We start from the raw sequence: 60,948 nt of genomic DNA on the forward strand, positions 1-60,948 counted from the left end.
GTTAAGGAACACACATGTCCCGTGACAGTGGCCCCTTTCCACTTCTATACCATACTTCGCCGCCGTACATTGCGTATGCTTCACTGCATAACAAGACTGTATTGTGGCGAAGCTAATGTTAGAAAACTGAATTATGCAGCATTTCTGGGAACCTTACATGGCTTCATTCTGTAGAGGCGCTATGAAAAGGCACGCTGCTCTATATTCGCAGCAAACATAGTCTGCGTCATAGAAAAACAAATGTTTGTGATATTTATTCGCAAAATATTCATGCAACGTCAGCCAAAATATTACCTGCCGTTTTACTTGTGGCACTACCGCCAGTATGTCTGAATAACTGAGCGGATTTGAGTAGTCTGGCTCTGAAAATTGCCCAATGATATTGTTTTCATTCCGTTAAGATCAGTTTTTGCCTTTACTAGGATGCAAATGAAAAAAAAATGTTATTGTGACGTAGCAGTCAGCATGACTTTTAATGCGCCCCGAAGACATGGTGGACCGACCACACTGAAGGCACAGATCAATTTTAATATGAGTTCCCACAAGAGATGAAGATGAAGAACACGATGTGATGATGATCATGTGCAGATGTTGAAGTGTCTGAGAAATGCCCACATTATAATTATTTGTGTCAATAGAAGAATTACAAGCAACTTCTAGAAACCTGACATTTTGTGATTAAATTTTAAAAGTTGGCAGGTATGTATTATTACATTGAAGAAGAAAACATCCATTTGGTCATTAAAGAAAGTCATATATGCATTCGCTTTTTTATCGTCCCTCTTGTGCTTGGCCCTTCATTGGTCTACATTGTGCAACAGGTAAAATGACGTGAAGTATAACTGAAGACAAAGAAAATCCTAGCCTGCTAACATACGCCTTCTCAGTACACTATTGACACGTCCTGATTTATTAAGCGTGCTCATCTGTCAATTCCGGCACAAAAGCAAGTAACTATATCTTCCGTTCTTGAGCCGAAACATACACAATCATGCTTACACAAGAAACAACTTTCAGGAGGCCAATTATTGACACGCATTGTAGATAGTACTATGGATCAAGCATGGAGCGGACCACAATGCCCTCGAACTCTTCCCAACATACATCTATTGTCTAGCATCCTGGACCGACCTTCTGGCCATGCTTTGAAGCTGTTGTTGTTGTTGTCCTAAGTGGCCGTGGCACATACCCACAGTGGGGGATTGGCCAAGAATCGGGTGGTTCAATTAGGTGCATAAAAATAATAATAATAACGAGGGAGTTAACAATTTGAGCGTTGGAGTTTAAAAGTAAACGTTTTGTGTTTGGAGAAAAAAGGAAATAATCAGATGAGAACCGGGTATAAAATAATAATAATAATAAAACTAATAATAATTAATAATAGATAAGAAATAAAAGAAAGCTATGGTTGGGAGGGAGAACGATCACTCTAACATGGAAATCGATTGGTTTCAATGAGGTAATTTTGGATTGCCTAGCAAACATTTCTGTGGCTGAACCCAATAATGGAGGCTCCAAAAGATAAGATCACAGGCACTGATAAAGTTTGACCAATAGAGCGAAGCGGTATTTCGAGTAGTTTTCTTATAACAGAAAAACGTCTGCAAGACAACAAGAAATGGTCTATTGTCTCCGCTTCGCCACAGGATGAGCATAATGGGGAGGGGACCAGACCAGACCTGTGGAGGTAGACGTTCAGTGCAGGTATACGGCAGCGCAGCCTTGTGATGGACACTTCAATTTTCCGTGTTCGGCAAAAATCCAAGGGTGTAGGAGATGTCCGTAATCCACAGAGTTATTAATTGCGGAGCCTAATACTGTCTGAATAATGACACTGCTGCGAAATCTAGCAGCAGTAACATAAGCAGTCAAAGGGCAGCAAGGGAGAATCGGGCCACTTATCGATGCCTTGGCTAGAGAGTCTGTAATTTCGTTTAAGATTAGTCCTTTATGGCCAGGCACCCAAATCAAACGCACGCTTCTCAAGTAACCAGGTACCAATGTATGAAATGTCCTCATCCCGCGAGAATCACTAGAAGCAGTAAGGGATGAGCACAATGATAACGAATCAGTGACTATCATGGCTGACGTAATTGATGGTCCTAATTTGCGTAATGCCAGCACCACGGCCATGAATTCGGCTAAAAAGATTGGTATGAAATCTGGCAGCCGAAGAGAAAATGTCCAATCGAGAATCGGGGAAAATATTCCTACACCTGACTTTTCTTCGCATTGTGAAGCATCTGTAGCACTTACAACATTTGTTTGAAGGTTTTTCAGATTATCTTGTAATATCCCGCCTAGAATACGGTGTGTAAGTAATTTTGCATTATTAGGAAAAATGTTATCGAATTGAATATCCGTTGCAACAGCTCTGTCGGGAATAGGAAGTACATCGCATATGCGCACGCCCAAAAAGTCAAGTAATTTTTGCACGAATATGATTTGCGGAGTATGTAGTCGCGGCCAGATGACACCGAAAAACAATGCAGGTTGTTAAATAAATATTGTTTGGGGATCCATTGTTTGATAAATCCTTAAGAACGTCTGCACCGTCAAAAGCCGGAACCTGCACGAAAGTCGAGGAACACGGGATTCTATATAGAGAATAGAATTTGCAACAAATTTAGGAAGACCTAAACACAGACGTAATGCTTCTCTTTCTAAGAGGATTAGAGGACGGGACATGTAGGCTGGAGCTCCAGAGAAGAGCACGCAACCAAATTCTAATACAGGGCGAACGTACATACGATATATCATTAGGAGTGTATCTCTTCTCAATCCTATTCGACGACTGCTCAGCCTACGCAATATGCCAATTGCACGGGTACCTTTTCCAGTCACATGATTTATGTGTGAGCGCCAGTTGAGAGAGACGTTATAAGTAATTCCGAGGTATTGAACAGATTCCACCTGTGGTATGTCTTGCAGGTGGTAAGACAATGAAATGTGCACTATGTCACGTATCAGAAAAACGAGAACAGCGCATTTGGTGGCATTGAGTGTGAAGTGACTAACATCTAACCACCTCTCCAGAGCATAAAGGTAAGTTTGCAGTCGTTGGTATAGCGTATGGATGTCGTTTGCAGGCGCAAAAAAATTGGAGGACGCTTAAGCTTCGCCTTCAAGAGTGGAACGCGACAGCGTTCCCGTCGACCCGCCAAGGGGTGTAAGACAATGCGCTACGGCGCAGCGATCACCAAGATATACTCCGGCGTAACGCGCGCGCGCGGCCACGCGCGACGCGGTTAAGCGACGTCGGTGAAAAGCGCGCAGTCTATAGTCCGGCGTCACGGCGTAGCCGGCGTGCCCAGGTGCGCTTGGCGAACTCAACGCCGCCGGCGCGGAGATAGAGCGTGTTCTATTTCACGCGGCTGACGCTAGACCAGAATGCACTGCGCGCTGTAGCGGCGGCGAGCAGAAGGCAGAATGGCGGCCTGCGGAGCGCATACTGACAGTGCGGCTGTGGTTTTTTCAACATCCATGTGTGATGACAGCGCGAGTGAGGACGCCTGCTTGAAGCGATTCGCAACCATCCATGTGTATACGATGTGAAACGCATGGACTACCGCGACACAGAGCGGAAGAACAAAGCGTGGGAAGCTATACGAAAGCAGTGTGGTCTCGCCACAGGTAAGCTGCATTTCGCAGCTCTGTACTAGCTGGTGGTAGTCGCCGAGTTGAGGACGCTTGTCGAATAGCTTTCGTATGTACATGGTCCGCTTCCGTTTTTGACGTAGGCGACGTACTAGCGATATGAGTGCGATGTTCTGGCTGTCAGGACAAGATAACGCCATGCCGCAAAAGTTTTCGTTTTAAGCGCGCGGAAGGAGAAAAAGCGCGCGCTCTACCCGAACGGCCCGCAGCCGTGAAGTTGCGCTCCCGGACGCAGAGATGGCGCCAGCCTCGAGCTGCTCGCGCACGCCGAACTGTAGAGGAAGCAAATTTCTTGCACCCCTGGCGTCGCTAGCGCAGCGTATCCGACTTCGCCTGCCGCGGCCTGGCGCGCCGAGAACGTCGGACTATATCTTGGGCTTTACGAGGCGTCCCGCACCCACCAATCACGCGGTGAGCGTCGAGCAACGCAGCGTTCGGCGCGGCAACGAAACGTGCGCCTGAGCAAGCGGAACGAACCAAAGAACTCGGTGTCTCGGAGGGGGAAACGATCTACGCCAGCCAAACGTCGTGATCGGCACGGGCAGAGAGATAGATTGTGATCTAAAGAAAGGAAGGACGCCTGATTCTGCAACCCATGAGGGAGCACGGCGAAGCGTCGTCAGGGGAGAGGGAGTCGGGGCCGCGACGCGCCTCGCACCGGTCCCCGCACAGCCCCAATGCGTGCGTGGCGCGCCACCTGTCGGGGCAGCGCCGTACATTGAGAGGAGGGGGTCTTCTGTGCTTGCCGCAAGATGGCTCTGCGTGTGCGGAAAGCGCAGAAGAAATGTAGCCGAAACGTACTTCGCTACGTGTTTAACTGCGACTTCTGTAATTTACATGCTCATAATTACCGATATACACAGCAGTATAGCTTTCTACGGCACGTTTGTAAGGGAACAGCGCATTCACTAGAGGCGTTTTTGTCATTCTTTGAACGCTCGAACTCAAGGCTGAGTGCTAGCGTCTCCGCCTGACACTCCGGAGACCCTGGTTCGATTCCCACGCAGCCCATCTTGCAAGTTGTTCTTATTTATGAATTGCTTGCCGGGATTTTTTGCTCACGGCCAACGACGCCGACACCAACGACACCGGCTTTTCTGCGACACGAGCTCCTTAACGCTGTCGCGTTAAAACGCAATAGACAGTTTTAGTTTAGGGGACGCAAGCGGCTTGCGTACGCAAGAACTAGGGGCGACGCTACTGCGCATGCGCTGACCCAGACGTAGCGATCTGCGCATGCGCAGTACCGTGGCCCCTAGTTCTTGCGTACGCAAGCCGCTTGCGTCCCCTAAACTAAAACTCTCTAATATCGTCTTCATAAACATAAGTAGTTATTTCTTGATGACAAGGGACTGTGCTCATCAGAATAGTAAAAAGCACCGGGGAGAGGACTGAGCCTTGCGGCACGCCTCTCGTTTGTTTGTGTTTAGAAGAAGAAACGCCGCTTTGGTAGCAATAGAATTCTCTTTCACCTAAGAATGGCTGAATCCACGCTACTATATACCCAGGAACACCACAGGAAGTTAACCGATTGATCAATACAGTGTGCTCCACAGTGTCGTATGCTTTAAGCGATATTGAGCGTCACTAAGGCAGCGTATTGCTTATGACGTCGAGCGAGTTGTATTCGGCTTCTTAAGTCGACGTGGGCATGCCAGATGGAGCAGCCGGCCCTGAAACCAATCTGATAGGGACTAAGGATGGAATTATCATTAATAAATTTCATGATACGACGGTGAAGAAGCCTCTCAATGAATTTTACTACGTTTGATGTAAGCGCAATGGGCCTAATGTTCTCCAATACATACCTTCCTTCTTGTTTCTTAAGCATCAATATTACTTTGGCGAGCTTCCAGTGCAACGGAATCCAAGCATATTTAATTGAATAATTCACCAGGTCTAAAAGAACGTTAGGCGATTCCTGTAACAATATTTTTAACATTGCATTTGTGACACCATCAGGGCCAGGGGCTGAATTCGGTAAACATAGTGCAATCTCATTTAGCTCAGCTAAGGAAATTGGAGTAAAGCCATCCCAAGGATCTAATGTAGAATGAATAGCCGGAAGCCTGGCCGTAAATCGATTTTCTAAGCCTTCGGCAATCTCTTCAAGGGAGGCGCTCAGTTCCTGCGGGGTCAAAACAATTGAGTCTAATCTCAAGGGTGTTGGTAGCACCTTCCTAGCACGAAGGAATGCAAATAAAGCACGCTTATTTTTTGAATTAGATAGATAATCGTAATGTTTAATTTCGTATTCCTCTTTGGCTCGATTAACAGTACGCCTAAATACACCAGCGTGAAACTGATAATTTTTCCAATTTGTCGGGCACTGATTATGCAGGAGCATTTTCCAAGCGGCCTTTCTTTTTCTATAGTCCCGCGTACACTCATTATTCCACCAACGACAAGCGGCGCCTTTGCCGAAGGGATGACAAATTCAGCTTGCTTCCGGGAATCCTCTAGAATTGAGCAAATGGTTAAGCGATTTCCTTATCATTGGCATTGGCAAGTTTCGAAACGGCAGAACGCAAGAAAGTCTTAAATTTCGTATGGTCCACAAATGTGCATGCCTGGTATTCTAAAGATGTTATTGGACAATTTATTTCAAATGACACAGGAAGATGATCACTGTTGGTTGCTGAGTCAACCGCTACCCACGACAAAACCTTGATGCCAGCGCTACAAAATGTTAAATCTAACACTGAACGAAAGGGTCCTCTAGCAAACGTTACTTGTCCTGTGTTCTGACATGAAAGGTGACTATCAATAGTCCACTCCCAAAGTCGCTTACCACACAAATCTGTTTTTAGCCCCCACGACACGTGATGCGAATTAAAATCTCCTGCAAATAATATTTCTTTTCTACAGGCAGCCACAGCCCTATAAAGTTGACGTGTACTTTGCACACCGGTGGGGAAATAAGCATTTATAATTGAAAATGGATGGTATCCTGGGAGACATAAATCTATGGCCGAAATTTCGCAGTCGCAGTCCATGATTTGAAAAGAAATTTTTGCCTTGTGACAAATTTTACTGGAAACAAGTATCATTAATCCTCCAGCTCGCGAGTCTCGATCTAATCGGAACGACCGAAAACCTTTCAAATGAAAGTTTTTCTCTGGTGAAAGCCAAGTTTCTTGAAGAAGTAAGATATCTGCATTGAATTGAATAGATAGGCAAGATAAATCTGTTAAAGCTGAAAATATAGAACGACAGTTCCACTGCAGCACTTTCAACTGTCCAATGGTGTTGAACGCACAGAAGCGGCAACTGCCGCCTTTATAATACTTTCAGTAAGTACAGGAGATGGTTGACTCTTTTTTGATTTTGGTTTCATAGTTTTTGAAATTGGGGACCCCATACGTTTGGGAGCTCAAGTGTCAAGTTCCATATCTGTGACACTAACAGTGTCTGAATAAGATGGCTCATCCTCGCGTAGTTTGACAAGCGAAGTAGTGTCTGTGGAATGCCCCGCAATTGTGGAAGGCGTCTCTACCTCGTTGCTAGGCATTCGAGGTGTGGCGTTAGATACTGGGGACTGCATTGGTGTCTTAGTGGTCTGCATTATTTGCATCATTTGACTCGAAATGATTTGCGCTAAGCAATCAGAGAGACTGGATTATCAATTTATCTATAGCTTTAGCCATTGCTTTTTCCACAGCAGAGTCAATTGCTTCTGAGAGATTAAGATCAATGCTTGGAGTGTTGCGCGCTGTAACATCAGAGTATCCGAAGGCCCTGTCTGATAACTGAAATTGCATATCTTCAGGAACAGCGACGGCGGTCGATTATTTAAAGAATTTGTATTTCTTGAGCGCGAGCTGAGCAGTTCTAATAGTCTGCTGGGTGTTCTCCCCCATAGAGGCAGCACTTTTGAGATTGAGTAGAGCATTCACTAGGAGAATGACCATCCCGACAGGTGCAGCAACGCAAACTAGACTTACATCCTCCTGTGCTGTGCCCGAATCTCCAACAATTCTGACACTGGATTGGACGTGACACAAGCGGCTCTACACGGAACACAAGAGGCCACACCTTTATTTCAGATGGACATGATGTGCCCACAAACGTTGCAATTAAAGATTCTGTCGGAACCCTCTCGTTATTTGCCAGTCGATTGCAACGGTAGATAGCAATGACGCCTGCTGCGGAAAGCTTGTCCAGGGTTTCAGTAAGACTTAATCGGGAGTCTACGCCCCGCACAAGACCCTTGGTGCACGCAATTTGCGGCGGAATGAAAGCACTCACCGGGGTGGAAGCAAATGAAGTGCATTTCAAGAGGTCTTCAACACAGGTCTGGTCTGGTGAACGACACACTATACCTCCCCGTCCGAACGCTCGCACATCAGTGATGCTCTGGAAGTGGTTGGACGTGGCCTTAAGTGCCTTCTGGACAGCCTGTGAATTCGTGATCCTGATAGACCCTCCATTGGTAGGCACAAGCGCCACAGGAATGGTGCTGACGGCACTGCGAAAAAATAAATCTATGGGCAATTCATTAGGTGGCAGGAATGCTGACCAGGCGGATCGCGCCTGGCCAGGAGAACTGGTCGACATCAGCTCAAGACGGATGACGCAAGGAATGCCAATCAACCAGGAACTAAAAAAGGGTTATTGAGACACCTGAAACCACCCGATACTCAGCCAAAACACCACTGCAGGTCAACGAAACGGTCGCTCTGTCGAGGCCAGAAGGAACCAGGTTTCGAACCAAGCCCAATCGCTTTCTGGCTTTCTTTTCCTCCTCGTCTTGCCATTTCCCCCTCATTTATGTTTGTCATATTGAGACAGACATGTGATGATTTTTCATTTGTATGTAGTTTAGGCAAAATCAATTTCAAATAAAGCAAGCCACTGAACAATTTTTATGGCCTATTTTCTTGCGCTCATTGATTATGCAGACCTACCTGCACGGCTGCATGTATACGGCAACTGAGTTCTTGTCAGATATTGCATGAATTTATTTAATTAATAAACTTCGTATACATTTCTGCACGTCTGCAGCAGAGACCCATTTCGACTGCTACTATATTGAGCTGCATGGCTGTTCACAGCATCATTACGCAATAAAATCTGCCAGTCTTCCCTTAATAAACAGTCAATATGAATAACCGAATAATTTTTGTATATTTTTCTAAATTTAAGTACTTTCTGGCTTGCACTATCGTGTTCTTATAAGTTTGGCAGGCCTAAATATCGCAACAGACCATCTAACTATGTGGAGTGATTTTTTAGCCATTACATATTCACTGATTTGGCTGCTTTCCACATGGCTACCAATAATCAATAGATATGATGCAGGTTCTTTATATTTGGAATTGGTGACTTACCCGAAACCTCATAGCACCCAAAAGAAAATAAAGCCATTGCATACATGCAACAAAAGTTTAATGCACCCATGGAAGGGGAAGTAAATGTAAAGATTTAAGTTAGAAGCTAAGACTAAGATGGCATTTTGACGTGAACAGCAGATTACAACAAATAAAGCAGTGGCACAAAACAAAGCAAATGAAAAAAAGTATTGTTCAGCCAAAGAAAACATTTCACTGTTGTAGCAAGGTGAGACGATGAGGGAAGCAGCACTGCACTCACCCCAGCAACTACAGGCTTGACCGAAGAGTCCAAGAGATCTCGAACATAATGTCCACACTTGGCCAAAGAAACGGAGACCATATCGAGAAGCTTATGTTCTGGCCACAGAAGCGGGAGCTCACAGGCCTTGTGTTAGAATTCTGTGGCCTGGTGAAGTTACAGAGCATACTCTTGTAGCGATGTGTTGGCCAGGTTTTGACTGGTTGCCCTGGTCCAGTGAAGTCTTGACGGCATGTCTTCACCACAATCCACAGGGCGACCTTCATACATGGCTTTCCTCCATGTTCCAGCTATTCCCTTCAATTTTGTCACCCGGGGCTTCATGGTCTGCAGTGATTAGTTCCTTACTTAATACATACAAATAGGTCCTTTAATTTTCCTGTTTTCTTGCCTTGAATGCCCTCGTACCTATCGCAAACAGAAGGGGAAGATAGCATCACCTTTTTATCATGAACTTTCACACTAGAGTTCCATTAAAGGAGCAAGATCGGGGTACCCATGGCATCTGTCTTGATTCTTTACATTTTGTGCCGTAATACCCAGGACTCGTACTGTGGCTGCAGGCGTCAGCTGTAGGTTTGGGAAGCGAAAGCATCTTCTCCTTGCTTCAGCTCCTGTCTGACCTTGCCCTTGAGCACAACGGCCTAAAGTTCACAAAGCCAGGATGCCCCCGGAGGTGAATGACACAACCTGTCAGCCCAGCCCTCGGAGCAGCCGATGACCTGCCTATCGATGCGAACGACAACTGCAATGACAACTGCAAAGCTTGCAAGGCTGGGACGATAAATTTCTTCAGTGACATCTATTTTGAAGGCCTAGCCCTTGAAGTGAACAGCACATAGAGTGCAGACTTATCTCACCATCACAACGATGACTGCTCCATAGCTCGCAAGGCTGGGATAGCAAGTCTCATCGGAAGGCTAATCGTGCAGGTCTAGCCCTTGAAACCACCAGCTGTGTGCCTGCCAATATTCTGCGCCTTCATCGTGATGGTCACTCCAATGGTGTCAAGGCCGGAACACTGAGGTCATCCCATCTGAAATTTGGAAGCTTTGTCCTTCAAGCAGCCAGCACCGCCACGGCAGTATTAAAGATGGGAGGAACTGTGAAGATCACTGATGTTTACAAACAATTATGTAGCATCCTTGGCTGTGCACTCACAAGTGCCCTAGGGGCCTAAAAGACTGAAATACCAGACATTGAGTGGCTGAGAATTATTGGAATATTCTTGCGCACTGACATCAAAGAAATCAAAGAAAAGTGATAGAATACTTACATCTATGTCACAAATAGTTGTTAAGTTCAACTTGCTTACATCTGCAATTGATGCGACAGGCGTTGAATAAACTAGACTACCAGATTCATAACACTAGTAGTCTGGATCAACAAGAGTGGCGTAGAGGCTTTTGAATACTTTGAATTGGACATCTGCTGCAGTAGAGTGAAGCTCGAAGTCCGATTGACCAAATTAGACAAGAAAGCATGTTACACATCCGCTATGCCAACAGGGATATTGATAAGTAGGCCATAGAGCTGGATTTGTTCACGTGACGAGAGGATGCCCATTGATGAAGCTAAGTAACTCGGTCTAAAGAGTGCTGCAAGTAATTAACACTACTTGAATAGCGATATTGTCACAGCAAACATGCATTGCAGAAGCAACAGTCATAGCTCCAAAAGCACAGAAACTCACCGAGGCGAATCTGAATTTGTGTCACAAAAGCCATTCTGTTCTCTGTCAGTAGGTCTGCTATGCTGTATCGGTCAATGGGTTCTATGTCTGCCCTGAATACGGCGACACCTTACCTTTAACTGGGACTGATAATCCATCTGGCGTCACTGCTGTTAGAATCTGGGTCGCAAGCCCCAAGGGTAGCGTTGGCCTGGCGGCCTGGGGCACAACTGGAAGCATCCGAAGGTCCCGGCAAAGCATGAGTCGACTGGTAACAGAACAACTTGTTTATTCTAACATCGCAAAAGAGCGGGCGGTCATGTCGACCGAAGTGGAGAGACGGGAGAGCACGTTACTCAACAGAAGAAATCGGAGCCTCTCTCCCGGCGTCCGGGGGCAGCTGCTCTTATACTCTCGGAGTTGAGGGCAAGAGGAAGGCCTCGTGACGAGACCACGTGACGGCGGGGCACGGACGAGCTGAGAGACAAGTTGAGACGGGTGTAGTGACGCATCCGCCTTGCCGGCGCCGGACAGACCTCCTCGCTATAAGCACCCAATACACTTGGGAAGCTCCTCTCCCCGGCTGCCGCGCTTTGACAAGCGTGGGCACACACACACACACGCACACACGAAGACACGTGGAACTGAAACACGCCTGGACGCGCTTGGCGGGGAGGCTTTGCGGCAGCTCCGAACGGGCCAAAATGTCCGCCGCTTTGAACGAAGCCCCGGCGTCCGTTGTATCCGCGCCGGCTATACCGCGCGTCGTAGGCGAAACGTAACACTGCTAAAGAAACGTTAAACATTTGTCATAAAGACAAAAAGCAAAACAAAGGTGGGGGGAATGAAGTTTGCAGAAAAACGAGACAAGGGTTCTTTGAGATAAGGTGTGACAGTCGGGATCAGAACCAGAACGATAACTCAAAGGAGCGTTTTCACTTTCGTGTGTGATCAAACGGACAGGCATCATACTAAGGCATCAAGAAGAGCACAAGGATGAAGCGAAGGCACTTGGTAGCTTGGAAAGACAAGTCACGCACTCGAAGGCAGAAAGATTGCAGGATACAACTCAAGCATCCGAATGCAAGAAAAGAGTGAAAATTATGCTTTATGTTAAAAAAAAATTTCCTTTCAAACACAAGGTTAAAATAATACTGCCTCACTGCAAGATACATAAAACATTATAAACAGCTCCAAAATTGCATAACTGTGCAAACTCAACCTGAAAGGCTGAAATAGATGGAATAAATTGTGTTCCTTGTGAGCAAATCGGGATGTGTGCCTTGGATAAGCTGAATATGTGCAGTTTCAGCTTGGCAGAAAGGTTATTCATTAGTTACTTCTATAGTAGTGACTGAAATAGGAGTTCGGTAATGGGAAAGAAAAGAACATTTGTGTGCAGTAGTGTAAGAGTTAACATGGGCAGAAGTGCAATGTCTAAATAGGGTTTATTTTGGTCTGAAATACCGAGATACAAATTGCACTGGTATTGTACTGAGTCAGGTTATCTTGTCAACAAGTAATAGCCTGCCCTTTAATTTGCATAGATTTTGCCATACAGTTTGCCAACACTTGCATGGCTGTTACGCTACTGCATACTTCGGCAAAGCCAGATGGCTGTTATATTAAATGTCATGTATAAGGCAGCCATTTATGTCTATCCACGAGCAGGCACATCTGTATTTTATGACTGTGCGCAAGTTTATTGTTGAAAGATATCGCATGTTGTGCCTAACATAAAGTATATCCTTGCATTCATGCTGGACAGCTATATTTTTCAGTTCTACCCTGCCCCCTCATTGTAGGTCTTTGTCCAGAGAAGGAATGCCTACTGCTTGAGTGCCATGCGGCTTCAAGCTTCAACAATTCTTGTGCCAGTTACAGCTGTGCAAGCCAATATTTGCACCAAGAAGATGTTACTTAGCTCCTTCAGGTTTTTCAAAAAGAGTACTTTACCAACAAAACTATGCTTGGGGGCTATCCCCCTTCGACTTTTCTTTGGCATTTACAACACATCCTCAGACCATAAATGCTTATTCAAAGCACCCAATACACTTTAGGCCGAACATCTTCTGCAAAGTTCCAATTGAAGAGGTACTGACATGATATCTTCAATTATTCATTTTTTGTCGTTAAATTAAGGTTTTCGAGCTCTAAGAATATAGTAACAAGCCTCGGAGCGGGCGTGATTTAGTATAATAGCTTTCCTAGAGCCGGTTTCGGTTTTGTTTTCTGGGAGAATACTGTGTAGTGAAGTCACAACACAGTATGTGGTCACGTGGGAGAAGGACAATGCGACGTTATACACTCTCTTGGGGCCTCTGGCTGGCTCGGTCGACTTGTGTGCTGCTACTTGTAAAGGCCAATGTAGCAGCATAGCGGACAACTGAATGAGCTAAAGCGAGTGTCGTAACATCGCAATGTCCTGCTCCCACATGACCACATACTGTGTCGTGACGTCAGGGCACAATATCCTCCTGGAAAACAAAAGTGGCTGTAAAGAAGCTACAATATATTAAATTATTTACGGCGTTTTGATGCTTCACCCCTGTAACGCTGTCTGTCGTCTTTTCTCCACCCAGCTTTAGCACTGTTAAATTCAATTATAAACGTGCACTAACCAGCTCAGTTAAGCACACTCTTGCAGTATGTACTACCAAGCACTTTTTTATCTCCTTCCATGTCGCACTGTTACCCCGATGGGGGTGAAATGCAAATACACTAATGTATTGTGCATTTGGCGCACATTAAGGAAACACAGATGGTCAGGATTAATGCGGAATCCCCCCCTACGGTGTGCCTCATAATCATATCATGGTTTTGGCATGTAAAACCCCACAATTCGTTTCATTCTGACCATAAGTGGCTAACGTATTTTTAAAACCTCAGTTGGCAACGTGTTTTACCTGCTCAGAAAGAATAAATTTGCTTCTTCTTACGCTGTCCCATAGATTATGCATTGTCTTCGATCAAAAGCCTGGCTAAGCATTGAGACCCATCTTGGCTTGTCCGTGGCATTGCTAGAGAATGCGAAGTACTGCTTATGAGCTGAGCTTGTCTTTGGCCATTTTTAGCAAAAAGCCACGGACGAACCTAGCTCGTCGAAGGCGCGGAAAGTGTTAAACATCCCACACAATGTGTAGAAGTACTTCATTTCAGAATCAAGTAGGGGAACACAAGCTGCACACCTGGCAAGTATTGTTTGTACAATTGACGGCCAGCTAAGTCTACTAATCTTGCTAGAAAGCACGCCTGAAATGATGTGCGTCAGCAATTCCAAAACTAGACAGCAAGGACAAAAGTCTAAGAATGCAAGTCATGTGGTGCAAACTTTTGGGTACCTTTTGCAAAGAAACGGCGGGTAAATTATTATGCTACTAAGAAAAAGCCTTTGGCAGACCAGTTATTTTTAATATTTAAGCTTGATGACACAGCTGCATTGCTTAGACAAAGGAATACTGTTAAGAGCTTGGATCATGGCTTTCAGTGAAAGGCAATAATGAAGCTTAACACAGCCACCTACATGCTTTATCTGTTTGGACAATGATGTAAAGAGGGGGGGGGGGGGGGGGCTCAGTAGCAGATTAAGAATAATGCATGTAGGACATGCCCACACATAATTAACAATGCCAGGTGACATCGGTGATACTTTTGGCTCCTGTTCCGAACATTAAAATATGAACCAGATTTTCTCTACAATGACTCCTTTATCATCATGGTTATAATATTATTCTTTTTTATACACCTAAATTTATAAAAATGAGCTGCAGACAGGTTTCACACAAATCAGGTAGCAATGTATTTTGACAAATTAGCTTAATAGCATCAGCATTAGGCCCCCGTTCATTAAGTGCTTTTTGGAACATATACAGAGGAAAGGTCACTTATACTGATATCAATTGCAGCTGCACGGTTCTCAGAACTTTCAAGCAACCAGAGGGGCTCCATGCTGTAATATCTTCCTAGTTGTATTAGTATGTATGGAAGACAGGTTTAGTCATATATGTACACTAAAGGAAAAACATTTTCATTAGTGAGCAAGGTTTTTTCTTTTGTGTTTCTTTTTCAACTTGACAGGAGAGAAATGATTGGGAGATGATGGTTGTTGGGACATTTAGATTGCCACGACATGCTGATTATTAAAAATAGAGTTGCCATGAACCCATTAAATGCTTATCAAATATGTAAAGAAGTGAACCTTGGCAAAGCTGCACAACCATAAGTCGTCAGTTCAAGTGCAGATACTAGTTAAAAAACAAGCTTAAAATATAACGTACCACATATTTATTTAGCCGTCAGAGAGCCACTTGTAGGTGCTAGCGTGGCTGAGTTAGTGATCAGAAATGATCCTACAAAAAACCATTGCTGTAGAAAAAACAAAATCCGTGTTCCTGCTAGGGTTTGAGTTCATGACTTTATTTATAAACCAGGTGTTCCATACACGACACGGCAGCAGTTTCATTCTTTTCTTTCCAATGCAGACACACTCTAATAATAATTGTAACCCAGTGTATTTGATCACATTTGAATGTTTCAACGATTGAGCATGCTTTAAATGTTCAAATGTTTCAACAATTCAAATGCTGAGCTCTTAAGGGAACTAAAAGTGAAATATTTTGATGTGGGTAGTTCCATCAGTCAATACAGTCATCCTTAATCCACTATAACTGCTGTTGTCTTAAATATTAAATGATGTGTAATATTGGGAGATGTTGCACAAGTAAGCACCATCGGAAGATAAATAAATATTGTACACCACAGATATTAGAACAGTTACCCATTGACAAAAAGCTCATAAAATTGACATGGTGCTTAAAAAGCCCGAGTATGTTAAAGTGAGCAAAGACTTTGCAAGTTTAAAAGCTGTCCATCAAGAAAGATGTGTTTTCAGGTAACACTATACCATAGTAAATACAAAGGGCAAGTGGAACAGTAGGAGCTCCAGATTATATTTGGTCGATCATGGCCAGGACGTCCATTATGTGAAATGATTATGAGATACTTTCAGCTGTCCCCGGAGTTGACAGTGCAAGCCTTACCTTAATTAGAAGGTTTCCCTAAAGGGCTGCCACAATAGATTGACGCCTACTTGTATGTAATGGTTCATTTTAAGTTCTGTGGGTTGTTTTCGTCACCCCACTTGGAAGAACCATTAGCACACCCCTTTTACTATCGAAAACTAATCTTTGTCTTCAAAGCTTTCCACTTCCCCTTTCCACAGCCTTCATTTTGCTCTTACGCACCTGCTTACCCTCCTCGACCCTTGCGAGCGATGAGCTATGTGGAAATCAGTTGTCGCCCTAATGAAGACAAGTGCCTTTGTCCAAACGTTGACTCCTGGCAGAAGATTCTCTTGTTCAGTGTTTGTCGGTCATTTAATTAATTGTGTGGTGCTTTACTTGCTCTGCACAAAATCTTGTACAATAAGGTGTAATTTAACACCACCGTTAATTTCTGGCGAAGTGGTACCTTAGTGTGCTGACCAACTAGCTATCTCTGGTTAAGGCATAAGTACAAGGGTATCTCAGTCGTTCAAGTGAGTGTGGGAAAGAACATTTCTACAATAACTTTGGTTTATTCTCAAATAAGAATAAGTTATTCTGACAGGGCTGCCTTTGTGGACTCGCTGGATTGAAAAAGCATACATGCATGAATCACTGCATGCTTTCATATGAAAAGCTGACATTTATATTGCGTCATTGTTTCACGCTACAAGTAAATAATCTATTTCATTAATCTGGAAAGCTGGGCTAGTTGGTGATTAATCATCATACCTTGCAGCGAGTGTCTTGCATTCTTGTGTGTCTTCGCCTTGTCCTTGTCAGTGCACTGCTTCACCACTAAGACACGATCATCTATTTCATATTTTGCAAAAGCTAACTATGAAGCTTTCGATGACAGTAGATAAAGAACTATCAACTGACAACTCTGACTACCTAAAACATAGACCATCAGAACACCTACATGATCAGATAAAAGGAAAGCAGAGCAGTTGCTGACTGCCACCTTTATTTCCTATACTAGCGAACGTGCCACAAATATCGGACACGTACATTGGGCAGCCACAACGCAACGGCTCCTGAATTTCACAGGTGCCAACACCCCGTCAAAAATTGTAACGTGTAGTGCGGAAAGACAGTTTTATAGTGTATTTTGTATGTATTGGTAGTGCGCTATCAAACAACTGCGGCGCCGGAAAATCGTGAAGCTATTACAAAATTAGCTATATTTATACATCCTTCGCTGCAACCAACAACATTACCAGAAAGCACTTCCTGCCTTTTACACATATAACCGGAGCCAGATTCAAAACCATGCATGCTTAGAGTGTTCAAAAACAGCGCTATCTTTTACAAGTCTCGCATCGTTAACCTGCACAACGCCTTGTATTACATTGGAAGTAGGAATGGACAAAATAACCAAAATGTAAATATGAAACATAAAAATGAGTAAATCATTGCACATTGTCCAAGTTTCTAAATACTAGCACATACAGCTTTATTAGACGACTGCAAACAGCAGACATGAATTACTGATTGGTAACGCACACCAAAAGACGTAGTATGAGCCGGATGTGTACTGATTTTCAGGTACGTTGAGATCACTGTGACCACTGTCAATATGGACAGCAGTTCATGGCGAGAACCACTAATTTGTTAGTCACTGCGCAACGGGTAAAGAATATGTACTTCTGACATGCAGCTTCTCTGCAGTACAACGTAATAATGAACCTCACTGACAAAAAGCTAGCAAGTTGGAAACATCTCACTCGCACGAAGACACTACAACCATGAAACTCAAGCTAAACAGTTATTGGTTTAATTTTGCGTATTGTTTATCGTAGTACCAGCGCAGTCGGAAATGTATAGTACACGTCGATTCATCTTCACTGCAGCACAAATTTTATGCGATGAAGCCGATAGATTTTGGTGTAAAAGTTCAGTCACCGCTACTGCTGATTCACTGTCCTTCGTTATTAAATGTGACGACTGTAACTGTGAAAAGGCCATTGAGCACCTCCCCTGTAAGTGAACACACTTTGATGTCCAATGTCAGCCCCTTTAGAGTGTACCCACCCAACTGGATAGTTGACCTTTCACAGAGGCTAGGATCCTGGGTGCTTGGTCAATCAACGAAGAAAGCTATACGTACATGCTCTAATAACTTTCTAAAATAAACAAATCCGAAAAGACGCTCATAGACACCGTCTGTGTTTTGTGCGAGTGAACTGTCTTCACTTGCCTTCTTTTTTTCTTTTAACCCCTCATACCCTCACCCCCATGCAGGGTAGCCAACTGGATGTACGTCTGATTAATCTAGTCGAGTTTCCTTGTTCCTTTCTTTCTCTCTCAGATGTAAACCCCATGCAGGAAAACTAAAAACCACACAAAATCTAGTCAGCCATGCCTGTTGAAACTAAGATGCGACATGCTTAAACCATTTCAGACGTGTAAATGCACGTAAAATACAAGGACAAAAGAAAGGACAACACACACGTAGCCCATGCACTACTGATTCTTGTCCTCTCTTTTAATTGTCCTTGTATCTTATGTACTTTTACAAGCCTGCAATGCTGAACCAACATGCCCAACTACCTACATTGTTTAAACCAAATCAGTTAAACTTATGGTTAATGACGTATACGCAGTAATTCGCGCAATGATTAGACAGATTCTTCTCTTTCAGAACTTCATCCGACCAAACACCAGAGAAAGGAGTGATGCTGATATGGACGCACAAGTTTTTTTGGCAGTGGAATACGTTAGCTGGGCAAACTGCTGCAAGCGTTGCATAGCATAATGTGTTAAAGCTGGTGAGCAAGCTGAAGTGCATGACCTGCAAATTTTCTGCCAATAATTTACATTTTCAGACATCTGTAACTAAAGTGAAGAAAGGACTGCTGGCATCTGGACCTGGCTTTTGCTAAGTTCGTAGCAACCGCTATTACATTGGAAGACAAAATAAAGCAACCACTGTGCCACCTGAAGCAGTATTCTCGCTTGTTGCCTAATCCAGGAAAGACAGAAAAAGAGTGGAGAATGCTGCCTTCCGAGCTTAATTACAAGCAATGCTAAAGCAACCTTGGAAATCGAATCAACTGCATCATTCTGGGCAGAAATGGGAGAAGGAAAAAGATAGGATGACATGCAAGAGTACAGAAATGTCTGCACATTGGTCCAGCACATAATAACTTTATATTATTGCTGCAACTGAAGGAAGCTGTGCTAAAAGAAAGAGCAGCAGGGCTTGGAGCTGAGAAACTGCATGCCATAACCATAATAAAATCAGCTTTTACCATGACTGGCAGAAGCTATGTCAACATGTACAAGCATCAATTACCAGCCAATTAAACTTCACCAAAAAGGAAGTGGACTAATCGAGACATTTGCTTGAGATTTGGCAAAGTGTTATCACCTGGCATTTCTGCTTTTATGGCCTCCCCATTAAAATGTAGTCGCATAAGTAATACAATATTGCTTTTGCTGTGATGGACTTATTATTTTGTATTTACTTATGTTAGTACATGATTTTTATGTAGTTTTATAGGTGCAACAAAGCACTAACTTTTTTGTTATAGTTTGTATTGAAAGATTTCAATAATGGGGATTGTTACTGTTACGTGTTTCTTATGCCAACCCAGTAGCCCAAGTTTTATATTAGCTTGTGCCACTGGATGTGTGGTTGTGTTTGTGATGCCATCGTGTTCATTGCATTGTCGTTATTTCAGCTTTGACATGCAACTATCACGCTACCTGCGTTGGAACCAGATGACTCATATGAAAAGATCTGGGTGCCTCAGCAGCAGCACATCCACCCGTTGTTGGTTGCCTCCGCTTGAGATTCAAAAGCAAGTTTCGCACGAGTGTTCATTTCGGAACGACCGATAGCAACACTTCACCTTGGCATAACCAACCACCTGTAAAATACTTCACATAACATCAATTCCCCCATTGCATGGGATTTAAGCAAGTTTATCTCATAGTTTTAATGTAGAGCTTTTTGGACCTTTATGTGAGGGATAATAAAATGGCTTTGTATGTCTAGCTCCTCTGAAATATATATATAATTCGACACCTTGCATGCTAAGCTGCGGCTTCTTAAGTCCCGAATTGGCATCAAGAAAGCCAGGACCGGAAAATGATACTGGGCTGGACAAATCAGTTTCCAAAGATTTATGTTGCGTTCTTGACCTCCTTTCCACAGTTCCTGTGACAGGTTTGCGTGAAAAGACATTCTCAAAGCTAACATGTGTAGAAACTAAGCTGAGAAGCTTTATGTCAAGAAAGGCTTAGATGGCTGATGGTGCCTTTGGTGGAGCAATGAATTACAATTTTTTATGATGTTATGAAGATAAATAACACAAGCATGCACATTTATGCTGAAGCTTCCTTTCCTGCCATGCAACACCAGGAAAGCAAATGAGTAATTGCAAAGTAATCTGCATATTGTATCCCAGCTGTATTGTGTGTGCCACATTACCAGAGAATCCTGCTGACCTTTACTTTACTTTTCCAGCACATGTCGTTATCAAGCCATACCTTTATGTTGGGTTGATATATGTAGGGATGCCCGTTCACTCTCACGTCAGCTTAGCTCTGTCAGCAGCAGATGCACTAAAGCTACACACTCTTGCTACCTACTTCGAATATTGCAACTGAAATGAAGGAAACACAGGTCTTAACAGTGAACTATTAAAGAGTGTATTTAAATACTTGTGCAACCTTCTTTTCGTAAAGGCCATGTGGCACCTACTGGTGTAGAGATGTAGCTTGGCAAGTAAGAATCTGATGTGCTTTTATCTAAAAATAGAATTGATTGATGTTTTGTGGGACAAGGTGCCTGCTGTCTCAATGAGCACACTTTGTGGCTGAGAATATTTTCGCTATTGCGTCAGCCTTGAAAACGTCAGAATCATTAATCTTGGTGCATTAGAAAACACCTTGACACAAAGTGAATGTAACCCTTATTGTCATTGAAAGAAAGGTGCTCAAAATAATTCGGTGAATACAGCAGAATGAAATGCAGGGACTTGGATGGGAAATGGGTAAGCAATTTACCAACTACGTTATGAATGCAAGCAGTTGACACTTAATAGAATAAGAAAGCCTTGAAGCAAGTCTCCGGCTTGCAGCGCAAGACCTGTGCACACCTATGATGATATTGCAGTATTCATGGCAGAGACGGGACCGTCCAACCTTGCACATTGTAACACTCTGCATATCTCTTTCAAATCTTCTTGTACCAATATGTACAAACTGCGTGTTGCAAACAGTAAAATCATTGCTATTGTCCTACAGGCAGTTTCCATGTTTATTGGATTCTCATTTTAACAGCCAGCTTTAAACTTCTACACTGAGAGCTGGGCGAGTTAATGCATTTTCGAAAGACTAGAAACCGTGCATGAAGTATGAAGGACAGTGAAAACGCAACAGGAGCACTGACTTGCCGCTGAATTTTTTATTCAGGTATATATACAAGAACAGTATGCACACACCAGGCAATGTGAAAAAAAGCAAGCAAATGAAGTGCAGTTATTAATCATGATTGACATTGTTAGAAAACACAAGCATGAGTGACGTCGTGAGTTAACTGCGACATGGTACTAAATCCTTGCAGAAAGCAATGTTAGAACTTACATGGTCATCATGTGATTCAATGAATTCAACAATATGCTTATAAACTATGTATTACAACATTTTACTTGAATAAGGTGCTAAGAAGATCAGTATATATATAGCTACAAATGCCTTAGTCACCAGATTCAAAAAGAGGGAGGTCTTTCGTTTGTTTCAAAGATGAAAGAATACCTGTTGTAAGAGAATGCTGAGAAATAACAGCGATACTGAAGAGTCCATTGGGAATAATATAATGTACCAAAATGCATCAGGAATTACGTCAGGGACTCCACGTTTCTTAAACTTGCAGACATACTTCTATATTTTAACAATATCATTAAGGCATACAAATCTAAAAAAAAATGCCACTACGTTAGTATTTGCCATAGGAAATGATTTCCCAGGGGTGCATGTACAATGGCCCCCAATTGAAAATTGTACCCCTAAAGCTCTACCACATGTGTTTGACCCCTGTTGATTGCTTCAAGTCCAGGTAAGTCGCACAAGCCTGTTCCCTTAGTGAGTGAAACTCAGTGAGAGAAATTTGGCCTTCTTTGTAGAGCAAGGACAGTTGGCAAAAATGAAGCACACAAACGTACAGAGGCTTTGGTATAGCCTGTAGAGAAAGATCCACTCTAGATCCACGTGCTGTACCTTATTTTCAGAAGGTAAAGCATTTGTCTAAACACGTGCGCACAGTGTAAATGATAGCATTCCCATACGTATGATACATACTGACAATCACCACAAAAACCTATCGCATTACTATTACTTCCGCAGATAATTTTCATTGCTGCTATGGAATGGCTGTCTCACTGCACCACAATCTATAGCAAGTAATGGACTGGGCATTTCAAATGGTTCATGAAAGCGGGTTTGGCACTGGCCAGACTGAAGCAGCGGTACTCCACACACTGTTCAACGCCCAGCCTCGTGTGAGTCACTTAAAACTCGTCACGGACACTTGCTGACACTGCCTTCAGGCGGGAATTGGCCTTTCTGTTAGATTTACGTCTCACGTCCAGGCTTTCGTTACTACGATATTTTGAAGAACTCCTGCTTTTTGTGCGTGCTCTCTGTTGCGACTATAATTTCGGCGCAATTACTCACGATACATGACCGGCGACAGCTGTTCCTGCGTAATACATTGGAACAAATCACAGTGTCGTTGAGATTTTTCACTGGCCGTTGCATATGTACAAGAATGTAAACAAGGTTCTTGAATGACAGTTTCACTAACATATTTGTCCTCAACTTGTTCATTTCATGGCATTTACATTTTTCATATCAGTGGCATGCACTTCTTTGCTGGTTTCGTACTGGCAAAAACATGGAATAGGCAAAAACATGGAAGCATTGATATCAGTTATTTTTGGCACAATTTTTGATACATTCGAGTACATTCTTTTATGAAAAAATACATATTTTGCTTGTTTTGACAGTGCGTGGCGTTCAAGAATTCGTTTGCAGCATCTTTGGCAATGGAAATGCAGTTATTATTCACGTACTTGATCATACGACAAATTGTCTAAAGGAGGCTGAACTGCAACGTGAGCCCCCTCCCGAACGGAATTTCTGGCTGCGCCACTGATCTTCGGCGCTCCTTTTAGAAGCGTAAAGAGCGCGTGATATTGTTGCAGTATGTGAGCCTAAGTTCGAACATGGCTTTAGTCGGCATCGCGTTCGCGCAGAGCGTGCGATTTCGGAGGGCACGGTTCGAAGTACGGGCACCTGCCACGTCGAGATAGAGATCGGCCCGATAAGGAGGCCGTGAGCGACGATGGTCGGTCACAGGCAGTAGTTACCTACCCCGGCGTCTGATGCTGTGATTCGTGTAGGCGGGCGGCCGATGGCAGGGCTTTGCGAATTCAGCTCAAGAAGTCTCGGATGCAAGACCCAAAAGAGGGATCTTTTTTTTAGCACAACGACATCGGATAGAGTTAAAAGAAAACGAAAAAGAACACTTGCAAAGCGGCACTTTATGAACCACACTTTCTTTTTAATGTCTCAAATGGTCAGTTGGAGAAATTCTGTGCACACCAACTGTTGCTCACCGGCCACCAGATTGTTTAGGCAAATGTGCAATGCTCGCGCGCATGTCACCCATGCACCACAACGCCATAGACATGGCTCTCGAACCACACAGCGCATGCATATAGAGACAAGTAGTATACTAGAGTCCTCATGGGTCAGTTCTCGGTTAGTTACTAGAATCTTACTAGAACTAGAACGAGCACACACGCAATAAACATAGGAGGTCTATAGAAAAATAAGAAACACACCGTGACGACATTCTGTGCGTCAGGCGTTATAGCAAGGCTAAAGTAGTCACGAGATCGAAGAAAAAATGAAGGAAGAAATTGGTTTGAGTTATTCTGTAACTGAAGCCGATTACAGTATGGCGATGCTTGTCATCTTGCGCAATTCGCAGTGCACGCGGCAAACCGTTCAGCAAGAACATGCACTGTTAAACATGCACTGTAATGTGCAGCAACAAATTAAAGAGAGATAGTTAGAACCATATTCTGTGGTTGCAGACGTGCTCTTTGAACATTGGATTACTGTCACTAGCTGGCAGCAATCAGCTCACAAGCGGACAGTAACGAAGTTACATCAAAAAGCGAAAAAAGAAAAAAAATAAAGAAAGAAAGGTGGCGTGGCGGATTGAACAAATACACAAAAATTTCGCGCACGCTCGACACCTTTCAGGCGCGACAGGTCCTCTAAGGAAAGAAACACTGGACACTCAACGACGTACGATGAAAAATAGAACGAACGAGCTTCGAAGGTTTGCGTTTCACAAATAACGCTAAGCACGGCGTCACATAGTTGTCGCCTCAACGTCGCTGGCGTTGTGCAGTGCAAACATGGCTGGTGTTCTCGCCGGCGGATCGCCTTGGAAGAGGATAAGGCCGACCGTGTTCATCGAGATGAATATGACTACCACGGCGGCGCACTTGAGGAACACGCCATAGGCCACCTGCGGGAGGGAGAACAGTGGCGTCTTCTTTGGCGCGAAATTAAAGGTCCCGGGTAGCCATGCATGGTACAGTTGCACAAAGAACTTTCGCGACGCCCAGCAGATCACCTGGTGGCCAACTTCAGGATATATCATACCGACGTATAAGCGAGGAGGTTATAGAAACACCTCCTGGCGAATAACATACCGTGTACAAACCCGGAAAGCAGGTGAAAATAATAATAAGAATAAAAAACGCTCCACGCCAGTTTTAAAACGGCCCTTCCCAGCGCCTGCGGACGTGACTTCACAGATGCCGCACTCCCCACGCCCCCCTAGCCAATAGCGCCACAGGAAATGTGCCACACGTCTCGCGAAGGCTAAGTGGTCATAGCATTCAACCAATGAGCATGACGTCGCGGCCTCGACAGCTTGCTTCCGCATTTCATGTGGGGTGCGCGGAACGCGAGAATGCTCGCGTATCCCAATTTAATGAGTGAGAACATCAAAGGTCAACTGCAACGAAATTTTACTTCGGCTAAACTTGTTATAAATGAGCAGTATATATGTCATATGTCATATATGCCCCTAAACAGCACCTAGGCAGCCGACTGATGCACCCTGTAGTTGTCGCTGTGAGCTAAACTTCTCGCCCGCCGCCTCAGAGATATTCCAACGCGCCGAGGGCCGCCGTGATAGCCGCCATTATATCGGAGGTCACGCCGAGAAGCCACGTGCTGTAGGTCACCCGTCACTTCCGGTGAGCGGTAATGGCGGTGTATTTTTTTTTTTTTTAGTTTCGGTATCAATAATGCCCTTTCTTGCGCTCGTATACAAGATGTCAAAATTTGCACGGAGGTTCCTTTCTATATACAACTATCTTAAACTCAGCACTTTTGCGGGCTTCGAAATTCCGTTGCAGTTTGCCTCTAAAGGGAACCGAGGAGCTCGGTTACTTATTACTTACAACCATAGCAAACATCCCATTGAAGCCACAGAAAGCACAGGCGAAATGAAATGCTGTGTTTCAATGTAGCTAAAGATCAAGGAAAATGAAATAAAGGTGTATGAAAAGAAAAATTAAAAAACAATAACTTGCCTTTGAACGCTCCTTTGACGGTGCTTTAGAACTACCACAGCAAAAACAAAACTCCGGGCAGGGACTGGTGAGGGGCTCTTTAAGGCCCCTCACCAGGTCTAGCCATTTTGAGCTGGCAAGCGCAGAGCGTACAATGCGCGCCAACAATCGTACCTCCTAAATATTGCTTTGCTACGCGCCGCGGGAAGATCTGAAATTTCAAACCGAACGCCGTTCGCCCTTCCGCTCGCGGCCACCGGGCTCCAAGCCGGAGGGAGACGTTCACGTGCTAGTGCGCCTACGTACACGTGTTTGTGCTGTGACGTCGCTGGTAGTGACCCGTGACCTCGAGAATTATTCAAGGCACCACAGACAAATTAAAGTTTAGAGAAATAATAAAACACCATACCGAATCACTGCGCGTTTTTGTTTTGTTTTGTTTTCCTTCGCACCGCAGCAAGAGAGATGCACTTCTGTTTCGTCTTCTCGTTTCCACGTCGTGCGGTCGAGCGCGCAGACATCGAAACCGTCATTTTCTACCGTGTTCCAGCGCGCGATCGTGCTCTGTGATCCGCTTGTGTCTGCCTCAGTAATTCGTGTAGCACAGACTTACACTGCTAGTCAGGTGTCCTCGTGCACAGCGCGCAAAATCATGCACTGCGCGAAACGAGACAATCGCAGCAGCTCGCACGCGACGTCGACAGCTGAAGTGCGCCGCGTCTCAAGAAAGCGAAGAGAAAAACAAATGAAGCCGGGGCCCGTGACGTATGCGACACACGTTACTCTAGTTCCGGTATGGAGAACGCAGGGAAGTAATTTCGCTTGCGGAGGCTAGACGGGGCAAGTGGGGAGAGCGTATCACTTGGTGGTGGCGCTCGCCTCCTGAAATCATGGGTTCGCGGCACTGAAATATTTCTATCCCTACTATTAATGAACCGATTTAAAAGCTTTTGCGGAATAACGCTCCCCAGAGGACACGTAACAACTTCCAGCGTATAACCAAAATTCGCTGTGTGGCCTGGTGAGGGGCCTTAAAGTAAGCCAGAAATGAGCTCAGCTTTCTGCCTCGTTTGTAGGTCTTCAACATGACGGTCGCTGTGACGTCAGTACAGTATCTAACCACGGCGGCTTTATGACAACACATCCTACGTCTTTTCTTGTTTTGTTCCAGCGTTCGTTGCCGTTCAAGGGTGAAAATATCCTTTTGCTTTTGTTTGCTTCCACTGCAACGTTTCTTTTTCAAGAAACCGGAATGCGATCCCTTTGTAGCTTTGTGTTTACTCTCCTGTTGATGAGTGACTTTCATTAAGCCGAGCAAGTGGCAGACCAACATACCCCAGTTTTTAAAAATGAGGAAACCTTAAAGACTATGCCGATTAAGATTCAAGGACATTGTTACTCGATATATAATTTCCTGTGCCGTGTATGTCAGATATGAACTGCACCTGCTTATATAAGTGAGAAGCTCTCTCCTTCGCACTCTGGCACGCGTAATGTCAGCGATACACTCCGATATACCTTTAAGTTGGTGACATCGGTGGTTGCAGCCATGTAGCCTATCATTGTTGAAGCATAGAAAGAAACGTTAGCTAGCCTTCACGCTCACCATCTGCGCACACTTGGTCTGCAGGTATTCGCGCATGATCAGCAGCGGCAGTGATACTGGCAGCATCACATTAATGGAGGCCGCCAGGCTCACCGGTACCACGTAGAAGGACACTGGGGTCTCCGTCACCACCGCCTGCAGGTTACCATGCCAACAGAGACACCATTCTACAGTCCCCGAGTGTGGTTTTGTACGCAGCAAAATCAAGCACTTATTTTAGCTGTTCAAAATTTACAGCTGCGCACTGAATTTCATTTTGTAGTAGCCGCTGGGCAGTCCTGATTTATGAGCAAATGTCCCAAGCGCTGACTTGACCCAGTCGATAGGGACAGCTAAAAATAAACTTACCGACTTTAGCTTGAGTTCACTGAAAACAACAACAAGACAGGGGCCCTATAACGTAAAATTATTCCAATATGTTTTTATTCCAATCTTCTGACGTCAAATTTGCGTAACCGCCGACGCAAGCATCGGGCGGTGACCCGCAGGGCTGTCTGAACAGACCAATCAAACGCTCCCTCGTTCACAGGAGGTCACTTTTGTTTGCTTGAAAAACTAACAACATTGCCTACACTGAGCGGCTTGTCCTATTTAATTGGCTGATAAGAGGCGAGGAGCACGCTCAAGTGGAGAGGGATTCGACGGGGCCGAGCCACTGCAATGAAAATCGATAACCGGATGAGGAGGGTGGTGCCGGCGTCTGCGAGTGGTCCGCTTTCTCTTACTTAGCTTGAGGTGGCTGGTCGCAAGTCGCGGTGGCATGCCACGGAAGCTTAAGAATAACGCTAAAACAGAGCCTCAGCAAAGAAGATTTGGCAGTACTCGAAAACGTTACACGGCCACGCAAAAAGTTTTACTATAAGCAAATATACTCATACTCTCCGGCAGGTACGAGTAGCCAGCGCCTGAGCGATCGGCGGTAGCCATCTTTTATTCCTGTCGGAACGGGGCAGTCTGCGGCTATGCGGAAGAAAATTCACTTTTGTTCATCATATTAATGCATCTTTAACGCGTACACAGTGACGCAGTGAAGTCTTGCACAGTGAAGTCTTTGCCGCAGTGAAGTCTTGCGGTTTTGCGACGTCGCGTGAAGGGCAGGTGAAGTGGGTGCAGCCTGAAAAATTTTGACCAATAGTCTAGAGATAATGGCGAAAAGGCGTCGAATCAGAAATAAATACTTTTTGTTCGGTCAAATCATGCATAATCAGTGTGTACACGTCATATCACACGGGGAGCTGTCGTGGTTTTCGTGACGTCGCGTGACAGACAGGTGAAGGGGAGGTGGTCCAAAAAAGTTTTTGGCGAATCGCGGAGGGCTGATTGCAGAACTGGAATAGAAATGTTTGGAATAGCTTTAAATTATAGCGCCCCTAATTTCCTCTTTTAATGCCTGATGCTCAGTTCCACATTCTTCGCTTATGTTTCCTCTCGCGTTGCCTTAAGCATAGATGGGATTATGTTCTTGTCCATCAATTATGGGGTTTTAAATGCCAAATCCACGATCTGATTATGAAGCTTGCTGTGGTAGGGGGACTCCGGAATAATTTGGACTACCTGGAGTTCTTCAACGTGCACCAAAATCTAAGTACATGCGGCTGCCGCGGTCGGATCAAACCCGCGATCTCGAGCCATGCCATATAATCTAAAAAAAAGTTTGCACCCTTTGAGGTGTATATCTGACACACAACGATAATCGTCATCTGCCTTGATGCGTTTCCTTTATTTAAAGCTGCGAGCCCGGTACTTTCCAGTAACGAACGGTGTGCGCGTTATCAGCATGACATAGCATTCCCGACAGGAAAGTAGCGGGCGCGGCGTTTCAAAAAAGGAAACGCATCAAGGCAGACGACGATTATTGTTGTGTGGCAGATATACACCCCAAAGGGTGCAAATTTTTTTTAGAATGTAGCCGCAAAGCTGCCGCGGCAGGCACAGAAGTGTTGCTTTGGCATGTGACCGCTTCCGTAGTGCCGCCTAGACTATACGGTGCGCTTTAATGCAGCTCTGCTTCTGCACGCCTGGAGTAAGTTGCCCGCTTGACCAATTTGCATGGTGTTTATTTTTTAAAAGTAGCAAAAACGCGCCGTACCTTAAATTTAAATTTATTTCATCTGCCCGCAAATGCTCTCGTATCTAAAGTAGTAGCGTTTCCTTGCCTGCAAGCGAAGAGTGGCAAGGTTTATTCACTCGTTTCGCGGCTGCGTCGGTTCTAGAGAAGCGCTTGTACAAGGGTTTTAGGTTGTATCCATTCTATCTCCCCTCTTCTCTCCACCGTCTAGCTTTCCTCTGGCCTTGCACGTTAGCCGAAAAGTAAGCGCTGAAATTTCTGCAATTCTGCGCCACTGACAATTACAGCTGCCAAGAGGCTAATGTAGCGACGCTCCGGGAGCTACAGAGGGCATTGCGCACATTCGACGCGGTACAAAGGTCCAAGCGAGTTTCAACTTTCCTCTCTTCCGTACTCCTGCCATGCATAGACACTCTAAACCACCGCCCGACGCGGTGTGCCAAACAGCAGCAGAACCTGCAGCAGCAGCCGCGGCAGCAATGAGAAAGTCGATTGAAGAGAAAAGAAAGTTTCGCTTTAAAAAATTATGCAGATCCCACGCACTGTGGGAATCGATGTAAGCGAAGCTTTCCGGGCTGGATGCTTTGATTGGCGATAATTAGCGGTGATGTTGATGGCTAAAGCTTAATTTCTTCAACGTTTAGGCTAGCACGAGAGTGGCGAGTTGATGTTAAAGGTTGCTTTGCGTGCACCACTGCTGTTTGTCTGCGTAGTACACAGAACACACAGGGAAAGGTGTTTGCCTGAGACGTTGTTGTGCGCCATATTTTATAACCTTTGAGAGGGTTGAGCGTTGTCATTGCCTCCCATGGCACATCGCATTTTGGCAGAAGTACTACATTTGAATTGGATTATGGGGCTATACGTGCCAAAACCACACTCGAATTAAGATGCAGGCCGTAGTGGCGGACTCCGGATTAATTTTGACACCGTGATGTTCTTGAACGTGTCCGAAATCTAAGTGCACGTGCGTTTTCTATTTCGCCCCCGTCGAAATGCGGCTGCCGCGATTGGGATCAAATCCGCGACCTCTAGCAATGCCATAGCCGTAAAGGTAACGCGGCGGACACAGAAGTGTTGATTAGACGGTCGACCACTTCCGTAGTGTCTCCTGGACCCTGCGGTGCGCTTTAATTAATGCGGCTGTGCTTCTGCACGCCCTGCGTAAGTTGTCCGCTTGACATATTTGCATGGCATTTATTCAGAAATAGCAGCAACGTACTGTACCGTACCTTGAAATTAAGCTTATCTCCTGTGTCCCCACAACCACTGTCGTATAGCAGGGGGGTTTCCTTGCCTTCTCAAGTCCCCACCCTCTCTCTCTTGTATGGTAATTGCCTCTTCTCTCTCCCTTTCCTTCTTGTCCTCTTCTCCTCTCTACAGTGTGTGTCCCCTCTGGCCTCGCACTTTAGTAGAAAGGGAAGCACTGCAGTTTCTGCAATGCTTCTTAGGGGAGTCTCGGATAATTACAGCTGTCAAGCGGCTAATGTGGGGACCACCAGGGAGCTCCGGAGGGTATTATGCGCATTCGACACGGTAGGGTTAAAACGAGTTTCTCCTGTTGCCGTTCCTCTCTGACTCACACCTCTCATCTATATACATGCTCTTAACCACCCCCCTCCCCCCCTGACGTGGTGTGCGCGACAGTAGCAGCCACAGAAGCAGCAGAACAGCAGCGGGAAAGTTGAAGGAAGCGGCAAAGAAAGGCCATTTTTTGACGCGTCTTCGGATGAATCGGGGGGTGTTGCGCCTTCCGTTTTTTTTTTTTTTTCACCTGAGAACACGTCAGAGTCGAACGCGCGTCGGGAGCGGACTTTCCGGACGCGCACCACTCACCACTCTGACCACCGTGGCCGCCATGGATCTTGCGAGCGAGTCACCGACCACAAGTTCGGAGAGAACGGCTGCCACGCTCACCAGGATGAACTGGCTGGCCTTGGTGGACCGCTGCGTCCAGAACTGATCGTCCAGCTTCGCCAGACCCGCCTCGACCAGCCGGTATTCCTGCAGCTCGCAAAAAAAAAAAGAAGAAAGAAGCAACGAAAAAAAAAGTGCATTCGCGTAGAAATGGCTTCAGCACTACCACTTTCTGTTCAAAGACGAACCGAGACCTACTCTTCAACATTCAGTTGCACTTTTGTGTACTCTGTTATTGCCACTCTAGTGTGCGTTGCAGGATTTATCCTGCTCCGGCAGCCATATTTCCTTTCTTGTTTTTTTTTTCTTGTTCGGTGACATTTTCCTTTGCTCGTACGAAACCGGGCACATGACCCGGCACGGGCACTGGTAGGGTGGTTAGGCACCCTAGCACTGGTGTATAGGTGCGCTGTCCTGTGGGGTTATTGCACATGCAGCCCCGACAGTTATAGTTGGAGCAAGCAGCGTTCCATTAAGGTCCGCAAACCACGGCTCGCGAGTCTCGCATGCGGCTCTTCTCAGAATTTCTCTTGGCTAGTGGCCGGCTACCCCGGCTGGAGAGTCTAGGGGTGCCATTTTGCAGATGGTAAATTTCCGCCATAGGTTCAAATTCTGTAACGACAGCATTTTGAGCCAATCGGACAGGCCGCGAAGCAGGCTTATGCGGCCAATCAGAGCTGACCAGACAGCAAATTTGACAACATGGGAAAATTCGAGAACACACATATGTGGGATATTGTGCTTGCTTTCGGGAATCTCTTTTCCTTTGTTCCACTTTCACTTTGGGTAACCAGATCAGCGCTTCTCAGCAGACATGCACTTGAAAGTCAGATAACAGCATTACGATTTGAAATTCCCCAATTTCCCGGCGGCTATGGAAACTATGGCAAAATCCACTGCGGATTTTTCATGTACTCTTCCGGTACATATTACCCACAGCTGTGAATGTTTGAGTGACGGCTCTCAATGCTCACATTGAGGATGAAAAAAAAAAGGTAGTGTGGCTCGTACGAAATAAATGCACAACTACGCGTCATGTAACCTGGCGTAGCGTTCAGTCCCATGCATTTATGTCACAAAATATGACGTAATTATTGCGTGAGAGGCGTAACAGACCTGAACTTATCCACCACGTATACGGTGCCGCCTGACGAACGCGTTAGGTGCGTTTCTGCGACCAGCGGCCACAGCCAACCCACGGTGCACTGCTTGCATGCGCTAGCGGCCACAACATTGCGCGCCGCACACTGGGAACACAAAGGTGCGCACGTAAAACGAGATTCGACGCATCCTTAAGTCCGCAGGTTCTAGCTGTGATCGAAGTATCAAAAACTCGCCACTGGCATTGTCAATATAACGATGGAATGGCCTGCAACCATTGTCGAACTAACTCAGAACATTCTTTTTCGTCCTTGCGCCGAAATAAGTATCCGGCATTTTTGAAATTTAGTTACGCTGGAGTGATGCATATGCTGTGCCATTTCCTGTTACGCTCTTTGCAGCGTCATAGTCGATGTTATATTTATATGATGTGTATATTATACGTTGTTCATTTCCTCAACCGACGTTCGTTCTATTTTGTGTTGGTGTTCCCCAACTGTGCCTATTTTTGCTTTCCTTTTCTCCCCTTTGGGCATGCACACTCTTCTGAATTGCTTTGTAGCGCTGCATGATATTTTCGTTGTTTTGCGAATCTCTCCCGCCCCCACCCCCTTCCTATGTAATGCCCCACTCGGGGCCCCCCGGGCATATAAATAGATAACGTCACTAAACATATTCCGTCTGGAAAGTCTCGCAAATCAAAAAGAACCGTACCGCGAAAAAGTGCGGAGTGAGACTTCATTGATCGTGCTGTAGCTGTGTGTACGAAGCGTATAGTATGTAGTACTTGTATTTGGCCTTCCCTGGTCTAGACATTATCGCTGGTCGTGGGGCCGTGTTCTGGCTTCCTCTGCCAATGAAGCGCCTACGTCACGAGCTTCGCGTACCTCGACGGTCTTGGCGAGCGCCATGACGGAGCCCAGCGTGAGGATCACGTTCCAGGGCATGCGAGAGCACAGGTTGCGCCAGCACAGCAGGCGAAGCGACCAGCACCGGCGCCACGTCGAGCCGGGAGCGACGCTCAGCACCAACAGCGTGAGACCCAGAAAGGGCCCTTCCGCGTACCTGCGCGCGCGAAGGAGTTGGCGGGCTCTATATGCGAGAAGAGAAGCACTGCAGCAACATTTCCTTCATTTGCCAAGCACGAGATTGATAGTAAAAAAAATTAGCTTACTGGGGAGATCGTCATAGTGTGCGTGGTATTCCTTGCAGTTGCTCATCCCTTAAAATGTGGCAGTCTTGGTTTTCAAGGGTGTGCAGCCCAGGCTTCATAAATAAGGATTACAAAGAATGCTACCCGATATATGACAATTCCTCAGTGGGGAGTTCCAACATTTTTTAACGCGACAGCGTTAAGGAGCTCGTGTCGCAGAAAAGCCGGTGTCGTCGGCGTCGGCCGTGAGCGAAAAATGGCGGAAGGCAATCCATAAATAAAAACAACTTGCAAGAAGATATATGACAATTCCTCAGGGAGGAGTTCCAACATTTTTTTTTCTGGGATATCGTAAAACGAGTGCAATGGTTTATTTCCAGTTATTAAAAAAAAGCGGGGGGGGGGGGGGGAATGACACGGGTAATGGCAAATGCACCTTTAGTATGGTGATCACTAGAGAGTGGAGAACGTACGGGTACGCCAGTGACATGGTGGGACAGAAACACGGAAACTTAAGTTGAAGCCCATGCTACGCTCGATTTAAATGACGGCTGTCGTGGGCGCGCCGGAGGAAACGCAATGAGCGTCTTCAGCACGTTCACGCAGGCGTCACTGAGATCAAGTCAAGCATGGGCTTCAACTTAAGTTGCCTTCTTAAGTACGGCGGTAAGGGTTGAAATGTTGCTCGAATATTGCTCGTCGTTTGAAACATTGCCCGCATACAGCACTTTCGAGCACTCGTTAAGAACATTTTTTTACAAAGACGTGTGCGATCCACATGAATTTTATTTCGCTAACAAAAATGCCATTAATTTTTTCACCATTAATTTCTTCACCATGTGTTCATTAAATATGATATCGGTGGCGCTCACAGCTCAATTTTACGCCGTTCGTAAAAAATTCTCCGGCGCGCTTGCATACGTAATTGATTGCAAAGACTGCAATAACCACAATAACTTTGAACTTTGCCTATATCACCCATAACCTACCCTTTGTGCTTAGCAAATATGAACGGAGTGGCTCATGTACTTCACCGAAAACACCGAAAAATTAAGCCTACCACGAACCTCGTATAATGCATGAAAATAGGGAAAATGAAGAAGGTTCGGTAATTATTTGCTGCACTCTTAGTTAGGCCATAAACATTAAAGGTTTCAGCGCACTTCACATCCAAAGTGTCCTAAATTTTCATCACGGTTAAGCTCAGCGTGATATAGAGATCTCTCGGGATTTCATACAACGCTTATGAGCCTTTGCGAAACGAATTTTTCAGTTTCCTTTGATCCACACACGCTCAACTTCACATGTACATTTATCATGACGTCCGCCTCCCCCTCCTCCTCTCCCCCCTTTGACGCATTTTATGTTGGCGGCATTTGGTATTCTCTGAAAACAGCGGGCTAAATTTTGCTTCATTCATAAACACACATATATAACGGAGCTGAGTGCTTGCATACATGATTTATTGCAAAGGAAGCAATTAACACACCGCCTTTGAACTTTACATATTAACCAGAACTTCCCGCTTTCTTTCATCAAAAATAAGCTTGGTGGGACGTAGAGCTCTTTCGGGACGTACTATACGAACATATGAAAGTACAGACAAAGGAACGAGGGTTCATTGATATTTCACGCCGCTACTAATCAATCAAGTAATGTAAAGTTCAGCTTCATCTTACACTTAGGACGCTTCTCATCGCCACAAAATATTAACTTAAATAGTACAGTTCGCTCGGGGCATTCGAAAACATTTCTCATCCCGGCCGCATGACAGCTGCCAACGCTCGCTTATATCTTTTGCGAACGCTGCACACGTGTGCTGCACACACAACGAACTGCACATACTCATTTGCATAAAGAGGTTGCCACATTTTTGATAACGTTGACTTATCTCGGTGGCATTTCTGTTTCTTTCGTTATGCCAGCGCAGCGGGAAAGAAATCTTGCGCCGCTCGTAAAACACTCATAACACTGTATACGCCGCAAATGAATACGTACGCATTTGAACGGTTGCAATAAACCCACACACACTTTCAAATTTGCTTGCACCTTAACCACAGTGTTCGCAATTCAGTTTCACCAAATATAAACAAGGTGGCGCGTTTACTTCGCCGAGGACACTGAATGAACCGACTAAAAGCCTAGTATATATAACGCTCGAAAATACCGAGAAAAGAAAAAACGAGGGTTGAGTAAGTTTTATAACGCTGATAATTAAGCAAATGTATCGTTAAATTCGGCCACAACTTACACCCAAAGTTCTCGCCATATCCACCAAATTTGAACTCTGTGTCATATTCAATGCTTTTGGCACTCTAGGAAACGTGGCAGGTGTTAGCAGACTGACACTAGAATGCTCTAGTAAGTTCATTTTCTGCAAAAAACTGTAATTAAGGTAGACAGATGAAACATTTATTGTACGTAACCCGCAACCGGCACCATAATCCAACGAAATATCAGCAACAACCTCTGCCGCATATAGTTCACCGGGAATAGCAGAAAAAAACTATACATATGCCTCGTATATAGAGCATATGACAATTGCGAGATAACGAGTACAGAGTAATAATTTTCAAAGCACAAAATTAACATTGACACTTCAAGCGTTCGGTACACGTCATCCATAACATCTGGCACTCATTTTCTTAAAAAATTTCTAACGTCTTTCGCCCTCACATGAAAGCGAGGTAACTTTGAAAACGTTTCATATAATGCCTCTATGCAAGCCAAAAACGAAAGTTGGCAGTATTTATTTAACCCGTGATTAGCCAAGAGATTAACAATTCCACATTTACTCAAAATAATATCTTTGTGAGCGATCTAGTATTTCTTTTAAATTGTTAAAGCAGGCATATACCATTTTTAACGCCCGCCGTGGCTGTTTATGTTTATTGACTATATGCTGTAGCGCTGCTACGAGAGAGGTCGCGAGATCAAAAGCCGCGGCCACGGCAGCCGCATTTCGATGGGTACGAAATGCAAAAAAACACGCTACTTAAATTTAGGTGCGCGTTAAAGAAGCCCAGGTGGTCAAAATTAATCCGGAGTCCCACACTACGGCGTGCCTCATGATCGGATTGTGGTTTTGCATGGCATGTAAAACCACATTAAAAAAAAAAAGGTTTTTAGAGCTTCTATATATAGTCGCACTGATATAGCTTCACTGCAAGAACGTGACTGACTACGTCGTATTTTCGGCCCTCTGAAATAAACTTGCATGGATCTGCCGTTAGAACGCGTTTGCAAGCTGCAAAGAACAGAACATCCATTGTAAGGCCAGCGCCCGTCGCCCAGGTCTGTGCAGTTGCTAGATCTTAATTAATCACACCCTCACTGGTCCCTCATCCGGCCGAGGCGCACGCAGCTGTATAAAGCAGTTTAAACGTGCAACTCAATGAAATTGAATGCGTTTTCAACGCGTTGGACACGGGGGCTTTCGAAAACAAATCACAGTGTGCCTGCGCCCATATGCATCGTACAACAGCGCATTGAATTCCTTGCGCGATACTAGACACCAGATAAATATTGGTCCGGGTCACGCGACCGTTAAAAACGCTATCTTTAAGTGAACTAAATTTGCGGGAGAGGCTGAAAAACTTTGTTTCCCCGCCAAAAAAAAAAGTTTCGTTCTCCCTAATTCGGAGGTGCTATAAACTCGTGTGAACCGGTTCGAACCGTTATGGTTTTTGCTCCGCAGCTGAACCTGAACCAAGTAGGAAAATATGCAGAGGCCTGAACCCGAAAACCTTTTGGTTGGACACACCGCAAGGGTTTCGAACCAGTTTCAACAAAGCAGTCCTCTGTAGCGCTACATTTCGCTCGGAGGTAAATTGGAGGTATCTTAGTGAAGGAGCATGTTTAGCTTAACCTAAGCCTCATTTTTCTGGGTCTTGCACCGCTGCAATGAAAAAAAAAAAAAATAGGTCGAGTACGCAAATGTGTACGCCGTGACTGAAAGGGCTAACTACGTCCACTCGAGTTCATGGGGGCATCCGCGAGCACCGAACGAGGTCAGTTGTATTCGCGGAACCGGGGGCTCAACAGTGGCTCATGAACCAATTGCGAGGCAGAGGCCTTATTAAAAGAAGCAGCGCAATCAAGGTTCGACATTAAATTAGAATACCTAACAAGTAGCTGAGGAAATGTACCTCTTGAAACAACGAGGAAGGGTAATTAGCTAATCGGGTTAGACTTTAGACACTCACATCAAAGTCTAATGCCCTGAAACACATGCACTTTGCTGCCCGCAACGTTAAATGTATGGAACTTGGCATTGCTACTTCCCGGGTAGGCCAACAATAAAACTTATAGTGAAAAAAAAAAAAAAAGCTTTAAATTTGCTTTCGCCTGCGCCTCTCGCAGTGTGAGATGTTTACAAAAAATATGACGGTTATGTCGCTTCCGTTGTCTACAATATACGGCGAAGCAGGGACTTTGAGATTAAATTTCAATAATATCTTGAAGGTGCACTTGAGAGACGCTGATAAAGGCAACATGGCGTTTTTTTTTCCTTTAAGACCAGGAAAATAGACCCCCAAATGCTACATTGAATGTTCGGAACCATAAAATCTGACCTTTCCAAGAATATTCAATATAGAACAAAGCGATGGTAAGCGCAAGGTTGTTTTTCTACATTTATAAGAGACACAAAACACACCTCTCTGTGCAAACTAGGTCAACAACAGCGCTAGTTATGTTGAACAGTAGCTTCTTGTGAAGCGAAACTATATAAACATGCGCTAATACGCACACGCGTATATGGCGCTCTATATAGGGCTCTAAATATCACTTTGCGTATTCCTCGTCGGCTTTGCCAGCGCGCTCTTTGTACAATTAATGAAATAATTAATTAATCTATTCATTTAGTTAGTTAGTTAGTTAGTTAGTTAGTTAGTTAGTTAGTTAGTTAGTTAGTTAGTTAGTTAGTTAGTTAGTTAGTTAGTTAGTTAGTTAGTTAGTTAGTTAGTTAGTTATGATTACTGACTGTTTCAGAGTAATATTACACTGTGGCTACTAACCCTCCGGGATGACTAGTGGCGTAAGCGCTGGAGACAACCGGGATCCCGATGAGCCAGTAGAACAAGAGAGCCTCTCGCATGCTGCAAGTGTCATTTCGGGGGCATTCAGTTTGCGCCGTCTAGGTCTGTGCAAATGAGCATAAATAAGAAAAGAAAAAGCGACGCACGTGTGCTTCTTCATGTTGAGCTGCCGGGCCCGGGCACACTTGGACATGTCTTCGTGCGTTTGCTCGTCAATCTCGTCATCGCTTGCGGGAAAAGCAGAAAGGTGGTTGGTGATCGTCAGGAGGGAGGGGGGGGGGGCATCAAAACAGAAGCGCGAAGTCAGTTTTCTTAAATAAAAAGTAACTGTTATTTCCATTTCATAGGCGCAAAATGGTTTTGATCATTAGAGAAAAAGTTCAGGGCGACCTTAGTTTTTCTTGTTGCTGTTGTTTCGCCCACACACCAACGCCGATGAGGTAATTGTGACGTATAACAGACAGCAGACCAATTTTTGCGTGCTCGCGAACACTTCTTGGCGATAAAATGCAGCACGCCTTGCTAGGGTTAGTCTTAGCTAAATACCTTGGAATATGTAATGCAACGCTTTCAATTTGATCAGTAATTAATAGTGCCTCGAGGAGGGGCGTCTGAAGAAGCAGGCACGCAAATCTCAGGGTGCATGGTGCCAGCACAGCTGTCTCACCGTTCGCCTCGTTTGTGGCTTGCGAAGCTTTTGTTCAAGGAGTACTCAACTGTTCTGGTACTACAAAAGGCTCTTGTGCCTATATGTATATTAAGCTTGGCACTTCTCTTGAACGCCCGTTTAAGTGCGTTACACACTCTCCCTGTTCTTCTGAATTATCTGCATGAGAACGCGATTGCAATAGAAAATGTAAATGAAAAAAGCTTTGCGCACATTTATTGTTATGCAGCTGTGGGACACCTTGTACTTATATTGTGTATATTTTGTATAGTTCTCTCAAATTACACTCATTCACATTGTTATGTGCTTTACCTTCTCTTTTGTATCCCTTTATGTTACTCATACCTGTGCTTGTATCACAATTGTATAATAATTGCGACTAAATTGTATTACTACGTGCATTTCCTTTTTCCCTGGTCGTCACAGCTATCTGTCATGTAAATGGGGGCCTGAACCTTCGTCAAGTGAACTGGTCTTCACTTTTTGTTCAGGCCTGCCTCCATTTCTTTATGGAAAAATAAACTGCATTTGATTTGATTTGAACTGTAATGAATTACATTTTAACGAAGTAAACTGTAATTGTAACTGGTTACCTTTTTTTTCTGTAACGTGTACAAGTCTGGCTTCCACGTCGCTAGGGAGATTTGGTAATAGTGTATGGCTGGTCGGCATACCCGGAAATCCTGAGACCGCTTGGTTTCTTTTGTGCTCTTTTTTCGTTATTTTGCGTGCCCGACCGATCGTGCGCCCTCAGCTTAGGTCGGCTATTTCTAAAAAAGATTGATCGCTATTACCTTGCTGAACTCGTGATGTACACACGCAACCACCTTACAATACAGTTAACGTTTCAGTAGCAAAACTACAAAAGAAATAAAAATAAATTCTGTGGCAATTTAGTGGTAAATGTGAGAGAAGTGCGTTAGCATTACGTTGTACCTCTTTGAAATAACGAATTCATGATTTAAACCGCGTTGACCGTATGGCAAAGTGTTGTTCAGCAGCTCACTAGACACACGCGTCCTGCCTTTTCGAGGAACGAAGTGCAACTGACGGGTCCGGAGCAGGCCACCCTCATTTGCACTATTATATATACGTATACACATATATATATATACACATACATATATATATATATATATATATATATATATATATATATATATATATATATATATATATATATATATATATATATACGAAGAGTTGCGAAGAAATGGTTTTGTTTACAGGAGATGGAGGATGATTGTAGCGTGATCGTAGCGCAGCCCGGCCTCTCAAACTCCTCGTTCTCTTCGTCTTCTCTCTTCTTGTCCGCGCCTTTCGTATCCGTTACAATATAAACGGGACGCCAAAGACTTGAAAAATTATAAGACGGATCAGCTTAATGTCCGTTGCCTACAAAGTATTTACTAAGGTAATCGCAAACAGAATCAGGAACACCTTAGCCTTCTGTCAACCAAAGGACCAGCAGGATTCCGTAAAGGCTACTCAACAATAGACCCTATTCACACTATCAATCAGGTGATAGAGAAATGTGCGGAATATAACCAACCCTTATATATAGCTTTCATTGACTACTAGAAAGCGTTTGATTCAGTCGAAACCTCAGCAGTCATGGAGGCATTACGGAATCAGGGTGTAGACGAGCCGTATGTAAAAATACTGAAAGATATCTATAGCGATTCCACAGCCACTGTAGTCCTCCATAAAAAAAGCAACAAAATCCAAATAAAGAAAGGCGTCAGGCAGGGAGATAAGATCTCTCCAATGCTATTGACAGCGTGTTTACAGGAAGTATTCAGATACCTGGGTTGGGACGAATAAGGGATAAAAGTTAATGGAGAATACCTTAGTAACTTGCGATTCGCTGATGATATTGCCTTGCTAGTAACTCAGGGGACCAATTGCAATGCATGCTCACTGACCTGGAGAGGCAAAGCAGAAGGGTAGGTCTGAAAGTTAATCTGCAGAAAACTAAAGTAATGTTTAACAGTCTCGGAAGAGAACAACAGTTTACGATATGTAGCGAGGCACTGGAAGTGGTAAGGGAATACATCTTCTTAGGACAGGTAGTGACCGCAGATCCGGATCATGAGACTGAAATAATCAGAAGAATAAGAATGGACTGGGGTGCGTTTAGCAGGCATTCTCAGATCATGAACAGCAGGTTACCATTATCCCCTCAAGAGAAAAGCGTGTAATAGCTGTGTCTTACCAGTACTCACTTACGGGGAAGAAACCTGGAGGATTACGAAAAAGGTTCTACTTAAATTGAGGACGATGCAACGAGCCATGGAAAGAAGAATGATAGGTATAACTTTAAGGGATAAGAAAAGAGCAGATTGGGTGAGGGAACAAACTCGAGTTAATGACATCTTAGTTAAAATCAAGAAAAAGAAATGGGCATGGGCAGGACATGTAATGAGGAGGGACGATAACCGATGGTCATTAAGGGTTACGAACTGGATTCTAAGGGAAGGGAAGCGTAGCAGGGGGCGGCAGAAAGTTAGGTGGGCGGATGAGATAAGAAGTTTGCAGGGACGACATGGCCGCAATTAGTACATGACCGGGGTAGTTGGAGAAGTATGGTAGAGGCCTTTGCCCTGCAGTGGGCATAACCAGGCTCTATATATATAGAACACAGCTTCGTTCAGCTGAAGGGTTAGTGGAGGTCACACTACAGGTGCCTTCTAACCAAGTGGGGGCATTGGCCATCGTCAAGGTCGCAGCAGCTGCAACCCATGTGACCCCTCCGTACATTACAAAAGCTAAATTTGCCATCTCTCCTTGTGGACACGACTGAGCGTGCATTTGTTGACGTGTGAGTAATTCACAAACTGCTTACCCGTTTTCCTTTCCTTCAAGGTTTTTTTTTTCACGCAAGTTGGCATTCACGGTTGTTTTCGTTGACTTTGACATGGGCCAGTGCCCACACTGGTATTCTTGACACCACTACATTTTTTTCACGCTCGAGTTCGTAAAGCTTGTATTCACGTTTTTGTTTCCTCTCGCTCGCTTCTTACCCTTCTTACTGATAAAATGTATAAATTGAACTCTCTCTGCTTGCAGTCGCACTCTAGATGAAGGTCGGACCCGGCCGAAACGTCAGTAAAGTCCTGATATTTTTCTTACCGTGCTTATATTCCTTGCCCTATTTCTGTGCCCGGATCCTGTGATTCCATGCTTTACATGTGTGTAACACATGTAAACACACACACAAACACACACACACACACACACACACACACACACACACACACACACGCACAAGCACACACACACACACACACACACGCACACGCACGCACACTCACACTCACACGCACACGCACACGCACACGCGCACGCACACACACACACACACACACGCACACGCACACGCACACGCACACGCACACACACACACGTACCTGATGTTTTATTTAACGTTAACCCGATTGTTTTTCATCTCCTGTGGCATTTAGCACAAATCTACTTATTGAGATGGTTTACTCGGAGAGGTATATATTACTTAGACCATAAATTAATTTACACAATTTACTGGTTAACTAAAGTCCACTAATTAAATTTTCAACTGATTAGCGCATATACTGCCACACACGAATTGAAGCCAGTGCTTTGACAAGGCACATTCGCTTGGAACGAATTCAGAAAGTATAGCACCACTTTTCAGACAAGCGCAGTCGAACTTGACGTAAAGATCGCACGGTTTCATTTGCCTTCTTTTCTTTTGTTTTATTGAACCGCCTTTCTATCTATTGACGCTCAAAAGTTACCGAAGCACCGGTGCATTTCGTCACAAGCTTTGGGAGCGCGTGCCGTAGAGACCCGTGCAAGGAACCGCACTTCTTTCTTCACAATTTTCACGAGGTGCGGTCCTTGCACGGACCAAACCTAGTAGTGAAAATGGTGCCGGCGCAGCCGGCGACTGCTGCACACCCTGGCTCTAGCCACCTGGTAAGCAGCATGGGGAAGTGTATGCAGCGTGCCGCATCGGAGCACCGACGGCGATTGCTTACCCATTGGAAATTTTTGTCCCTAATTCGGACTGCCAAGTTGGAGGTGCGGCCCTTACACGAATCTATACGGTAGTCCGAAACTTGTACCATCCTCAGAATTCATCCCAAGTGAAAACGATTTTTTTAGAGGTCACCGGCTATAATTAGTAAATTACAGTATGCGGCGGAAAATAACTATTGTAAAAGCTAAATAAAAAAGCATGTTAATTATGCTACAATTTGCTTTAATTTTTTTAGCGCGAATAATGTCTGTTTCTGAGGGCATAATTTAGCTAACGAGGAATAATTGTACTACATGTCACGGGCGATCTTTAAAACATTCTATTAACGACGCAATAGAAACGCCCCGTATATGTAACACCACGTGGCCGGCTTTCCACATTTTTCATCCACATACACTTCTTTTCCACTTTTTCACTCATAATGCCAACGCATTTAGAAAAAAAAAAAAGACCGATGAAGGGCTGCTCACCAGCTGACGAGGCTGGCGCAGTAGATGAAGGTCCAGGAAATGATGCAGCAGATCACGGCCACAGGCAACGACACGGCCAGCCACCTCCACCAATTTACCGGACAGTCGTCGTCGCTGCTGGGTGAGCGAACATGGGAACGGCCAACCATCATAAATGTGCATCGGTTACAGAAGCAAGGTTTGGGCACGGGCTAGTTGGTATTCCATTGTTTCAAGCATCACTTAATTACAGCGCGTACATAAGGACCAAAAGATCAGCGCTTGCCTTCGTCGTTCTTTTGGTCCCGGCCTGTGTAGGCGCTGTAACTCTGAAACAGTGTATCGGTTACTTGGTTGCAACGACCTTGGGTTCATGGATTCAGACGGCACACGACTCACGCGAGGCAATTTAGCACAAAGTTTGGCGGTGGTTTATAAGGTTCGCGAATGTGACAGTATACCAGTAGGATTACGTGTGCACTAGGAATAGAGAGCTTATAAATATTTAAAGAAGAAAAATGTTAATATTAACCAAAATAAGTGACATCATGCAACTTGAATGAGTCACGCGTCGCAACAGCGGAATTGAACCGCACACAAGGCGCCGCCCACCTATGTTAGTAGAAAACCTCTGAGATGCCTAGGTTTGGAGATGTTCAGCACGCAGAATCACTACGAAGGTTTTCATGGTGTTTTGGCTAGCTAATAGTTAAAAAAAAAGTATTTCCGTGGGAAATTTAATTAATGAAACCTTATGTATGTCTACGGAGGTTCGCGGATGGCTACCTCGCAACTGTTTTAATTATAGCTGTGCATACTTGGTAGATATTTATTGAGCAATGGTCTACTTCAGTGACGCAGTCCCATATTCCGTATATTATGCTATAGCATTTATTGGATCCTCTTAGTTACTAGTCAAGTTTATCGGTTATCACCGTAAACATCTTTTTTATGCCCGCCGGAATGCACGAAGTGAAGCCGGAGAATATCCTTCTTATCTCTTGTGGGATTCACTTGCTATACTTACGTAACTTCGGAAAGACCCGGTCTGTCTTCCATTCGAAAGTGATGCTAATGAGACTTCTCGCGGTTTTCTGCTCGTACAGGTTTTGTTTTCGAAAAATTAAGGACGTTACGAACAAAAGAAACGAAGGAAAAAAAACGACAAACAGCTACACTTCTCGCAACAAAACAGGTGAGAAAACATAGCACCTCATCCTCGCAAACGCGTCGTTTCATATCAAGTTAACGCATAATCTTCAAGAACTCGAAATCCTTCGTCAGCATTGTTGAGTAGTTCGCTAATACATTGGAGTTTATGTTGTCACTCCGCCGCCATTTTGATTCCTTTCAATATGTCGCTGTCAGTGTTTCCCTTGGCTCGACGATGAGCTTCCGTCACTTAAAATTTTTAAAAAAATTAGGCTTACATTTTGACCTTGCGTAGTCGGATGTCAGGCTGCCTCGTTCAGTGCGTGGAGCGCTGGTATACATCACTCAACAACTGATGCGCAACCATACTGCGGACACATTTTTTTTAAAATTCACTTTTGGTGACAAGCAGATGAAAAATTATCCGCTAAAGTGCTAAAAAAATTATGCCAGTTTTCGTATGCGATGGCAGCGTCGACACCCAATAAGAATGAACAGTGAAGAACAAATGGTCAAAAGTGCTTGTCGGGAAATTTGGAACGATTCCCTGTACATATTTTTGAACAGCTCGAAGACATCACATGACGAAGTCTCGCACAGATAAACGCCTTATGTGCGTTTGAACTTTCGTTACGCTGGACTGACAACGCAACCAAGAGTGATGGGGGGCTGTATTAGAGACCTGGTTATCACATTATGAAAGCGTTAATCTTTCTTTTTTTTTTTTTGGGGGGGGGGGGAGAATAACCCGAACAGGTTATAACAAAGCAGTGCTAGTTTTATATGATCTTTCCGTGAATCCAGTTGTGTGACACAGTCGAAATGCTATTATATGTAGTGATGGTATCGAGCGCCTCCCCCTTCCCCCGCGCCTACCGCGGTTGTCTCATGACATTTTTACCCAACCACACCCTTATCCATCAGCGGTGAACTGGGATAATATTTCCAACACCTCTCTCTCTTTTTCTTTGGCGTTAAGTGAAGGCTCGGGGCTTCTATATTCTCGAAAAATTAAAATACTGACAAGCCTCAGGAGGTCCCAAATAATTTAATGTAATAGCTAATAATCTGTTAATAAACCGTCTGAAAATAAACAGTTTGGTTTCTACAGGGAGCTTTAGTTTCGTTTTTACTGTGTCGCCTGATCGTCTGCTATGCTGCGAAGTCAGCCCTCATATCGAGCAGTGGCATAGCAGGCCGCCGAGAGAGCCAGAGCGACCGTTGAAAAACGCGTGGCAACGTTCTGCTCCCACGTAACCACCTTCTGCGTCGTAACGTCACACAGTACGGCGCGGAATCACACGTCCTCACAAACGCAACGGAAACTCCTCGAAGACCTTGTTAAAATATTCAAGGCTTTTTGAGGCATTCAAGCATTCTCTTTTTGATTTAGAGCACTAGGACCTTCATTCAACGAAAAAAAAAGAAACGAGTTGGAAACATCACGTCGGCACTGCTTAGAATTGTTACTATATGTTGTTACCAGCCGAGGGTGACGAGCACGGTGCCCCGCGTCGGCAGTGTGCTGAAGCTGGCGAGGTTCCCGAAGATGGCAGCGTAGGCAGCGCCGGCAATGAACGCTGGACGCGCAGCCGATGTCAGGCTGTGCAAATCGAAAAGGGAATCAGCGCAAAAAAAGGAGAAGTCGCAGTTTCACCCGAAATGACGAGGCACTGATTGCGACGAAGTAAGATCAGTCGTTTTATCAGTCGCACAAACTACGGTAAACGTTCGCTTGTTAGCTAAATTAACAAGCATGGTGTCAAGCGCCCTCGGACAAACGTGAACACTCGATGAACGCGGGCACTCGCAGTCAGATTGCGGGCGAGAGGAACAGCGGCAGCGGCAGCGAGCGAATTCTCCTTCGCGCTGCCTCTCGCTTCAATGCGATCTATATAGGCGTGGGAGAACACAGCGGGCCACCTAGCCTTCGAGCTCACCGCAAATTACCTCCGAGATAGGGCGCGTGCGACCGTGCTCAGACGCCGCAGAAGAGAAGAGGAAACGCGCACTAACCTGCCCCCCTCTCTCTCCAAACCCTCCCCCCTACTGCGTGTGTGAGAAGACACCAGCGCATCAAGCTACCATCCTTCTAATCTTATCCTTGCAAGCTTTCCTTCGCACCTACAGAATACATTGCGCTGCCGCGACATTAGCGCACTTAGACTTGACACGGAGCATCACGGCAACGACAACGGCGGAAACTCGCCTACAGTGTCCGTACGATTGTTATCGCAATTAGAGAGTTTGCCGACGACTCTTTAGCAAAGCCAGGACTTACGCTCGCACGCGCAGAGACGACGTCTGCTGCTCTAATCCGGTGAGTTCTGAAATGAGACAATGGTGAAGGTTAAGTTGTACAGAAATGATTGAAGCAGCAACGATTTAGGTACACTTCCTAGCGTATTCGGCGCCAAAAATGACCGCGACATAAACAAGCTACAGCGCACGGGCATCATTTATCAGCATAAATAAATAAATAAATAAATAAATAAATAAATAAATAAATAATTGAATAAATAAATGTGGGCATTACGGTGACACACATCTTGAGATTTCCCGCCCGCCTAATCGCGTTTTTCTTGGCTGACCGGAGAAAGAATGTGGGCCATTTCGCATGGCCACCTTGGCCCAGGATTTCCATGCCGCATGGTCCGCTCACGCCGATCCTCTGCTTTTTAAGGCGAAGCTTTATTTGCGAACAGGTTCCACATTGCCTGTCTTGCCGAATGGCTGGCACGTAGTACAGCACTACCGTGATTTATTCTACTATATCTATATCTACCACCAACTAGCCAACTAGCCACTACCTAACTAGCCACTACCATACCAACTAGCCCAACAGCGTACTATTCTAAAGCACTACCATGTTCCATGTTTACTACTCCCTATATATATGCGCCCAGTCTGTTGGCCTTGTTCCACAAGTAATGACTAAGTTATAAAACAAGTGATACCTTAATGTCCTCATTGCAACAAATATACGTCACTAAGAGCGCAGTCGCTTTAATAAAACAAATGTTTCTGAAATCTTTCGTAACCGTTCGGCCACAGTCGCAAGTATACTTCTTTCGTGCCAGCGCCAACTATACGTACGTCCTTGGATGATCCGTCGTGTGATGATGATCTCCACACTGTGGCACGTACCCACAATGGGGCGATTGGCCAAGAAACGCGATGTATTTAAACCAGACACGAAGAAATGCGAGGCGATATAAGAGTGGTCCCATTGCTATTACGACGGCGCTATAGCACGGGCGCGCACGTCAGTTTCGATTTCACCAAGGACGCAGGAACGGCGCAAACTTATAGCGTTTCATTAACCGGGTCACGAAAGCTTAGCTTTAAGTTTATATCTTTAAAAAATGTGATTTGGATCTGTGTAGCTTTGTTTTATATCATCCGCTACACCAAATCATCGATTATAACGATGGCGCGAAGCCATGGCTTCGCGCGTGCCAGTGACGAAAAAAAAGAACGAGAAGAAAAAATAACAAGAAAAACAATATGTATTAAAATATGTATCATGCTGATAAGCTCGGTTTAATGTGCTAACTATTGCAGGCTAATTCTGCAAGCGAGGTAAATTTGGTATACTAAATTCGGTTGACTTTGTTAGGCTTTCTGCTATCAGTCTGCGGCTTATATACCGTACTGTTGATACATAAAACTGCAGCGCACCCTAGAATGACTGATCTGATCGTGTCACTCGCGAAATGTCCCGAAAAGTTTGACAGGTGCTGCATTTTTTGATGCTATGGGTTAGAATATGGAGTGCCTGAAGGAAGAAGCTCTCTTTCGCCGTGAGCTGCTGGCAGTTGATACGTGTTCACGGCATGCATGCATGTAGAGGTATCATTTGATGCCATTCTCACGTTCATGGACACCTCCAAGTCACCTAACTTACTTTCTTTTTCTCCCTGGAAGTGGTTACAACGTCACGCGATTCCAGATGCACCAACTCAGCGTGAAGTCAGCTAAGAAGATCACGTCATCACAATATGCTGGTCTACGGGACAGAAACGTTTCTCACCTGTCGTTGGGAGCGGACACTGCGCTATGTGACCGTTATTGTCGTTCTCGGACGGCGACAGCAACCTTCCGTAAGGGACGCTGCCACTCCGGCTTGCGGCGCTTGGCTGAAGGGACGGATTGATCTTCTTGAGAACCCCGCGTACTTCCACCGCCCGTGGTTCCAGTTCCTGGTCCAGTCTGCACTCGGGCCTTGGCTCCTCCGACTTCGTGTCGAGCTTCACCACAGATTTCGGTGGTGCCACCGGCTCGAATTCGGGCTGAATCTTTGGGTCGGGCACCGTCTTTACATTCGGCTTTGGCGTTCGCAGTGAATTGGTTCGGGCGTCAGCCTTCATTTCGAGGGTCTCTCGAGCTGGTTGATCTGGCTGTCGCAAGCTGCTGGCAGATAACGTTTGATGCCTGTTTCGCGCCTGGAACAAAGGGCGAAAATTTTTGCTCTAACCGTTGCAGAAAAAAAAGCGCGACGTAGTCGACAGTCTATATAAACAAACGCTCTATACCGTGCCATTTACATTTATGTAAAACTGGACATACCTCCCGGTTGTCCTCGGCCGTCTTCTCCGGGGATGGAAGTTCTTGACCCTGGCTCCGCCTGGCGGTGGCAATTTTCGCCCGGGTCCTCCTCGGCGATGGCGAACGCTCCCCGCGTCCTTTTAAGCCCTTGGACGACGACATTCCGGCCACTAGCGCGGCCGCGTCGGTGCAGCTCTGCTGACGCGAAGGCGTCGCCGCCGCGGTGGCGTTGCACTCGTGGGCACCGCAGGCGTCCAGCACCGCTTCCGGGGAAGTCGCCACACTGCAAAGCGGTGCCCTGGGCGGAGTCACCGGCGGGGAAAGCGTGGACGACAGTGGCGTGTACACGATCGACCCAGGGCTACCGGGGGTGTCGATGGGGCCTTCCTGCAAGAGCGGGAGTGAATGAGCTGGTTGGCTTAGTTTGGTTTCTTAGTGTTTTTCCTTTTTTAAAGCAAAAGCTTTACTGGCCGCGAACTTGCGATTTCGCCGTGGCGGTGCTCCGAGGAGGCACATGACGTCACGCCACGTTTCTCGTCATTGCGTCCGCCTCCGCTCGCTTTGCCAGCTGCGTCGCATGCCTGATAACGTGTCGGAGGATTGAAAGGGAGAGCTCGCGTGCGCTGCAACTACAGTTGAGGCGTCAGTATAGACGGCGACAATTCTGATAAGCAGGAGGAGGCCTGGAATCGACATCGGAACGAGATGAAGAGGAAACGAATCGCCCACGAAAGAGACGAACAGCGCGCCGAACGACTGGCTAAACGCCGCAACATAGCTAGACAACCAGGCTATCCTGGACTTGCAATCAAGATTAACCAAGGCTAACCATTCTATGCCTTAGCTTTCGCTACGTATATCCTGGCATAGCCGAGCTAAGCCACTGCCAATTTTTTCTCTTCTATTTCTCATTTTTCCCTTCTTTCCGTTTTCCCCCTTTATTTATTTGTACCATTTCCGTATTTTCCTCTTTTTTCCTTTTTTTCTTTTCTTTATTCTCTTCTTTACAACCCCCGTTTCTGCCGCTCCTTCTATTATCTCTTTCAGAGACACGATAGCCTACGACCACCAGTGAAACAGGTAATAGAGGGCTGCTGTGCACGTCGTTGACACGCGGGCTGACAAGCGGGCGTTGACACGTGATTGACAGACGGCCGGGTCCCTGGCCTTGCGCACAGCACTCCTTTATTCTCAATCATCATCATCATCATCATCATCATTAGCCTAGTTACGCCCACTGCAGGGCAAAGGCCTCTCCCATACTTCTCCAACTACCCCGGTCATGTACTAATTGTGGCCATGTTGTCCCTGCAAACGTCTTAATGTCATCCACCCACCTAACTTTCTGCCGCCCCCTACTACGCTTCCCTTCCCTTGGAATCCAGTCCGTAACCCTTAATGACCATCGGTTATCTTCCCTCCTCATTACATGTCCGGCCCATGCCCATTTCTTTTTCTTGATTTCAACTAAGATGTCATTTACCCGCGTTTGTTCCTTCACCCAATCTGCTCTTTTCTTATCCCTTAACGTTACACCTATCATTCTTCTTTCCATGGCTCGTTGCGTCGTCCTCAATTTCAGCAGAACCCTTTTCGTAAGCCTCCAGGTTTCTGCCCCGTAGGTGAGTACTGGTAAGACACAGCTGTTATACACTTTCCTCTTGAGGGATAGTGGCAACCTGCTGTTCATGATTTGAGAATGCCTGCCAAACGCACCCCAGCCCATTCTTATTCTTCTGGTTATTTCAGTTTCATGATCCGGTTCCGTGGTCACTACCTGCCCTAAGTAGATGTATTCCCTTACCACTTCCAGTGCCTCGCTGCCTATCGTAAACTGCTGTTCTCTTCCGAGACTGTTAAACATTACTTTAGTTTTCTGTAGATTAATTTTCAGACCCACCCTTCTGCTTTGCCTCTCCAGGTCAGTGAGCATGCATTGCAATTGGTCTCCTGAGTTACTAAGCAAGGCAATATCATCAGCGAATCGCAAGTTGCTAAGGTATTCTCCATCAACTTTTATCCCCAATTCTTCCCACTCCAGGTCTCTGAATACCTCCTGTAAACATGCTGTGAATAGCATTGGAGATATCGTATCTCCCTGTCTGACGCCTTTCTTTATTGGGATTTTGTTGCTTTCTTTGTGGAGGATTACGGTGGCTGTCGAACCGCTATAGATAGCTTCCAGTATCTTTACAAATGGCTCATCTACACCCTGATTCCGTAGTGCCTTCATGACTGCTGAGGTTTCGACTGAATCAAATGCTTTTTCGTAATCAATGAAGGCTATATATAAGGGTTGGTTATATTCCGCACATTTCTCTATCACCTGATTGATAGTGTGAATATGGTCTATTGTTGAGTAGCCTTTACGGAATCCTGCCTGGTCCTTTGGTTGACAGCAGTCTAAGGTATTCCTGATTCTATTTGTGATTACCTTAGTAAATACTTTGTAGGCAACGGACAGTAAGCTGATCGGTCTATAATTTTTCAAGTCTTTGGCGTCCCCTTTCTTATGGATTAGGATTATGTTAGCGTTCTTCCAAGATTCCGGTACGTTCGAGGTCATGAGGCATTGTGTATATAGGGCGGCCAACCTTTCTAGGACAGTGTTCCCACCATCCTTCAACAAATCTGCTGTTACCTGATCCTCCCAAGCTGCCTTCCCCCTTTGCATAGCTCCCAAGGCGTTCTTAACCTCTTCCGGTGTTACTTGTGGGATTTCAAGTTCCTCTAGACTATTCCCTCTCACCTTATCGTCGTGGGTGTTACTGGTACTGTATAAATCTCTATAAAACCCTTCAGCCACTTGAACTATCTCATCCATATTAGTAACGATATTGCCGGCTTTGTCTCTTAACGCACACATCTGATTCTTGCCTATTCCTAGTTTCTTCTTTACTGCTTTTAGGCTTCCTCCGTTCCTGAGAGCCTGTTCAATTCTATCCATATTATAGTTCCTTATGTCCGCTGTCTTACGCTTGTTGATTAACTTAGAAAGTTCTGCCAGTTCTATTCTAGCTGTAGGGTTAAAGGCTTTCATACATTGGCGTTTCTTGATCAGATCTTTCGTCTCCTGCGATAGCTTACTGGTTTCCTGTTTAACGGCGTTACCACCGACTTCTATTGCGCACTCCTTAATGATGCCCATAAGATTGTCGTTCATTGCTTCAACACTATGGTCCTCTTCCTGGGTTAAAGCCGAATACCTGTTCTGTAGCTTGATCCGGAATTCTTCTAGTTTCCCTCTTACCGCTAACTCATTGATTGGTTTCTTATGTCCCAGTTTCTTCCGTTCCCTCCTCAAGTCAAGGCTAATTCGAGTTCTTACCATCCTATGGTCACTGCAGCGCACCTTGCCGAGCACGTCTACAACTTGTATGATGCCAGGGTTCGCGCAGAGTATAAAGTCGATTTCATTTCTAGTCTCACCATTCGGGCTCCTCCACGTCCACTTTCGGCTAACCCGCTTGCGGAAAAAGGTATTCATTATCCGCATATTATTCTGTTCTGCAAACTCTACTAATAACTCTCCTCTGCTATTCCTAGAGCCTATGCCATATTCCCCCACTGACTTGTCTCCGGCCTGCTTCTTGCCTACCCTGGCATTGAAATCGCCCATCAGTATACTGTATTTTGTTTTGACTTTACCCATCGCCGATTCCACGTCTTCATAGAAGCTTTCGACTTCCTGGTCATCATGACTAGATGTAGGGGCGTAGACCTGTACAACCTTCATTTTGTACCTCTTATTAAGTTTCACAACAAGACATGCCACCCTCTCGTTAATGCTATAGAATTCCTGTACGTTACCAGCTATGTTCTTATTAATCAGGAATCCGACTCCTAGTTCTCGTCTCTCTGCTAAGCCCCGGTAGCACAGGACGTGCCCGCTTTTTAGCACTGTATATGCTTCTTTTGGCCTCCTAACTTCACTGAGCCTTATTATATCCCATTTACTGCCCTCTAATTCCTCCAATAGCACTGCTAGACTCGCCTCACTAGATAACGTTCTAGCGTTAAACGTTGCCAGGTTCATATTCCAATGGCGGCCTGTCCGGAGCCAGGGATTCTTAGCACCCTCTGCAGCGTCGCAGGTCTGACCGCCGCCGTGGTCAGTTGCTTCGCAGCTGCTGGGGACTGAGGGCCGGGGTTTGATTGTTGTGTTCATATAATACGACACGCTAACACACCTTCGTTCGTTGCCGCACCCACCCGCCTTACGTCCTCTCCCCTTTAGAAGGACCCCACCTATATATACTGTGGCGAGGAAAGCATCTGTCGCCTTGAAGACAAATCCACTTGTCGAAACGTTGGCTCCTGCTTTCACCTTGTTCTCGTTTTGCTCATCGTCTTGAATTTCCATCTCCCGCCTTCCCCGTGTTTTCCCTCCATGACACCTGATGGCGCTATGTGATGCCTCTTGGAGAAGCATCACACTATGCGCTTCCCGCTATGCTTTGCACTGTCTCCTGGATCGATCCACATTTCTGTGTGAGCACGCGGCCACGAAAAACCCCGAGCAATTAGAGGCTAACAGCTTCGCCGTAGAAAAAAAAACTAAAGTGGGATCGCAGCTTTGTTCACCAGCACATTAGCCCGACACTAACCATCACGTCACAATCGCACGGATACTTCTATCGAGCCAACGCCAACTCTATTGAAATTATCATCGCCGCGTGTGTCACATTGCGTAGCACGATTGTGTGAGAGCATATATATATATATATATGCGTGTGTGTGTGCGTGTGTAAATGCGCGCGCGCCAGTTTCTTTAACGCCAATGTCACAAGAACGAAATAAACAGCTTTGGATCTGCATAGTTTTTCTTCCCTCATGCAAAGATGTCAATTCACATATGTTATTACAGAACGAGGTCCCAAACTCACTTTCTCTGGGGGTCATGTCCTTTCGGAGTTTACAAAGAACATACAGATATTAGCAGCCAAAAAAATAGGACAGTCAATTAGAAACGTAGGTACAATGGAAATAATGATCAAACACGCGCAATACATTATCGACTAACACCTGATTTTCAATAAAGATGGCAGTAAAAGCAAAGGAAGTTAGGAATACAAATAAGAAAGACGCATATTAGCCCCACTTTAAAAGCCGTAAACGAAGGAAGCGGCGCAGGTAAAGCGAATGACACAAGAACCGCGGCGTCAGTTTTACGTTCCTCACGTGTCCTTTGCCTTTATACTCAAAATGGTGAACTGTCTTTCCTGCAAAGCTGCTTTGGCACGGGCACATATGCTACATATGCGAGTGAACATTCATTTGCAGGTATGCGCACACTAGCTATGGTTATCTCCTTGCTATATCCCTGCCCCCCCCCCCCCCCCTCTCCTCGTTTCCTTCGAGTAGAGCAGCTAACTGGGCGTTACATTGCTTGAAAGGGCGCTGATATAATATTTCCTAGCGTTCCTTTTCTTGCTCTAAGTGAGAGTCTGGAACCTCTAAGCCCTAAAGAAAATACTGTCAATTATGCCTCACAGCTCCCTAAATAATTCAATATAATAGCTTTTCCACGGCCAGTTTCAGTTTTGTTTTTACTGTGTTTGTGGTCACGTGGTCACTGCAACGTTCTGACACTCACTCTGGCCCTCTCGGTCGACCGCTACTTTGCTACATAGGGCCCTCACGCCATACGAGGCGACCGAGCGAGTGTCCAGAACGTCGTAATGTCCCGCTCCCACGTTACTACGCACTGCGTCATGCCGTCACAACACAGAATCTTCCTGGCAAATGAAACAGAAAGTGTCACTAGGAAAGCTATTACGTAAAAATATTTACGATGCTAAGAGGTTTGCCACTACCTTTTTCTGGGGTTTAGAGGCCCATAGGACCTTCATCTAACACAAAAGCATGGTCGGCCTTTCCATTCCGTGAAGATGGATGATAAGCGAAGCTTGTCCCTTTGTATACCTAACCGTCCCCTTTGCCATGAACTTTGTGTTTACTTGAACGTGCCCTTGTTATTAACGATATGTGCATTGTGTGGATACTGGCCACATCAATGAAGACGAGTTGTCAGTGAAACACATATGTATTAACATCGGAAACTTCAACGGCCAATTTTCACGTTAAAGCTTTACGGGCGTATGGGCCATTTCATTTTTGATTGCTTGCTTACGTGGGTATGAGCCGCCGGATTTTTGCGGACAGATACGAACGTTCAGGGTAGACAAAAACAAGCTCCGCTTGTAAAAAAAAAAAACAGGAAGTTCTCGAAAATATTATGTCGGTACCACTTTAACCTGTCTGGTTGTCCTTCTTTATATATCGCCGTATACTTGCTGCTGAGCTAGTAGATGCGCGTGTCGAACAACAATGAAAGAAGCGCTCGTCCCGTCTCAATGTCCTCCCCTCTTCGCGATCGCGTTGTTTGGCGCTAAATTCACGATTACTCCTTACGCCCACATCTCTGCCTCTCTCTCTCTCTCTTATGTCTCGGTATACCTGCAAAAGGTCGTCGCTGCTGGGCGACGGTGTCCGTGCCGACGGTGACGTCGAGGGCGGCTCCGCGAAGAGAGCGGCCCTGCGGTCCTCCTTGCCCGCGATGGCTGCGCACGGCGACGGCAACGGCGAGGACTGCGGGCACGGGGTCGCCGACGCTAGGGGCGTCGGCGGAGGCACGGCGGGGCTGCGCTTCAGGATGGACGACGGGGGCTTGGGGCACGCGCTGAAGGAGCGGATGTGCCGCACGGGGAGGTGGTGCGGCCACTGCGGGTCGTGCCGCGCGGCCCGCTCGAAGGTGCCGAACGAGGTCTTGCGAGGTATTCTCTGCGCGGGTATACGCGACGCGACGTCGTGCTTGCCGGCGTCCCGTAAACGCAGAGACGGCGTTCTTCTAACTTCAGTCGGCGACGCTGTATATAAGGCGTGTCTCACGTGACTTGAGCTAAAGTTTTAAAAAAATATGCATGTGCCACGTAGCTATAGCTAGACAGATGCGATGTTGTTTGCCGTCGCTTGGAGACATTCAGATTACGTTTTGCATTCCGCCTAGTTACGTAATTAGTCCTAATTTATTCATCAGCTTCTGGAATATTATGATTAGACGAAAAGTGTCAATGAGAAAATTGTAGGGCTACGTGAAAAACTCCCGGTATGCAGCTTTCTGTTGGTCGAAATTGGGAGGACACTCAGGCTTCGCCTTAAGAGGAAGCTTCAGCTCGAGTGCTCTTATCCAAATACATGCAAAAGGAGAATTCGTTTTTCTCGGCAACCGCTACACCAAACTTGACGACGTTTCTTGCATTTAAAAGAAAAGATGAACGTCTAGTGACTGTTGGTTTCGAATATTTTATTTAGGTCGTCAAAATTGTCCTAAACATTCGCAAGATTCGCAAATTTTCAGAAAACGAAACTATCAAGTTTACACCTCCGTAACTCAGCAATCAAAAATGACATCACAATTCCGTGAATTGCAGCTCATAGTACATCTCAAGCGGACAAAAGTGATATGTTACACATGAATCTAAAAAAAAAAAAGATTGTCATGTGTAAATACAGCTTTTGCAGAACCCTTGTACACAACGTAACAAATTCACGCAATATATAAATTGGCATAAAGAATTTGTCCGCTTTGAATGATCTAATGGGTGCCGTTCACAGAACCGCGATATCTGTTTTTGACGGAGAGCTGTTAATTTGTAAACTTCGTGCTTCTATTTTTTTTTTTTTTTCGACCTTTCGAATTATTGAAAATTCTGTCAAGAAAATTCAGGTTCGAAATTCCGCTTCCAACAGTGACTAGAATTTAACTTTTTCTCTCAAATCGAACAAACTTCATTAAAATCGGTCCAGGCGTTATCGCAGAAAAAGGGTTTTGCGTTTTACATGTATTTGAATAGGCGGCGTCGGAGTTGGGCCCGAGCTGATGCTTCCTCTCTTCAGAGTGGAACGCGATAGCGTTTAAAGACCCCTTACTGCTTTTCTTGCTTGTCAGCTATTGCAGCTTATGTAACCGTAACGTTTACCGGGAAACACTCGCTGCAAACGCTATGCACGAAGGCGAGCTTTCTGGTAGAAACTCGGCCTCTTGCATGGGTCGATCTCCTGTTATTTCGCACATTTAATATTTCAATCTGAGAAGAGCTGACATAAAGGGCATGCGCTGTCGGTGTTTTTTTACATTACATTTGCTTGTGGGCTGCCCTTCTCAAAACTCCCAGGAATAACTTTGTAAAAGATGAAAGACAAGGTCTGAGCAAATTTGGCGGTAGAGAAGTGGTTGGGTATGCGTGGTTCGGATTCTGCTCAAAATTCTTTCTGCCGAGGCGACGTCCGACGCTGGACGCTGCGTCTACATTTCTGCGGCACGGGATCTTTAAAGCTATCGCGTTTATACGTGTTGCATAAAAATGTTTTTTCGAGCGTGAAAGAAGTCCGCGAACGCACGCGAAGTGCCTCGAGCGGCCAGTCGCGCGGCAACTTTTCGTGTAGTCCCTACACTTCTCACATTGCCACGTTATCTGATTATAATATTTGAGAAGTTGATTAACTAAGTAAGACTAATTATGTAATTAGACGGAACGGTATAAGTAATCTGAGTATTTCGAAGCTACGGCTAACAACATTACCTTGTTTCTGTCCAGCTACGTCGCACTTTCATATGTTTAAAGTTTGGCTCAAGTTACGCGGGGCACCCGGTATACTCCTAAGTTACATTTTTTGCCGTCTTTGTCAGTCGACTTCCGTTACTCTGAGGAAGCTGTTTTCCGGAGAACGCTTTATTTCGTCACAGCGCAGTGTAGCCAGACAACTGTACTCTTCAACTTCGTTAAAATTTTTTTTTTTTTTTTTTTTGCGCACCAATTACACTCAAACGTTGCCAGTTTTCTGTGAGGCGCGCGCGATTTAACGTGCAGTGCATATTTCAAGCGCGGAAAATTTGGCACCGTGGCTCCTCTAGGCGTACGGCTCTTAAACACGCGCCAAAGTTAAACAAAAATAAAGCAACGCTGGTTGCCCCCCGTATAGGTACCTTCTCGTCTCCGCTGGGTGTCGCGACCGTCGGCTGCTCGGGCAACAGAGCCGGCGGGTGCAACCTGTACTGCCTGACCAAGGAGCTGCTGGCGGACGCGTCGCTGGCGAGGGTCATCTCGCTCACCATGGACACGCTCCGGGGCCTCCGGCCCGGGGCGCTGCCCCTGCGACCCAGGCCGGCCCAGCGGGGGCGCCGGCCTTCGTCGAGGTAGTTGAGCGACGAGCTGGCCGTCTGGATGCGCACCACGCTGCTGCGCTGGTCCGCGGTGATCTCGTTGTGCACGGTGGTGACGAACCGGTCGATGAACACGGTGCTGAACACCACGACCAGGGCGCTGGGCAGCAGCAGGCCGAGCGCGAACACCAGCAGGTGCATGTAGAGGAAGAGCGGCTGCATGCGCAGGGCGTAGCGCCGCAGCGCGTGCAGGGACAGCCGCAGGAACACGGTCGTCTCGTCGCCCAGGAAGGCGATGGCGAACAGCAGGCTGGCCGTCAGCACGCGGGGCTGCGCGCATTGGAGGAAGAACGCATATGCGTTGTTCCGAGAAGAAGAAAATGCAGATGCGACGCACTGTGGGAGCCGGTGTGAGCGAAGTTTTGATGAGACAGCAAGACATATACGGCGCATACACGCAACGTGTTTTCGAGAATCAACGCGCGCGCAGCATGTAAGGGTCTTCAGCCAAGATGCACCGTGAAATGATTTACACACTCATTCATCTTTTAAGGGCGTTAAGTTATCTTACAACGGCGCGTACCTCGCGAAGCGAAGATCAGTTTTATTCAGGGGCGATATTCTCGACTGATCAACTTCGGTGATGCTACCACCTTTCCACGATTTCTCTCGACTCGGCAGTAGACGCGTCGAAAGCGCTCCTGGCACTGTTTTAAGATATCAAGCTATATACAGGCGCAGTGCCAGAAGCTTGCCAGAAGCGCTGTCAGCAGTACGCGCCAACGCGTCCGGTATACCGAGTCGCACCAAACCCCGCATACATCCCCAACAGCGCGGCAGCTTCTACTCGGCGACGACTACGGCGTCCACGTCGACCAACGTGCCCCGCGGATACAACGGCGACGACATGCCAAACCGCTGGGAGGTATAGGTAAGAAACATTCGTGTTTGAAAGCCTTGCTTCCTCTGACGAGTTGTGAATATGGAAACGAATCCTTTTTACTATAGTAACCACGGATACCCGATACTATGGAGCCGAATAAAAGAGACCTTTTTACAAAAAGCAATTGTGGTCAAGGTAAGACAGGAGAAAGCCTTTCGTATACAATGAATGTGTGCTGAGCGTAACTGACAGCGTGTGAAACAACAGCGAAATAATTGTGATCCGCCAAACCATGGGTGTAGCCATATTCTTTTCTGTATGGGGTTTACGAGATCAAGTTCTTTTACTCTGTTTAGGTTTGCGAATACCTGAGCGCACATTTTCGGGAAACGGCGTGGATAAATTTTATTGTATCCGATGTATTTTATTTTATCATTTATATCGTATACGTGACCTCCCCTTCCCCCTTTCCCTATCTAACGCCCTAACGGTGCCCTTTGGGTAACACTTGACCTCCCCCCCCCTTTCCCCCACCTATGTAATGCCCTAACGGCGCCCTTAGGGTATTCAAATAAATAAATAAATAAATAAATAAATAAATAAATACGAATGCAAATATTTGTCTTTATTATCCTTAAAACGACCACGACGTTTTGTACCATAATTGCGTGCCTGCCTGCACTTTTTGTGTCACCGGTGAGCGCTGGGTTATCGCTAAGGGGCGAATGCAGTCACAGCGCATCACAAAGGCTCCTGCATTCATGCAATACAAAATGCATCAGCCCAGTGTTCCAAGCGCCTGCCAGTGGCACAAAAAGTGTCAGCAGTTACGCACTTTCAGTATCGCGTTTCAATTGCTGAGCACTGTGCATTCTTTAGTTATGTGCAGAAACAAAGACAAAAATGGACAGTTTTCAATATAAAGCAGATGCTTCCTTCTTACATTCGTTCCTAAAGCTATGGAATAATGTTAGGCTTGCAATCGCGCATAAACGGTGGTGGAAATAGATTCTATAGTGCGTTAGCACTGAATCAATATAGCGACACAATGGATTGCCATCGTCGAAACGAGGTTTGTACTGTAGTGGAACTGCTCTTTCGCGCTTTCCCAAGAATACTAAGCGCCATCTAGTGCCGCCGCCGCGAAGCCTGCGTGTGGCCTCCGAAATTCACGGCCCGCCAGTGCGTGCGAACGCAGAGAAACGCGCCATGCGGCAGTCAGGCTTCTCTCTCGCGTTTCTTTCTAGACACGTTGCGCCCACTAGTGGCACTGCCGCGATGTTAGCGCGTGGCCTCCGAGACGAGTAGCGTGGCGCGCCGGTGCCTGCGAACGCTAGTAATTATTCCCTCGCTTGCCGCACACTCAGTGGCAGATCCTCAGAAACTCAAGTTGGTGAGAGATTCATTGAACAGCTGCACATAACTAGTGCAATACAGGCGCAGCTCGCTAAAGCGTTGGCCTGAAAGGCGTTTGTCGAAAAATAGACACGTGCCCAGGGCATTTGTGGCACAGCCTGCTAGTGCGTCGTGTTGCTGTCTTGAGGAAGCCTTGTGACGTTGGTTCGATTCCGCTCAGCATCGGATAAATTTATAAGGGATCCTTG

General features: G+C 45.5%; 2 protein-coding genes across 2 annotated transcripts; both read right to left on the reverse strand.

Moving 5' to 3' along the window:
- Positions 1-23,769: 23,769 nt before the first annotated feature.
- Positions 23,770-47,391, reverse strand: LOC126524979 (uncharacterized). The gene is made up of 10 exons (XM_072286855.1): positions 47,373-47,391; positions 47,029-47,074; positions 46,231-46,350; positions 43,617-43,733; positions 38,605-38,685; positions 38,438-38,518; positions 33,154-33,331; positions 31,085-31,252; positions 27,181-27,315; positions 23,770-24,517 (listed from the first exon to the last, which is right to left on the reverse strand). Exons 1-10 carry the CDS (start codon positions 47,389-47,391, stop codon positions 24,359-24,361), a joined length of 1,104 nt encoding a protein of 367 aa, XP_072142956.1. The 3' UTR covers positions 23,770-24,358.
- Positions 47,392-47,869: 478 nt separating this feature from the next.
- LOC140216378 (uncharacterized) lies at positions 47,870-49,684 on the reverse strand. The gene is made up of 2 exons (XM_072286733.1): positions 49,317-49,684; positions 47,870-49,192 (listed from the first exon to the last, which is right to left on the reverse strand). Exons 1-2 carry the CDS (start codon positions 49,455-49,457, stop codon positions 48,734-48,736), a joined length of 600 nt encoding a protein of 199 aa, XP_072142834.1. The 5' UTR covers positions 49,458-49,684; the 3' UTR covers positions 47,870-48,733.
- Between the last annotated feature and the right edge of the window lie 11,264 nt (positions 49,685-60,948).

Source organism: Dermacentor andersoni, chromosome 3, assembly GCF_023375885.2.
Source record: "Dermacentor andersoni chromosome 3, qqDerAnde1_hic_scaffold, whole genome shotgun sequence".
In the NCBI taxonomy this organism is placed as follows: Eukaryota; Metazoa; Arthropoda; class Arachnida; order Ixodida; family Ixodidae; genus Dermacentor; species Dermacentor andersoni.

Coding starts and splice junctions, on each gene's coding strand:
- LOC126524979 (XM_072286855.1), bottom strand. Junction 38,686..43,616: donor TGCGCCAGCCTCGTCAGCTG/GTGAGCAGCCCT, acceptor TTTTCCCGCAAG/CGATGACGAGATTGACGAGC. Junction 33,332..38,437: donor GCCACTAGTCATCCCGGAGG/GTTAGTAGCCAC, acceptor TCGCGCGCGCAG/GTACGCGGAAGGGCCCTTTC.
- LOC140216378 (XM_072286733.1), bottom strand. CDS start 49,457: ATGTCGTCGTCCAAGGGCTTAAAAGGACGCGGGGAGCGTTCGCCATCG. Junction 49,193..49,316: donor CGGCCGAGGACAACCGGGAG/GTATGTCCAGTT, acceptor CCTTTGTTCCAG/GCGCGAAACAGGCATCAAAC.